Genomic DNA, 63,425 nt, shown 5'->3' with positions numbered 1-63,425 from the left:
AGCATTTGTGCAACAGTTGTTTTTTTTTACTGATTATGCAGTTGCTTGCGAAAGTATTCACCTCCCTTGGCATTTTTCCTATTTTGTTGCCTTACAACCTGGAATTAAATGGATTTTTGGGGGGTTTGTATCATTTGATTTACACAACATGCCTACCACTTTCAAGATGCAACATATGTTTCTTGTGAAACAAACAAGAAATAAGACAAAACAAAAAGAACTTGAGCGTGCATAACTATTCACCCCCCCCCCCCAAAGTCCATACTTTGTAGAGCCACCTTTTGCAGCAAATACAGCTGCAAGTCGCGTATGTCTCTATAAGCCTGGCACATTTAACCACTGGGATTTTTGCCCATTCTTCAAGGCAAAACTGCTCCAGCTCTACAAGTTGGATGGGTTCAGCAATCTTTAAGTCATACCACAGATTCTAAATTGGATTGAGGTCTGGGCTTTGACTAGGCCATTCCAAGACATTTAAATGTTTCCCCTTAACAAACCATTCAAGTGTGTTGCTTTAGTAGTATGCTTTGGGTCATTGTCCTGCTGGAAGGTGAATCTCCGTCCCAGTCTCAAATCTCTGGAAGATTGAAACAGGTTTCCTGCAAGAATTTCCCTGTATTTAGCACCATCCATCATTCCTTCAATTCTGACCAGTTTCCCAGTCCCTGCCGATGAAAGACATCCCCACAGCATGATGATGCCACCACCATGCTTCACTGTGAGGATGGTGTTCTCGGGGTGATGGGAGGTATTGGGTTTGAGCCAGACATAGCGTTTTCCTTGATAACCAAAAAGCTAAATTTTAGTCTCATCTGACCAGAGTACCTTCTTCCATATTGTCATGTTGGTGGATGGAGCGAGACATGATGTCCCAGATGTGCTCAATTGGATTCAGGTCTGGGGAATGGGCAGGCCAGTCCATAGCATCAATGCCTTCCTCTTGCAGGAACTGCTGACACACTCCAGCCACATGAGGTCTAGCATTGTCTTGCATTAGGAGGAACCCAGGGCCAACCGCACCAGCATATGGTCTCACAAGGGGTCTGAGGATCTCATCTCGGTACCTAATAGAGGTCAGGCTATCTCTGGCGAGGACATGGAGAGCTTTGCGGCCCCCCAAAGAAATGCCACCCCACACCATGACTGACCCACTGCCAAACCGGTCATGCTGGAGGATGTTGCAGGCAGCAGAACGTTCTCCACAGCGTCTCCAGACTCTGTCACGTCTGTCACGTGCTCAGTGTGAACCTGCTTTCATCTGTGAAGAGCACAGGGCACCAATGGCGAATTTGCCAATATTGGTGTTCTCTGGCAAATGCCAAACGTCCTGCATGGTGTTGGACTGTAAGCACAACCCCCACCTGTGGACGTCGGGCCCTCATACCACCCTCATGGAGTCTGTTTCCGACCGTTTGAGCAGACACATGCACATTTGTGGCCTGCTGGAGGTCATTTTGCAGGGCTCTGGCAGTGCTCCTCCTGCTCCTCCTTGCACAAATGCGGAGGTAGCGGTCATTCTGCTGGGTTGTTGCCCTTCTATGGCCTCCTCCAAGTCTCCTGATGTACTGGCCTGTCTCCTGGTAGCGCCTCCATGCTCTGGACACTACGCTATCAGACACAGCAAACCTTCTTGTCACAGCTCGCATTGATGTGCCATCCTGGATGAGCTGCACTACCTGAGCCACAGGTGGGGGTTGTATACTCCCTCTCATGCTACCACTAGAGTGAAAGCACCGCCAGCATTCAAAACACCAAATCATCAGTCAGGAAGCATAGGAACTGAGAAGTGGTCTGTGGTCACCACCTGCAGAACCACTCCTTTATTGGGGTTGTCTTGCTAATTGCCTATAATTTCCACCTGTTGTCTATTCCATTTGCACAACAGCATGTGAAATTTATTGTCAATCAGTGTTGCTTCCTAAGTGGACAGTTTGATTTCACAGAAGTGTGATTGACTTGGAGTTACATTGTGTTGTTTAAGTGTTCCCTTTATTTTTTTGAGCAGTGTATTTGTGAAATGATGTAATGTGATTTTAGACTGTTTAATGAAGGAAACTCCAATTCCCTTTGGAGTTTAACTAAATCAGAGGACCGCCCCCTGAGCACAGGCAGGACCCGGCGTCATGGGACAGCCCTTTTCCATGTTCCGAATAAAATCCCCACCTGGGTTTTCCCACTTTAGACCAGCTTACCTCGATAACGAGAGGGCCAAGGTTTGAGACCAGACCAGTACCTCTATCACAGAGGGAAATAAGGTTTAAGTAGATTGCTGAATCTTTTAACCATCCCACGTGGTTAAGCTCTTAGACTATCGATACTGACAGAATAAGAACAAGTCTTTGATATTAATTACTAGTCTGCAGCTAGGAATTCGGTATCATTGGACGCGAAGACCGACAACCACCAAAACCTCTATTCTAATACAACATTTCTGAATGGGACTCTGAAGTATCCATTCTAACCACGAAAGACAGGTGGATGAACTTCCAACAGAGAAAAAGACGATTCCAACAGAGATCACGTGACACACTGAGCGTAAATATATATATATTGATTGCAATTATTCCCGAATGAGTGAGCGTTCATGTGCAAAGGATTAGCATTTCAATTGTTATGATTATCAACATTGTACTGTCATTTATCTTTCGTGCCCCTCAGTCTTTTGTCCACCAAGCCGCCATGCCGGTTTAGCCCACTAGGGCACATTCCCCTATCATTTCCTTGTAACCATATGTACTTTGTTTGTTTGTGCATTTCTGTGATTAATTACTTAGTTAGTAAATAAATGATTTAAGACGATTGATATATGGACGACTCATAGTGAAGAGTGGGTTCGTGAATATAACCAAACATTTACGACGTTCGGAATGAGACTAACGTGAGGTAAATAATAATTCATTAATCAGAAGACTAAGTGATCAGATATTAAAATATCTGAAAGTTATATTAGGAAAATTATAACTTTGTAATCTAAATATTTTCCTTAATTAGTTTAATCATGTACTACTAATTACAGAAAGTTATTTGATAAATAAGTCTTCAGTTTTAATGATGCCAAATACATGACAATATGTTTGGGGAGCCTTTTGGTGAACACCAAACGTGTTTGCTTATTTATTTTTTTAAGCAATTGCTTTTTTCTGGCCACACTTCCGTAAAGCCCAGCTCTGTGGAGTGTATGGCTTAAAGTGGTCCTATGGACAGATAATTCAATCTCTGATGTGGAGCTTTGCAGCTCCTTCAGGGTTATCTTTGGTCTCTTTGTTGCCTCTCTGATTAATGCCCTCCTTGCCTGGTCTGTGAGTTTTGGTGGGCAGCACTCTCTTGGCAGGTTTGCTGTGGTGCTATATTCATTCCATTTTTAAATAATGGATTTAATGGTGCTCTGTAGGTATGTTCAAAGTTTTGGATATTTTTTTATAACCCAACCATTATCTGTACTTCTCCACAACTTTGTCAATGACCTGTTTGGAGAGGTCCTTGGTCATCATAGTGCCGCTTGCTTGGCGGTGCCGCTTGCTTAGTGGTGTTGCAGAATCTGGGACCTTTCAGGACAGGTGAAAATACAGTTGAAGTCGGAAGTTTACATACACCTTAGCCAACTACATTTAATCGCAGTATTTCACAATTCCTGACATTTAATCCAAGTAAAGATTCCCTGTTTTAGGTCAGTTTGGATCACCACTTTATTTGAAGAATGTGAAATGTCAGAATAATTGCAGAGAGAATGATTTATTTCAGCTTTTATTTCTTTCATCACATTCCCAGTGGGTCAGAAGTTTACATACACTCAATTAGTATTTGGTAACATTGTTTTTAAATTGTTTAACTTGGCTCAAACACTTCATGTCGCCTTCCACAAGCTTCCCACAATAAGTTGGGGGAATTTTGGCCCATTCCTCCTGACAGAGCTGGAGTAACTGAGTCAGGTTTGTAGGCCTCCTTGCTTGCACGTGCTTTTTCCCATCTGCCCACAACTTTTCTATGGGATTGAGGTCAGGGCTTTGTGATGGCCACTCCAATACCTTGGCTTTGTTGTCCTGAATCCATTTTGCCACAACTTTGGAAGTATGCTTGGGGTCATTGTCAACTTGGAAGACCCATTTGCGACCAATCTTTAACTTCATGACAAATCTCTTGAGATGTTGCTTCAATATATCAACCTAATTTACCTTCCTCATGATGCCATCTATTTTGTGAAGTGCACCAGTCCCCCCTGCAGCAAAGGACCCCCACAACATGGAGCTGCCACCCCCGTGCTTCACGGTTGGGATGGTGTTCTTCGGCTTGCAAGCATCCCCCTTTTTCCTACAAACATAACGATGGCCATTATGGCCAAACAGTTCTATTTTTGTTTCATCAGACCAGAGGACATATCTCCAAAAAGTATGATCTTTGTCCCGTGAGCAGTTGCAAACCATAGTCTGGCTCTTTTATGGCAGTTTTGTAGCAGTGGCTTCGTCCTTGCTGAGCGGCCTTTAGGGTTATATCGATATTGGACTCGTTTTACTGTGAATATAGATACTTTTGTACCAGTTTCCTCCAGCATCTTCACAAGGTCCTTAGCTGATGTTCTGGGATTGATTTGCACTTTTTACAGATGAACATGGCACCTTCAGGCATTTGGAAATTGCTCCCAAGGATGAACCAGACATGTGGAGGCCCTGAATTTATTTTCTGCGGTCTTGGCTGATTTCTTTAGATTTTCCCATGATGTCAAGCAAAGAGGCACTGGGTTTGAAGGTAGGCCTTGAAATACATCCACAGGTACACCTCCAATTGACTCAAATTATGTCAATTAGCCTATCAGAAGCATCTAAAGCCATGACATCATTTTCAGGAATTTTCCACGCTGTTTAAAGGCACAGTCAACTTAGTGTATGTAAACTTCTGACCCACTGGAATTGTGATACAGTGAAATATAAGTGAAATAATCTGTTTGTAAGCAATATTTGGAAAAATTACTTGTGTCATGCACAAAGTGGATGTTCTAACCGTCATGCCAAAAATATAGTTTGTTAAACTTCTTATGGCTGCAGGGGCAGTATTGAGTAGCTTGGATGAAAGGTGCCCAGAGGTGCCCAGAGTAAACGGCCTGCTCCTCAATCTCAGTTGCTAATATATGCATATTATTAGTATAATAATATTGGATAGACAACACTCTGAAGTTTCTAGAACTGTTTGAATGATGTCTGTGAGTATAACAGGACTCATATGGCAGGCAAAAACCTGAGATGAAATCCAAACAGTAAGTGAGAAATCTGAGGTTTGTATATTTTCAGCCCAGGCCCTATTGAATTCAAATTGGGATATGAATGAAGTTGCACTTCCTAGGGCTTCCACTAGATGTCAACCGTCTTTAGAAACTTGAATGAGGCTTCTACTGTGTTGTGGGACTGAATAAGAGCTGAATGAGTCAGGTTACTGGCAGAGGGCCATTCCCTGGTCACACGCATTCCACTTGATATCGACTTGCGTTCCGTTGCTTCTGTAGACACCAAGGAATTCTCCAATTGGAACTTTTTGAAGATTTGTGATAAAAACATCCTAATGATTGATTCTATACTTAGTTTGAAACGTTTCTTCGACCTGTCATATAACTTTTTGAAGTTTTTGTCCGAAGTAATGTACGAGCGTTTGGATATGTATACCAAACACGCTAACAAAAATAGCTACTTGGAAATAAATAACGGACATTATCGAACAAATCATTTATTGTGGACCTTGCATTCCTGTGAGTGCATTCTGTTGAAGATCATCAAAGGTACAGGAATATTTATCATGTCATTTGTGGTTTCTGTTGACTCCAACATGGCGGCTAATTTGATTATCTTTCTGAGCGCCGTCTCAGATTATTGCATGGTATTCTTTTTCCGTAAAGTTTTTGGGAAATCTGACACAGCGGTTGCATTAAGTAGAGGTATATCTATAATTCCATGTGTATAACTTCCATTATCATCTACATTTATGATGAGTACTTCTGTTGAATTAATGTGGCTATGTAAAATCACTGGAGGTTTTTGGAACTAGTGAACGTAACGTGCCAATGTAAACTCAGATTTTTTGATATAAATATTAACTTTATCAAACAAAACATACATGTATTGTGTAACATGAAGTCCTATGAGTGTCATCTGATGAAGATCATCAAATGTTAGTGATTAATTTTCTCTCTATTTGTTCCTTTTGTGACTCCTCACTTTGGCTGGAAAAATGGACGTGTTTTTCTGTAGCTTGGTGGTGACCTAACATAATCGTTTATGGTGCTTTCGCCATAAAGCCTATTTGAAATTGGACACTATGGTGGGATTAACAACAGGATTACCTTTAAAAAGGTATAAGATACATGTATGTTTGAGGACTTTTAATTATGAGATTTCTGTTGTTTTGAATTTGGCGCCCAGCACTTTCACTGGCTGTTGTCATATCATCCTGTTAACGGAATTGCAGCACTAAGGAGTTTTTAACAAGACATCTGTACTGTACTCTACAGTGCCTTCAGAAAGTATTCATAACCCTGGAACTTTTACACATTTTTTTGTGTTTGTCTGAATATTAAATTGATTAAATTTAGATTTTGTGTCATTGATCTACACTCAATAATTACCCCATAATATCAAAGTGGAATTATGTTTTTCAAAATGTTTACAAACTAATAAAAAATGAAAAGCTGAAATGTCTTGTGTCTATAAGTATTAAACCTTTTGTTATGGCTAGCCTAAATATGTTCAGGAGTAAAAATGTTCTTGAAGCTGCAGTATGTAACTTTTTGTGGCGATCTGACGAAATTCAAATAGAAATTTGTGTTATAGATCTGTCATTCTCATTGAAAGCAAGTCTACGAAGCAGTAGATCTGTTCTATGTTCGCTATTCAATGCTTCCCGTTCTTAACTTTTCTTTTTGCATCTTTAATTTTCAGTTTTGTACACCAGCTTCAAATTGCTGAAAATACAATATTTTTGGTTATGTAAAATATATTTCACAGCAGTTTAGATGTTACAATGATTCTCTACACTATACTTGCTTGTTTTGTCCCATAAACTGAAAATATGCAAACTATTCAAATTTTGGCAACCAGGAAATCTTGGAGCGATTTCTGTATAATGCATCTTTAACAAGCCACATAGTACGTTGCATGGACTCACTCGGTGTGCAATAGTAGTGTTTAACATTATTTTTAAATGACTACGCAATATCTGTACCCTACACACACAATTATCTGTAAGGTCTCTGTCGAGCAATGAATTTCAAGAGCAGATTCAACCACATTTCCAATGGCCACTGTGTTCTTGGGGACCTTCAATGTTGCAGACATTTTTTGGTACCCTTCCCCAGTAAAAAAAAATATTTTGACCAACAAGTGACAGGTTTAATCAGCACCATGGGCAGCACCCTACACACTAAAGCAAGATGTTGATAAAAACACATTTGTTGAAGTGGAAAATGAGTTGTAGTTGTAAACACCGCAAAAGTCAGTCCATGTTTCAGTGCAGTCAGTCCATGCTTCAGTGCAGTCAGTCCATGTTTCAGTGCAGTCAGTCTATGTTTCAGTACAGTCAGTCCATGTTTCAGCATCGGCATAGTGGAGAGAGGCCAATGGAATCTTTGCAGGATATCAAGTGGGGTCCATTTGTCCTCATTGGAGCCAGAGTGGGCATTTTCAGTCCGAAAACACTTCTATATAGAAATTCATGGCTGCCTGAGTCAAGGGCACACACAGGGCCTCCACCAAGTTGGCTGTTGTCTTCACGGAATCATTCTGACATTTCACCAATGACAGCATCCAACGTGCTGAAGAACAGTCTTTTGCATGCAGTCTCTTCTCCTCTGTACTGCTGGCCTGCTGTACTTTTCTCCAAGTATTGCTGGAGATTTGTACTTACATAAGGTCGCTGTTTTCTATTAAATTAACATTTTTGGACAGAAAACCCGTGGCTAGGGTAGGATGCTAGTCAAACCTGGCTCCTCTGTTCCAAGATCATCAGGAACAGTTGGAGGTGGAGGAAGCTATGGAGCTGTTAGGGTGGGTAGGCTCTGCACACAGAGCTAGCTGGAGCTCGGTAGAATCATCGCTGTTGGTCTTGGTAGCGGCCTCTGTGGTTTGATGCTGCTGCTCATCGCTCTACATTTCCTTTGTTTGGGTACTTTGGCGATGAGCAGATTTGAACTAGCTTAATAGGCTAAGGCTAATAGCACTAATGATTTTTATAGCATCAAATTTTGATCTTATGGATGGTCAGTCCTTGCATCAATAGATTTGCCTATACATTTCAGTGGTTACATTTCTTTAGCCCCATCCCTCAGCTATTTACCAAAACAGTGGTGGAGTGGCCATTGTGTTATTGATGGAATTTGAGATTACCCTTTTAAATAATGAAAGCAGGAATTTTGAAGAAACACATCGACTTATTTTGGTTGACTCATTTTCACTTCACATTTGTCCATTTTCTCACTACTGAACCGTGCAGTGTAGACTTGAGCCAAGCTGCACTAGCCTGGTTACGCATCCATCATAGTTGCAGAAATCATGCTGGAAAGGGCAATGAATGTGAAATAGCCGAGCCAGTTCAGAGCAGTTTGGGTCGGCATGATCGCGTGAAAGGCAAATAGGAGCCAACAGTCTCAGATTTAAATTAGTGCAACTGCCAGTAGAACTGACTTTCTCCAAAGAAATGACTTAATTTAAAGACTTAATCACTAAATATTGAGTATGACGATGAGATTGTGTATTTTATAAAGTAATGTGAATCATTTTTAACAATGTACTGTATCTACCCCTATGACCTATGACGGTATTGAAGAACACGAGGGGAAGAAATGGATGGGTGAACACAGAAATAGCGAGAGAACTGCAAGTGGAGGTTGTTTTGGAAGATGGACAGTGTCACGATCTCGTAAGAAGTGGACCAAAATGCAGCGTGGTATGTGTCCATGATGATATTTTAATTAAAGACAGCACTGAACACAAAACTAAAAAAACAACAACCATGATTCTATAAGAACTGTGCTGACACAAGCAACTAACATAGACAATCACCCACAACCCACAATGACAAAACAGGCTACCTAAATATGGTTCCCAATCAGAGACAACGACTAACACCTGCCTCTGATTGAGAACCATATCAGGCCAAACACAGAACCAGACAAACTAGACATACAACACAGAATGCCCACTCAGATCACACCCTGACCAAACAAAACATATAAACATAAAAAGCAAACTATGGTCAGGGCGTGACAGAGGGGTTATAAAGATTGGAAATTTATGAAATGTATTTTTAGCATAATTTATTTGTGTTGCTGTTTAATGATCCAATCTCCACCTAAATAAATATATTTCATTTTAACAATCAGATCTAATTTGTACTTTTTTTTTGGTCATCCCCAAAATATGATAGAAAATTGTGTATATTTTACCTGAAACAAATTATAGAGTGGTGGATTATGTAATGATTTTGTATGGTATAATAATAATCATCACCATCTATTGGATTTATATTGCCCCAAGTCGTTAGTCGTGATAGCTAGCGGGACTTTGTAGTCAGGAGGAAACTGTACTAATGTTTGGCACTCTCCGGCTTAGTTTACAGTCATCATTGGTAACAAACTCTGTAACCTGGGACATTTGCCAACCATGGATTAAATACTGTAGTACATTTTGAAAATGAAAAACACATCAGATCTCCCTTGCTGTGTACTATGTGAGTTTTGTCAGCCAAGCTACAACACAGGAACATGAGCAGTCACTAAGGCCAATGTATTGACCACACTACAATGAACGTATCAATCATACCTCTCAGGTACATTGACATTTTTTATTGACGTCATGTTCTGGCTTAGTTTACAGTCATCATTGGTAGCAAACTCCGTAACCTGGGGCTATATTTTCCAACCAAGGATTAAACACTGTAGTACGTTTTAGTTACAGACACCTTGTTAGTATTCTGAAAATAATGACTAACAACGCAACCAAAATGTCATTCAAGTTACGGAATATGGAAAGTGGGTGTCTGATGCATCTGCCTTGTGCCCTGGGCTTAACAGTATGCTCTGGTTTTTAATGAAGTCTGAGACACTGTACTGAGGGTTTATCACTATCTGCCCTGACAATGACTCAGATTATTGCAATGGATCATAAATAATACGATGACTTGCCAGTACGTATTGACATGCATCTTCAATACGATCTACAAATCTCTGCCGAGAACCATTTTTTCTCATAAAAATCTCAGGGATGATTGATTCACTTGGCATATAATGGTGTCTGCCTGGGTTTCCTTGTTTCTATTTCAATATGTTATTTAAATTCTCCCCACAGTTTATATCAGTGAGTGGTGTAAGTTGTAATGGAAAACGTGGAGAGACAACCCAGCTCGCACACAATGTTCTGAGAAGCATGTTTCTTACAGCTTGGAGAATGTGGTAGTCCGGTGGTTATTTTGCATAGTAGGATAGTATCTTGGCTTTAGAACATTCTCAGCATAATGAGAAAGAAGAATTAACAACATGTTATTTTCTTCTCAATAGAGAAAGAGAGGAAAGGAGGAAAGATTGCTTCCTTTGAAGCTGGCCAGTTTTTCTTCTGAAGAGAGCAAACATGCTTTTATCCAGTAGGGAGTCAAGGGGTGTTAAGATATTCCCCTAATCTATATTAATCTATGGAATTTGTCTCTATGTCGGATTGCAAATAAAGTGCATTGTGGATGTATTTTGCAGCTGTTGTATTGTTTAAAACACTATGATGAACTGTAGACCAAATAGCCTACTGTTGAATCATGTCACTTTGTTTAGGTTGACTGGTTGTGCTGCCATGAGGACTACTTACAATTAAGGTTCCAGTTAGTCTTGAATGGATGTTATTGCAACAGGAACTGCACACATTTCCAGGCAAAACTCACCTAACTTTCTGACTTTTTTTTTTTACTGTAGGCCTACTGCTCTAAAGTTAGCCCAGGTGAAAGAAGCCTCAACATACACCCCCCCCCCAAGATGATCAAAGGAGGCGTGTTTAGTTTAGCTAGTTGAGGTGTGCGACTGAATAAAAAGAGGACGGATGGGAGGCTGAGCGCACAGGACGGACAGGTGACGACAGGTGTGGCTTAAAAGGTAAGATCATTCTGGCATTGATGCCACAATATGCCCTGCTTTTAAGATATGATGGGTTCTATTTTAACAAAACTAACACAATGGTAAATCTAAGCGCTGGCGGTAGGGCTATACAGTAGGTTTGGGGGTGTGTCAGATAAAGTGGGGCAAAAAAGTATTTAGTCAGCCACCAATTGTGCAAGTTCTCCCACTTAAAAAGATTAGAGAGGCTTGCAATTTTCATCATAGGTACACTTCAACTATGACAGACAAAATGAGGGGAAAAAAATCAGGAAAATCACATTGTAGGATTTTTAATGAATTTATTTGCAAAAATAAGTATTTGGTCAATAACAAAAGTTTATCTTAATACTTTGTTATATACGCTTGTTGGCAATGACAGAGGTCAAACGTTTTCTGTAAGTCTTCACAAGGGTTTCACACACTGTTGCTGGTATTTTGGCCCATTCCTCCATGCAGATCTCCTCTAGAGCAGTGATGTTTTGGGGCTGTTGCTGGGCAACACGGACTTTCAACTCCCTCCACAGATTTTCTAAGGGGTTGAGATCTGGAGACTGGCTAGGCCACTCCAGCATCTTGAAATGCTTCTTACGAAGCCACTCCTTCGTTGCCCGGGCGGTGTGTTTGGGATCATTGTCATGCTGAAAGACCCAGCCATGTTTCATCTTCAATGGCCTTGCTGATGGAAGGTTTTCACTCAAAATCTCACGATACATGGCCCCATTCATTCTTTCCTTTACACAGATCAGTCGTCCTGGTCCCTTTGCAGAAGAACAGCCCCAAAGCATGATGTTTCAATCCCCATGCTTAACAGTAGGTATGGTTTTCTTTGGATGCAACTCAGCATTCTTTGTCCTCCAAACACGACGAGTTGAGTTTCATCTGACCATATGACATTCTCCCAATCTTCTTCTGGATCAACCAAATGCTCTCTAGCAAACATCAGACGGGCCTGGACATGTACTGCCTTTAGCAGGGGGACACGTCTGGCACTGCAGGATTTGAGTCCCTGGCTGCGTAGTGTGTTACTGATGATAGGCTTTGTTACTTTGGTCCCAACTCTCTGCAGGTCATTCACTAGGTCCCCCCTGTGGTTCTGGGATTTTTGCTCACCGTCCTTGTGATCATTTTGACCCCACGGGGTGAGATCTTGCGTGGAGCCACAGATCGAGGGATAAGTTCTCCCACAGTTGATTTGTTCAAACCAAGCTGCTTACCTATTGCAGATTCAGTCTTCCCAGCCTGATGCAGGTCTACAATTTTGTTTCTGGTGTCCTTTGACAGCTCTTTGGTCTTGGCCATAGTGGAGTTGGGAGTGTGACTGTTTGAGGTTGTGGACAGGTGTCTTTTATACTGATAACAAGTTCAAACAGGTGCCATTAATACAGGTAACGAGTGGAGGACAGAGGAGCCTCTTAAAGAAGAAGTTACAGATCTGTGAGAGCCAGAAATCTTGCTTGTTTGTAGGTGACCAAATACTTATTTTCCACCATAATTTGCAAATAAATTCTTTAAAAATCCTACAATGTGATTTTCTGGATTTTTTCCCCCTCATTTTGTCTGTCATAGTTGAAGTGTATCTATGATGAAAATTACAGGCCTCTCTCAGAACTTGCACAATTGGTGGCTGACTAAATACTTTTTTGCCCCACTGTATACTGTATGTGTGCTATTTTTATTTTATGGGCGCAGATGCTGGCAGTGGCGTGAAAGGTCTGGGTTTTTATGACATCACGCTACCAGGTTCCCCAAGGGCACCCCCCCCCACGCTCAACTCAAAAGGTGGCGCACAGAATGCAAAAATATTCGTAGAAATATTTAACCTCCACACATTAACAAGTCCAATAGCTCAAATGAAAGATTAACACCTTGTTCATCTACCCAGCGAGTCAGATTTCTAAAATGTTTTACAGCGAAAACATAGCACATATGTATATCAAACCACCACAAAGACACAGACAATATGCAGCCATTTTGTCAAACAAAAGATTCAATCACAAACGCAGGATTAAAAGAAAAATAATTCACTAACCTTATGAAAATCTTCATCAGATGACAGTAATAGGACATGTTACACAGTACATTTATGTTTTTTCAATAATATGCAATTTATATCCATAAATCTCCGTTTACATTGAGCCATGTTCAAAAAATGCTACAGAAATGTACGGAGAAATTATAGATAGCTCCGCCAGATCACGCCAGATAACAGCAATACACATCATAGACTTTGACTAAATATACATGTTCTACATATAGTTAGAAAGATACACTGCTTCTTAATGCAACCGCTGTGTTACATTTATTTTTAACGTTACAGAATTCGTTCACTAGGCAATAATCTGAGGCGGCGCTCAGACATAAGCAATATTTCTCTGCTATGTTGGAGTCAACAGAAATACAAAATTACAACATAAATATTCCCTTACCTTTGATGGTCTTCAATCAGATTGTAGTGGAATGAGTCAAACTTACCCAATACATCGTTTGGTTTCAAGTTGTGTGTCTCTGTATTAGCATATGCAAACAGCTTCAGCTGAAATGCACCGAAAATTACTTCTGGTCCCGCACAGTTGCGCATCAAAACTTCAAAATTACATATTATATGTCGACTAAACTGGTCAAACTTAGTGCAGATAGAAGCTTTAGGATGTTATTAACGTACAAAACAATTGGCGATTCGACCGAAAGAACGCAACTCTTCTCAGACGACCTGGAACAAAGGAATAGCATGTATACAATTGCGCCAGGACGCACAGATATTTTCCCGTGACACGTCACTATTTTGCCTGCCAACGGGTCAAAGCTCACGGGATTTTCCCCATTACTCGCTCTATTGAAAGGACACATCCCGCCGAAGACACAGAAACTGATTCCAGATCCATAGCTGGTTGGGAAGGGTGGGGGCGATGACGTCAAAGTTGGCCCAACTTTCCTGATGTGAGAGAGAGTTTGGGAGAATGGCTGAGTTCTGCTTTACATACAGACATAATTCGAACGGTTTTAGAAGCTTTAGAGTGTTTTCTATTCAATTTTCTAATAATTATTATATGCATATATTAGCAATTTTGGACAGATTTGTTTTCTGTTTACTATGGGCATGCAATTCCTCCAAAGGGGGCAGTATTGTGCATGGCCTTAACAGGTATAAACAAGTTGAAGGTGTGTCGAGGCTTGGTCCGTCACTGGCTGGCCAATTATTACATGATCCATGGCTAAATATGTGGTTTCTTCAATTACTTATTGTATTGTTTGTATTGCATTGTCATCAACTTCAATTTGAATGTTAGTCCGTTATAGCCTAGTTCTTAAATTGCCTACCTCATATTTGAAAAATATGTTGAACATGTTTGTAGTCCACATTGTTCTAACTGCATTGCTTCAATATGGGGGACACTCAGAGTCTGAGCAGGGGTGGCCGAACACAGGGGCCATGGAGGTTGGAGTGGGGATTTCATTTTTTAAATTGAATTTTACCTTTATTTAACTTGGTAAGTCAGTTAAGGACAAATTCTTATTTACGATGACAGCCTACCCTGGCCAAACCCGTATGATGCTGGGCCAATTGTGTGCAGCCCTGTGGGACTCCCATTCATGGACGGATGTGATGCAGCCTGGTTTCAAACCAGGTACTGCAGTTTCAGCCTCACTCTAGGCTCCCAAGAGGCTCCCGTGTGGTGGGTCACCAGGTGCACAGAGACTGTTTCGGGTTACCAGGTGCACAGAGTCTGTTTCAGGGTAACCAGGTGCACAGAGTCTGTTTCAGGGTAACCAGGTGCACAGAGCCTGTTTCGGGGTAACCAGGTGCACCAAGCATGTTTCGGGTTACCAGGTGCATGCGGTTCCTGACAGCGGAAATATAGACGTCTTAGTGTCTGGGGAGGGGTGCTTAAGTTTGGTTGCCCCGTTTCGCCTGGTGGGCAAGGTTATGGAGATGGCTGAGGCCCGGTCGGGATGCGAGGATGGGTGATGCCCAGTGAGATGTTGACCGGTGTCGACCGTGTTGTCAACCGGTTAGGGAGAGTAGGTGTGTAGGCCTGGAGGTCTGTAGTTCCAGGGAGTAAGCTATACGTTCTCAGGTCCAGGGAGAGAGCAGGCAGGCAGGAGTCAGAGGTCACCAGGTCAATGGGGGCCTGGCTAGAGGCCCAAATTAATAGGTGTGTGAGTGATACTGTCCTTCAGGGGAACAGAGCAGACAATTAATGTAAAAATGTGTGAGATTAAAATGGACAAACCAAAATGGACTAACATGTAAAAGCCTTGTCAGTTGATATTCTGAAAGCAGTTTGAGGGTTTTAGGTCACATGACCAGGGAACTATTGAAATGTAAAAAGTAAAAAAAATGAATGTATAACCGCGTGAGATTAAATTTGACAAACTAAAGGGTGTACAATATAGAAGGGTCGTCAGTGGACATTCTGAACCTTGGTTGAGTCCATTAGGTCACATGACCAAGAAGCTTTTGAAATGAGAAAGTTTGAAAAATTTATGTAAAATCTTGTGAGATGAAAATGGACAAACTAAAAAGTGTGCAATATAGAAGGGTAGTCAGTGGACATTCTGAACCTTGTTTAAGGTCAGTAGGTCACATGACCGAGGAGCTATTGAAATTCAAATGTTAGCAAAATTCATCTAAAACATGTGACATGAAAATGGACAAACTAAAGGGTGTGCAATGTGTAGTCCCACTGAGTGTACATTCTGAAACTTGTTTGAGGTCAGTAGGTCACATGACCGAGGAGCTTTTGAAATTAGAAATATTGAAAAACATTGAAAATCAATGTAAAATCGTTTGAGATGAAAATGGACAAACAAAAGGTTGTGCTACATATACGGCTACTCAGTGGATATTCTGAACGTAGCTTGAGGGTTGAAGGTAATAAGACTAAGGAGCTATTGAAATTGTAATCTTAAAAAAAAGCAAAATCTCATGAGATGCAAATGGACAAAAAAAGTATGTCCAATGTGTAGGCCCACTGAGTGTACATTATGAATCCTTTTTGAGGTGTTTATTTTAATTTCATTTAATTTCACTTTTATCTAACTAGGTAAGCTAGTTGAGAATAAGTTCTCATTTACAACTGCGACCTGGCCAAGATAAAGCAAAGCAGTGCGATACAACAACAAAACAGAATTACACATGGAATAAACAAGCATACAGTCAATAACACAAAATAACAAATTAAAAAAGAAAGTCTATATACAGTGTGTGCAAATGGCGTGAGGAGGTAAGGCAATAAATAGGCCAATAAATAGCGAAGTAACTACAGTTTAGCAAATTAACACTGGAGTGATAAATAGCAGATGACGATGTACAAGTAGAAATGCTGGTGTGCAAAAGAGCAGAAAAGTAAATAAAAACAATATGGGGATGAGGTAGGTAGATTGGGTGGGCTATTTACAGATGGGCTATGTACAGCTGCAGCGATCGGTTAGCTGCTCAGATAGCTGATGTTTAAAGTTAGTTAGGGAAATATAAGTCTCCAGCTTCAGCGATTTTTCCAATTCGTTCCAGCCATTGGCAGAAGAGAACTGGAAGGAAAGGCGGCCAAAGGAGGTGTTGTCTTTGGGGATGAGCAGTGAGATGTACCTGCTGGAGCGCGTGCTACGGGTGGGTATTGTTATCGTGACCATTGAGCTGAGATAAGGCGGAGCTTTACTTAGCGTAGACTTATAGATGACCTGGAGCCAGTCGGTCTGGCGAAGAGTATGTAGCGAGGGCCAGCCAACTAGAGCATACAGGTCGCAGTGGTGGGTGGAATAAGGGGCTTTGGTGACAAAACGGATGGTACTGTGATAGACTGCATCCAGTTTGCTGAGTAGAATATTGGAAGCTATTTTGTAAATGACATCGCCGAAGTAGAGGATCGGTAGGATAGTCAGTTTTACGAGGGTATGTTTGGAGGTGTGAGTGGAGGCTTTGTTGCGAAATAGGAAGCCAATTCTAGATTTACATTTGGATTGGAGATGTTTAATATGAGTCTGGAAGGAGAGATTGCAGTCTAGCCATACACCTAGGCATTTGTGGTTGTCCACATACTCTAAGTTAATCGTCCAGAGTAGTGATGCTAGTCAGGCGGGCGGGTGCGGGCAGCGAACGGTTTAAAAGCATGCATTTGGTTTTACTAGCTTTTAAGAGCAGTTTGAGGCCACGGAAGGAGTGTTGTATGGCATTGAAGCTTGTTTGGAGGTTAGTAACACAGTGTTCAAAGAAGGGCCAGATGTATACAGAATGGTATCGTCTGCATATAGGTGGATCAGGGAATCACCCGCAGCAAGAGCCAGAGACTGCCAGAGGTCCGGACAACAGGCCCTCCGATTTGACACACTGAACTCTATTTGGCAAGTAGTTGGTGAACCAGGCGAGGCAGTCATTTGAGAAACCAAGGTTGTTTAGTCTGACGATAAGAATACGGTGATTGACAGAGTTGAAAGCCTTGGCCAGGTCAATGAAGACGGCTGCAGAGTACTTTAGTCTTTTATTAGTAGCCTTCTATTGATTGTGGTTATAATATCGTTTAGTAGCTTGAGCGTGGCTGAGGTGCATCTGTGACCAGCTCGGAAACCGGACTGCACAGCGGAGAAGGTACGGTGGGATTCTAAATGGTCAGTGATCTGTTTATTAACTTGGCTTTTGAAGACTTTAGAAAGACAGGGAAGGATGGATATAGGTCTATAACCGTTTGGGTCTAGAGTGTCACCCCCTTTGAAGAGGGAAATGACCGCGGCAGCTATCCAATCTTTAGGGATCTCAGGCAATACGAAAGAGAGGTTGAACAGACTGGTAATAGGGGTTGCAACAAACAACAAATATTGCAACAAAGATAATTTTTAGAAAGAGAGGGTCCAAATTTCTGTTTGAAAAAAATATAAATAAATAATTTAAAATAGTTTGAGATGTCAACCGAAAAAAAGTGTGTGCAATGTGTGTCTATGCCATCGGGTTAGCTGGAACCCGTTTTAAACGTTTTAGGAGTAACGGTTTAAGAGCTATTGAAATGTGAACATTTTGATTTGTTACTATTTTGACGGTCCCTCAGTGCTGTTTGTGGATGTAAGGAAAACTACATGTGAATATGAGTTGAATATCCAACTTGAATCTGTCTTTACTCGGTATTATGAACTGCGGTACGCTAAATACCGGCTTTTTGTGTGTTTTAACTTCCCATTAGCGCTGTATGAAAATGGCACCTTTGTGTCAGTTTAAAAGGACACACCTCAAATATTGCCACCCCTCTCCCTCAGCGCAAGTGAGCTGATGTTAGACAGCTAAATTTACGTACCTGGCGTTCAGAATGGAAAATGCCAGTGTGCAAGTCTTTACCTAACGAAATTGCAAACTATAATGTCCGTTTGACACTTGCGCACTTGCGAAAATAGAGCCCAACATGTTTTAAGTGGTGCACATCTCATTTATTTGGCCTGGCAAATACATGATCAGTTTGTTTTCAGGCTGCCTAGTAATTTACCAAGGTATGAATTGTATAGAGTGTGAGGTTGGGGTCTCCAGTCATGTAAAAATATAAAAAAATATGATTGCACTATGAAATATTTATAATTGCTCCCATCTGTCACTTGCACTTATGTTAGCTATTTTCAAAAGCATCAGAACCAACCGAACATTTGAACTTCAACAACATTCTCAGTAAAAGGTTATAGAAACATTTTACTTGCTATAATAACAAAATAATTTTAATGAATTGCATGAATGAAAGCTCCTTTCCGGATGCTTAAAGCGCTCACCTCATCCACCACCAATTTGTACCCACATGGATGATGCAGGCAAGCACTTGTGCCAGAACGCTCAACACATATCAGCTATCAGGTGGATAAGTGAGGAGTGATATATGCCAATTAGGAATGAGGGGGATTATTACATGGCAATGATGGAAATGGGGCCAGGTTGATAATTTACAGATTATGATGATGATGATGATAAAAAAAAAAAATAACGCAATAATCCACATTATAATTCACATTTCCTTTTGCTGCAGGATTATTTTCCTGCTGTCGCAAACTGGGTCAAATTAAGATCCTACATCTGTAGCCAGGACATCGGGTTAACACCCCTACTCGCTATGACTATGAAATGTGGTTGTTTATCTACCTTAGTTGAATTACCTGACTAAGTTGCTCTAGATAAAATCGTCAACTAAAAATCTAAGTTTGTGGGATGTTGATATCAAGACCAGGGCGGACTGACCAAATTTCAACCACATTTCAACATCCATGGCTCTTCCGACGTCGGTCGGTGCTTAGTGGGCTCTCTATTCATAATTGCCTTTATCTCGCTTTCAGATGAATCGACTTGTGGTTATCGTTGCGACACTCTTTGTCCCCACTACATACGGTGCTGCAGGCGGTTGTAAGTGATTATTCTATTATTTTGTTGGACTGTGACTCTTCTATCAATGTTGTGACTCTGCATAACTTTTTCCCTTCTTCAATTGTAACAGTGTGGTGTTACCATGATCCTAGTTGTGGTAAGTATTGATTTTACCCACTGATTACAGTGTAATTTCTACTCACAAATTGAAGTGATTGTGATGGCAGTGGATAATAGACTATATAATTGATTTATTAGCATATTATATGACCCTTATAAAACGATGGTACATTGACACCATGGTATGATTGATTCCATGTTAAGATGACACCACTTGGTCCGCCATTGTCACTGAACATTGCAATGGATCCCGTCAGTCTCCCATCAACATCGTCTCTGAATCAGCAGTGGGCGATGAAACCCTGACTGCCTTCACTTTCACCAAATACGGAGACAACTCCACAATGAACAAGATCAAGAACACTGGCAAAACTGGTGAGGAGAATGGATGGATGCCTTGCTTTCTCAATCCATGCACACAAAGTCCCACTTGAGGAAAATGTATGTACTAAACCAGGAACCTTCATTTTCGAAATGTAACCAATTCCTCTCCTATTGTTCCTCCTCTCTTTCTTTCAGTCAAAGTGACGCTCACGAGGGGTGTCCAGGTTACAGGTGGGGCACTGTCTGAGGCCTATGACAGCCTGCAGTTTCACCTCCACTGGGGGAATGGTACCTCAGTACCTGGGTCAGAGCACACAGTGGATGGAACACGCTACCCCATGGAGGTATGGGAAGGTTCAACACAACATTGCTGCGTTCTGATTCTCTAACCTTCTCCAGAATTATGCCCCCTCCCTTCCACACTCCCACTTCTTGGATTTGTGCAAGCATGGCTGGAAGGAATTTCCACCATATTCCAAACACTAATCCATTCCTTTTAAATTCATGCAGGGAAGAGTGTATGCGTGCACTTCGGGAGAAGGGTTGTGATTCTGAATGTAGCCCATGTCACATGGGGTGACACTTCTCATACTGATGCACATACACCACACTGCAATGGACCAATGTCAAGGTCTTCATTTAGTCCAGTCTGAATTAATTCCCCTCCAGCCAAACTGCATCCCTGCCACTTGGTTTACTATAAATCTGACAGATGGAGAAATGTAATCTCTCTCAAATTAATAAATGGTGCAATAGTCCACTGTTGTACTGAGCTCATGAGACATTCATACGTTCCTTTCCTCAAGAATTGGAGCATATATATATCATTAAATGACATTTCTTTTGAACAGCTGTAAGTATGGCAGATTGTAGTCTACCTTTTTAAATGTATCAATCCAATATTTTAATTTTCCAATGGATTCAGATAACTTTTATAGATCATCTTTTATGCTTCACCTTTCAGATGCACATAGTAAATGCCAAGTCTTCGCTCAATGGCAATACGACCGCGGCCGTTGCAGACGACACGGGACTCGCTGTTCTTGGCTTTTTCATAGAGGCGAGTGGATGGTTTAACCTTCCTAGAAATGGCATCCATTTTTCCACTGTAGATTGGGCATTTCAATGTTTTATTGCTGTTTTTGTTTATAAAGTCAATCTTGTTCCATAAAGGCCATGCCGAGTAATGTGACTGGTTCACCAGCAGCCTGGAATACTCTGACATCATACTTGGCCAACATCACACTAAAAGGTGAGAGGAGAGATTTAACTGGTTCTGATTTGATCAAGAACTACTTCCTCGAAATAAAGTTTGGAAGAGGATTTGGGTTGAATTTTTCTCTTTGAATTCAACATTTGTATTTTTCTTGTTCCATTTCAGTACCATATTATTTTGGTATATGTTTTATTTCTCTCTTCCTCCAGATGAGTATATAAACATTACTCATGATGCTTTTTCATTGGATGAGCTCCTGGAAGGGGTGGACCGCACTAAATACTACCGTTACCTTGGATCCCTGACCACTCCAAACTGCAACGAGGCTGTGGTGTGGACCGTGTTCAAGGACCCTATCAAAGTCAGCCAGGATTTGGTGAGTTTGTGCAACAATTTCACAATAAACTGAATACAATTTCTACTTACCAGGAAATAAACATAGCTCCGACTAGAAACATAGACTGTATTCAAATATCTTCAAGTGCAGGATCCATTCCTTATCCATTCTGCTTTTGAAACATTATCACAGTAATGATTTCCGAAATAATACCGGCCTGAGGAAAGACACATGGAACAAGGGGTTAATACGGTAATCAGGGGGAGCTGTAATTTATAACAAACCCTGTTCAGTCTCCTCAGGATGTTGAATGGCCCCACAAACCGCGGACCCAGCTTCTGGCAGGGCAGGTGGAGGGGCAGGTGGAGGGTCGAGAACCAGACCCGGTCCCCCAGCGAGAACACCGGGGCCTCACTGCGGTGGCGGTCGGCGCTCTCCTTCTGCCACCTGATGGCCCGTTGCAGGTGCACATGGGCAGCGTCCCTTGTCTCCTCCGAGCACCGAAACCACTCATCCCCTGCAGTTGCTTCGATCTGGCTCTGATGCCACGGTGCCAGAACTGGCTGATAACCTAGTACGCATTGGAAAGGAGACAGTGATAGTTAGTGGAGGAGTGGCGGAGTGAGTTCTGGGCCATCTTTACCCAGGGGATGAAAGCCGCCCTCTCCATCGGCCAGTCTTGGCAATAGGACCGCAGATACCTACCCACATCCTGGTTAATTCTCTCCATCTGGGCCTCCCGGGTGGTGTAGTGGTTAAGGGCGCTGTACTGAAGTGCCAGCTGTGCCATCAGAGACTCTGGGTTTGCGCCCAGGCTCTGTCGTAACCGGTCGCAACCTGGAGATCCGTGGGGCGACGCACAATTGGCCTAGCGTCTAGGGAGGGGTTGGCCGGTAGGGATGTCCTTGTCTCATTGCGCACCAGCGACTCCTGTGGCGGGCCGGGCACAGTGCGCGCTAACCAAGGTTGCCAGGTGCACGGTGTTTCCTCGCGCTGTGTTAAGAAGCATTGCGGCTTGGTTGGGTTGTGTATCGGAGGACACATGACTTTCAACCTTCGTCTCTCCCGAGCCCGTACGGGAGTTGTAGCGATGAGACAAGATAGTAGCTACTAAAACAATTGGATACCATGAAATTGGGGAGAAAACGGGGTAAAATTATTTAAAAAAAAATTCTCTCCACCTGCCCATTACACTCGGGGTGAAAACCTGAGGTGAGGCTGACCGAGATCCCCAGACGTTCCATAAATGCCCTTCAAACCCTGAACATGAACTGGGGACCCCGATCAGAAACTATATCCTCAGGCACCCCATAGTTTCGGAAGACGTGGGTGAACAGGGCCTCCGCAGTCTGTAGGACCGTAGGGAGACCGGGCAAAGTAAGGAGATGGAAGGACTTAGAAAACCGATCCACAACGACCAGGATCGTGGTGTTTCCTTGTGACGGAGGAAGATCCGTCAAGATATTCACTGATAGGTGTGACCATGGCCGTTGTGGAACGGGTAGGGGTTGTAATTTCCCTCTGGGCAGGTGTCTATGTGACTTGCACTGGGTGCACACAGAGCAGGAGGAAACATAAACCCTCACTTCCTTAGCCAGGGTGAACCACCAGTACTTCACACCAACACAGCGCACTGTCCGACCAATGCCAGGATGACCAGAGGAGGGTGACGTGTGGGCCCAATAGATCAAACGGTTGCGGACAGCAGATGGAACGTACAGACATCCAACTGGACAGGCTCTGTACGTAATGCCCGCTCGATGTCCGCGTCCACCTCCCACACCACCGGTGCCACCAGGCAAGAAGCCGGAAGTATGGTAGTGGGATCCGTGGACTGCTCCTCTGTGTCATACATCCGGCAAAGTACATCTGCCTTAGCGTTCTGGGAACCTGGTATGTAGAGGGTAGGGTGAAAACAAAAAAGGTGAAAAACATAGCCCACCCTGCCTGGCGAGGGTTTATTCTCCTCGCCGCCGAGATGTACTCCAGATTGCGGTGATCAGTCCAAATGAGAAAAGGGTGTTTAGCTCCCTCAAGCCAATGCCTCCACGCCTTCAGAGCCTTGACGACAGCCAACAACTCCCGGTCCCCCACATCATTGTTACGCTCCGCCGAGCTGAGCTTCTTCGAAAAGAAAGCACAGGGGCGGAGTTTTTGTGGAGTACCCGAGCGCTGAGACAGCACAGCTCCTATCCCAGCCTCGGACACGTCCACCTCCACTATAAATGCCAAGGAGGGATCAGGATGAGCCAGCATGGGAGTCGAGGTAAACAGAGCCTTTAGGTGACCAAAAGCCCTGTCTGCCCCAGCTGACCACTGCAGTCGCACCGGTCCCACCTTCAGCAATGAGGCAATGGGAGCCTCTACTTGACCAAAGTCCCAGATAAACCTCCAGTAGTAGTTGGCAAACCCTAACAACCTATGCACCTCCTTTACTGTGGTTGGAGTCGGCCAATTACGCACGACTGAAATGCGGTCATTTTCCATCTCCACCCCTGATGCGGAAAGGCGGTACCCTAGGAAAGAGACGGACTGTTGGAAGAACAGAATTTTCTCAGCCTTGACGTACAGGTCATACTCCAACATTCGACCAAGCACCCTGCACACCAGGGACAGATGCTCGGCGCGTGTAGCGGAGTATATCAGAATGTCAACGAAGACTGCGGGAGCATTCATCAACCCGTACGGCATGACATAGTCATAGTCAATTGACCTTGATAGTCAATACACCGGCGTAAGTCTCCATCCTTCTTCTTCACAAAAAAGAAACTCGAGGAGGCAGGTGAAGTAGAAGGCCGAATGTATTCCTGCCCCAGAAATTCGGAGACATATGTTTCCATAGCCGCCGTCTCCTCCTGTAACAGAGGATACAAGTGACTCCTGGGAAGTGCTGCGTCTACCAGGAGATGTATCGCACAATCCCCCCGTTGATGGGCTGGTAGTTGAGTCGCCTTTGTCTTACAGAAGGCGAGAGCCAAATCGGCATATTCACAGGGGATGTGCACGGTGGAGACCTGGTTTGGACTTTCCACCGTAGTTGCACCTATGGAAACACCTACACACCTCCCAGAGCACTTACGTGACCATCCCTTGAGAGCCCTCTGCTGCCACGAAGTAGTGGGGCCATGATAGGCCAACCAGGGTAGGCCCAGCACCACAGGAAATGCAGGAGAATCAATAAGGAAGAGACTAATTCTCTCCTTATGACCCTCCTGTGTTATCATGCATAAGGGAGCGGTGGTCTCCCTAATCAGCCCTGACCCTAATGTCCGACTATTTAAGGTGTGCACAGGGAAGGGCATATCAACAGGAACAGTAGGGATCCCTAAACTATGTGCAAATGAACGATCAATAAAGTTCCCAGCTGCTCCTGAATCTACTAGCGCCTTATACTGGGAATGCAGGGAAAACTCAGGAAATTATATGAACACAAGCATGTGAGCAACAGGGAGCTCTGGTTGAGTCGGGTGCCTACTCACCTGGGATGATCCAACAGTGCCCTGCCTGCTACCTCGACTCCCTGCAGAACCTCCCCAGCAACGACCAGCAGTGTGTACTCTGCGGCCACAGGTGGTGCAGGAAATGCCCCCCCTCCGGTCCCCCTCAGAGCAGCACCTCCTAACTGACGGACCCCGATCCGGACATCCACGGGAGGCCAACAGGTTATCCAGCCGGATGGATAGGTCCACCAGCTGGTCAAATGTAAGGGTGGTGTCTCTGCAGGCTAGCTCCCGATTAACGTCCTTGCGTAGACTACACCTGTAGTGGTCGATCAGGGCAAAGTCTTGTGTGCTCCTCATCCTCTGTCTAAGATGAAACAAGAGTTCCCCCGCCCGGAAGCGGCGGGTGAAATCCTCATAGTTGTCCAACGTCGCTCCTTCCCTTCCCCAGATGGCGTTGGCCCAATTCAAGCGCTTTCCCAGATACACAGGAGATGAGGGCGTTCACACCCTCGCGTCCCGAAGGAGCCGGATGGACGGTTGCCAAGTAGAGCTCCAGCTGGACTAGGAACCTCTGGCACCCGGCAGCCATCCCATCATACTCCCTCGGAAGCTCGAGCCGAATCCCACTGGGTTCAGGTGAAGGAGGGGTGGACAGCGGTGTGGCTTGTTGTGGGAGCTGGGGTGATGATGATGGGGTTGCTGGAAAACCCCCTCTCTCCCATTGCTCCATGGTTTGCAGCCCGCGATCCATGGGTGTGCCGAGACTTCGCTACATAGTCGCGTGCTGCTGGACGCTGTCCTCCACAGGTATAGGAGGGCTGTGTGCACCTGCTGACTCCATTAGGTCGGGTGCGTGTTTCTGTCAAATGTCTATGTGATGCTGGTAAGGCGGAGTCAGGCTCAGGACACAGAGATGAGTAATACCGGAACTTTACTTTAAAACAATATTCCATGAAGGAGACAAAATAATTCAGACAACTTGACAATAACAAACACACACAAAATCAAGGGGGAAACCAGAGGGTTAAAGAGTGGAACAATGATTATGGAATGGAAACCAGGTGTGTACAATGAAGACAAAACAAATGGAAAATGAAACGTGGATCGGTGGCGACTAGAAAACCAGTGACTTCGACCGCCAAACGCCGCCCGAACAAGGGGAGGGACCAACTTCGGCTGAAGTAGTGACAGGGTCAAACGTTTCAGGTAGCCTTCCACAAGCTTTCCACAATATGTTGGGTGAATTTTGGCCCATTCCTCCCGACAGAGCTGGTGTAACTGATTCAGGTTTGTAGGCCTCCTTGCTCGCACACACTTTACTTTTTCAGTTCTGCCCCAAAACGTTCTATGGTATTGAGGTCAGGGCTTTGTGATGGCCTCTACAATACCTTGACTTTGTTGTCCTTAAGCCATTTCGCCTCAACTTTGGAAGTATGCTTGGGGTCATTGTTCATTTGGAAGACCCATTTGCGACCAAGCTTTAACTTCCTGACTGATGTCTTGAGATGTTGCTTCAATATATATCAACATAATTTTCCTTTCGCATGATGCCATTTATTTTGTGAAGTGCATCAGTCCCTCCTGCAGTAAAGCACCCCCACAATATGCTGCTGCCACCCCCGTGCTTCATGGCTGGTATGGTGTTCTTTAGCTTGCAAGCATCCCCCTTTTTCCTCCAAACATAATGATGGTCATCATGGCCAAACAGTTCTATTTTTGTTCCATCAGACCAGAGGACATTTCTCCAAAAAGTACAATCTTTGTCCCCATGTGCAGTTGCAAACCGTAGTCTGGCTTTTTTATGGCGGTTTTGGAGAAGTGGCTTCTTCCTTGCTGAGCAGCCTTTCAGTTTATATCGATATAGGACTCGTTTTACTGTGGATATAGATACTTTTGTCCCGGGGTCCTCCGGCATCTTCACAAGCTTCTTTGATGTTGTTCTGGGATTGATTTGCACTTTTTGCACCAAAGTACATTCATCTTTAGGAGACAGAAGGCACTCCTTCCTGAGCGGTGTGACGGCTGCGTGGTCCCATGGTGTTTACACTTGCGTACTATTATTTGTACAGATGAACATGGCACCATCAGGCGTTGCTCCAAGGATGAACCAGAATTGTGGAGGTCTACACTTTTTTAGTTAGTGGCTGTTTTCTACCATGATGTTAAGCAGAGACACTGAGTTTGAAGGTAGGTCTTGAAATACATCCATAGGTATGCCTCCAATTGACTCAAATTATGTCAATTAGCCTATCAGAAGCTTCTAAAGCAATGACATAATCTTCTGGAATTTTCCAAGCTGTTTAATTTTTATTTTACTAGGCAAGTCAGTAAAGAACAAATTCTTATGTTTAAAGACAGCCTAGGAACAGTGGGTTAACTACATTGTTCAGGAGCAGAATGACAGATTTGTATCTGGTCTGCTCGGGATTCAAACTTGCAACCTTTCAGTTACAATGAGCTAACCAATAGGCTCCCCTGCAGCCCCAAAGGCACAATCAACTTAGTCTTTGTAAATTTCTGTCCCACTGGAATTGTGATGCTTTGAATTATAAGTAAATAATTGTTGGAAAAATGACTTGTGTCATGCACAAAGTAGACGTCCTCACCGACTTGCCAAAACTATAGTTTGATAACAAGAAATGTGTGGAGTGGTTGAACAACAAGTTTTAATGACTCCAACCTAAGTGTATGTAAACTTCCGACTTCAACTGGACATATCCTGTATCTTAATTTTGAGCCAGTTTCAAACAGCAGGTTAATAATCCTGCAGCAACAGGAAATATGTATTATGTGGATTATAATTTTTGGACATTTTTTTACAGGGGTTGTTACATTTTTCATTAGGGAATGTCAAGTCTGAAATGAAAATCACAAACTTTAGAAAAGCTTTTTAAACCATGAATACAGTAGAAGCAACAACAGGATGATCAAATTAAGATATCACAATCTGTACATATATTTCAGTAATTTGTAATTTCTATTCAACTTTTAACCAGAATGCAGTGACATGCCTCAAAGTTGTTTTTGTGATATATTTATATATTTACTTGGAGAGCAGTTATCTCAAAGTTTAGTTGATTTCACATTACTTGGCAGCTCAACTGAAAGTAGATGTTGAGCTGACGTTTGTGCCCAATGGCTAAAGCCATTGGGCCAGCCTGATGTCACACTTATGTCTATGATCCTAGTAATTCATTAACCTTCTCTACTCAGATTGACCTCTTCAGCACAACAGTGCACATTGACCACAACTCCACCTCTGACTTGATGACCAACGTCTTCAGGAACATCCAGCCTGTCAACGACTGGGTGGTGACGACCCAGGGCCATCCAGCGTCGGGAGCCTCCACAAAGTGCTCCTCTCTGGGCCTAATGGCCCTGGCCTGGATGCTGCTGAGGGTTTAGTGACGGCTTAGTAACGCCTCACCTGAAGTGCACTACCATACATACATCGATTACCAACAGGGTTCACTTTGATCCAAGGAGAAACTATTTGATAAAGCAACAATTATAGCAAAATATCAACTTATTTACTTTCCAAACATCATTAGACATGTAATTAATCTGAAAAAGAAAAATGACCAAAACAGACTTATTTTAACAAAATTACAGTATATTTTAATGTACCGTATAATGAAAAAATATGTAATGTGCATTTCTTTTCCAAAATTCAACCCACAATACTAAGAAGCTAATTGACCATAATTTGATTAAAGTATAATTTATCTTTCTGAACTTTAAAGTAAATATTAATGCTGTCATATTTATGTAGTTAAAGCGACTGCCATTTAAAGAGACAGTACATCAGTTCACTTCAAAAGGTGATCCTGAGAGCCGACTTCTTGGACGACTTTATTGGAAGACTTTTATATGCATTGGAAGACTTTTGTATGCACAAAAGAAGGTCATTTTGGTTTTGTACACAGTCTTATGATACGTGGTATAGAAAAGTATAATCTTAGGTGAGTACGTGGATATCTAGGCAGATGATCTGTCTTACCGGTCAAAATAATTGATACAGGTCCCCCTCCGCCCTCTGGTGGTATGAATAACTTGTAATTAAAGTATGTCTACAGAAAAACCTTGATAAAAAAATTATTCCTATTTATCAAATTACAATAGGCGGAATTGTGTGTTTTGGGCTGGGGTCAAAACAGTTACTGAGGATTAAAGGGATGTTGACATGGTGTCTGCCATAGAATGACAAGACAATTGATGAACATTGACAAACAGCCATTCCTTTAGTCAATGCAGTTTTACCAGTTGTAGTGAAAGGTCATTGTATGTCAACAGCAGTATAGAAGACTTAGGGCGGTGGTAGACCTAGGTTGTATACCTGAATGCATGTCTCAGTGTGCCTACATTACTTTTCCACATGTACACTATTGCCTCAATGAATTCTGTAGATTTAGTAATGCTGAATTTGTAACCAGGTGGGAGGTGGGAATTTACCAGTTGTGAAGTAGTAAATACCATTTAGATGAATTCATGTCCTTTGAACTCGTTGAGAAATCCCGATTGGCTAATGGCCAACAAGCTGCATCAACCAACATTTAAATGTCCAGCTATCATGTTTGTAAACTAATTATAGAGTAAAAAAAGAAACATTAATAGATTGCTTTTTATTATATTTTACATGACTCCTTCATGCTTTGTTGAATATGAACTTTCTTGTTTACCCAACGGTGGGACAGACTGTTTGTTCCCACACTCGGGACTCTGACTCTCTATTGGCTACACAGACTTTTGGCCTCCCATCCCATTCTAACCACCTCTCGACGGCTTTGTATTTATGTTACCTGATGAAATTGCTGTACAGTATGATCTTGTTGCCATCTAACGCACATTCAAATGTCATAAATCAACACTGCAGAGCTTTCCCTGTCATCTTCCTTGCCTTGATTGTATGACTGTTGATGATATCTGGAAATGTACATATACACCATGGCCCATCTACTGTTGCTAGCCCCAATTCTGACTTGTTTCACTGATTTCTTCTCCCGTAAAAGCCTGGGTTTTCTGCACGTTAACACTAGAAGCTTATTACCTAATTGATCAATTGAAAGTTAGTTACTTTAAGGAGCAGTTCACTCTCTGTGGGTCTAACCCCAAGAAGTTCTGGAAAACGGTTAAAGACCTGAAGAATAAACTCTCACTCAAAGCTGCCCATGTCGCTTAAAGTTGATGATGTGGTTGTTACTGACAAGAAGCACATGGCTGAGCTTTTTATTCACCACTTCATTAAGTCAGGTCTACTATTTGACTCAGCCATGCTTCCTTGCCCGTCCAACAATTTGTCATCTCCTTCCCCTTCTAATGTGACCAGCCCCGATACTCATCCCTTTTTCCCCCCCTGCCCCGCTACAAAGTCTCTCCCTGCAGGAGGTCACTGAGTCGGAGGTGCTAAAGGAGCTCCTTAAACTTGACCCTAAAAATGATGTTCTTTACCATTCGGCCATCAGATTTGCTACCAATGCTCCTTATAGGACACATCACAACACTCTATACCCTTCTGTTAACTGGTCTTTCTGTATAGCCGTCGCAACCCTCACTGGTTGATGCTTATTTATAAAAACCCTCTTAGGCCGCACTCACCCCTATCTGAGATATATACTGCAGCCCTCATCCTCCACATACAACACCCATTCTGCCAGTCACATTCTGTTAAAGGTCCCCAAAGCTCACACATCCCTGGGTCGCTCTCATTTTCAGTTCGCTGCAGCTAGCGACTGGAACGAGCTGCAACAAACACTCAAACTGGACAGTTTTATCTCAATCTCTTCATTCAAAGACTCAATCATGGACAATAATCATGGACAATATCAATATTGTTGTCGTGTTGTGTTGCTAATTATCATGGGGCGGCAGGTAGCCTAGTGGTTAGATCGTTGGGCTAGTAACAGGAAGGTTGCAAGATCAAATCTTTGAGCTGACAAGGTACAAATCTGTCGTTCTGCCCCTGAACAAGGCAGTTAGCCCACTGTTCCTAGGCCGTCATTGAAAATAAGAATTTGTTCTTATCTGACTTGCCTGGTAAAAAATGTACACTCTTACTGACAGTTGTGTCTGCTTTGTGCGATGTATTGTTGTCTCTACCTTCTTGCCCTTTGTACTGTTGTCTGTGCCCAATGTTTATACCCTATGTTGTGCTGCCGTGTTGTGTTTTTACCATGTTGTTGTCATGTTGTGTTGCTGCCATACTATGTTGTTGTCTTAGGTCTCACTTTCTGTAGAGTTGTGTTGTTTCTTTTGTTGTGATGTGTGTTTTGTCCTATATTTTATTTAATATATTTTTATTTTTAATACCAGCACCCGTCCCCGCAGGAGGCCTTTAGCCTTTTGGTAGGCCGTCATTGTAAATAAGAATTTGTTCTTAACTGACTTGCCTAGTTAAATAAAGGTTAAATAAATACATTACAAATAATTTAGCTGCCGAAAATGCTGTTATAGAAGTAATTTCTTTAGTAGGTGACATCAGAGGTCAGCAAGTGGTAGAATTTGGATCTCAGGGATGATGGCATTCCCGCTAGTTGGAGGGCCATTCAAGTTGGTTTTCCTCAGTTGTATGTGGTAAATCCGCACTTTCCAATTGGTTATGAAAACAGCATTAGTGAGGTACTGTTATCATTTCCTTCAGACTCTCCTCCTTTTTAGGTGAATCATTAATCAACCCTGAAATTGCAGAGCGCCAAATTCAAATTACATAAATAGTAATAATAATCATTCATCAAAATACAATTGTTATACATCAGTTAAAATCTTAACTTCTTCTTAATCCAGCCTCCTTGTCAGATTTCAAAAAGGCTTTACGGCGAAAGCATACCATGCGATTATCTGAGGACAACGCCCCTCATACAAAAGCATTAAACATTTTCCAAACAAGCAGAGGCATCACGAAAGTCAGCAATAGCGATGGAATAAATCACTTACCTTTGAAGATCTTCCTCTGTTTGCAATCACAATGGTCCCAGCTACATAACACATGGTCCTTTTGTTTGATAAAGTCCCTCTTTATATCCCCAAAAAGTCAGTTTAGTTGGCGCGCTTGACTCAGTAATCCACCGTTTTCCCTCGTTTAAAATGCATAAAAATGAATCCCGAAAGTTACCAATAAACTTTGTCCAAACAAGTCAAACAACGTTTCTAATCAATCCTCAGGTACCCTAATATGTAAATAAACAATCAAATTTAAGACAGAGAAATGTATGTTCATTACCGGAGATAAATAATGAAGTGAAAAAACGTTTTTTTTTTTTTTTTAAAGAAGCCTGAAACTCTTTCTAAAGACTGTTGACATCTACTGGAAGCCATAGGAACTGCAATATGGGAGGTATTCCATTGATTTTCCCATAGACATGCATTTAAAGTGGTGTCACCTCCAAAAAAAAATATTCTGGTTGGATTCTCCTCGTGTTTTCACCTGCTTTATCAGTTCTGTTATAACCACATACATTATTTTATCAGTTTTGGAAACTTTTGAGTGTTTTCTATCCAATACTAACAATTATATGCATATCCTAGCTTCTGGGCCTGAGTAACAGGCAGTTTACTTTGGGCACCTCATTCATCCAAACCTCCGAATACTGCCTCCTATCCCTAAGAAGTTTTTAATGGAACTGTGTAAAGATAGGAGATTGACAAAATAGTATGTTGAATAACTATCCTTGCATACAGAGGAATTATTAAACACGTGTTAAACAAGGAGTATAAAGTATATACTGAGGTAGAGGAGTATAAATTACAGAGAAATATAGCTATATTATACGGTTGAAATAAATCTATGCTATTGGAATAAATAACGGTAATAGACACATAAAGGACAGTACGGTAGTATGGTTTATAGTAGCACCTCCAAGAGGCATTTAGTAATGTGGATAAACAGTAGGAGGAAACAGAGTGTGGACGAGCAATCCACAGACTTAACAGACCACTAGTGTAACAGTTTTCCTCCTCTTCTGACGAGGAGTTTGAAGGATCGGACCAATGCGCAGTGTGGTAAGTGTTTATGTAATTTAATTGGAACAGAAACACTAAACAAAATAACAATGAGAGCGAAACGAAAACGAAACAGTCCTGTAAGGTGCAGCAACACAAAACAGAAAACAACTACCCACAACCCATAGTGGGAAAACAGGCTGCCTAAGTATGGTTCTCAATCAGAGACAACGATAAACAGCTGCCTCTGATTGGGAACCATACCAGGCCAAACACAGAAATACAAAAACATAGAACAACACATAGAATGCCCACCCCAACTCACGCCCTGACCAAACTAAAATAGAGACATAAAAAAGGAACTAAGGTCAGGACGTGACAACTAGGAAGATATAGTCCAGGAATGACAAGGATAAATATTAAAGCAAATAAATATAAAAGTCAGATAGGAAGAAGGTGGAATGGTTTGCACAACCTCCACCATACACTAGTAGATAATACCCCCTGGTGTTTGGAGTTGTGGAAATATAGAGAGAAATAGAGGTGAAAGATGATAAGGAGACTCTCTCTGTGCCCTCTTAGGTAAAAGAAAAGGACCTGGAAAGGACAGGGGAGACTGAGCAAGGTGCAGGAAGGAACCCAGAAAAGTTGAACTGTTATGAAAGATGATGTGGAAATAGGAAGACAAGTGTGAATGGTTTTGGTAACGTGGGTTATCAATAATAGTGATATTTGAGGCGCTATACTGGAATAAGACATTAAGTCATCTGTATTATTCAGTAATACATTTGCAGACATTATAGTATAGGTTCTAATACAATGTGTTAAGTGCCATGACTAATTAATTATTGTCTGGGAAGTGGATTGCCCTACCTTGGAAAATCGTTAATAGAAGGAGTGGATTATAGAAGGGAGGGGTAAAATAATTAGTAAAGAGGTTACTAAACCTAAAATGAACTTTAAAATGTTTGAGTTAGTTTATGAACATTGTGACGGTTGGCAAAACAATCACAGACAACAACCGGGCCCTGTGAACCCATGGGAGAGGCCTAATCAGGGATACTAGGGATGCCCAGAGAATCCTACAGGCGAGGGTCAGTTTTCAATGATATCCACGAGAGCTGATCAAGAACTTATGCTGCAAGTTCAAATAGAGAACAGAGGCACACCCACAATGATAGATTCTGGAGCCATCCACACATATGTAAATCCAAATTATGCCTCTCATCTCCCCATGTCTGACAAATATACCAAAACTATAGGATGCTCGGGACAAACACAGCTAATTCCAGTGACAACCCAGTTCGTTTAACAGCTGATGGCAGATCAGCATTTTACTCCCTATTCTAGTGTCAGAACAAACTCTGATTAATTTAAGTGAAGAGATGTAGACTAGTGAAGGTAACAAAAGACAGTCATTTGGCACATTACAGGTTAATCTTAAAATAATAGATGTTTAATGAGTGTGAAGCAGTGGTTAGTGATAAAAATATAGTAATTGAAAAGGAGGATTGATGTAAATGTGATGAGTGTTGACAGTATGTGAATGGTAATATGTTATTAGTACCTTTTCATAGCACTCTAACAATATTTTAGTAATTTGATAGGCTGAGGTTTCAATACAAGGTTAAAGGATGAGTAGAGGGATTGAACCATGAGATTGTAAAAATATTAGCTGCGGTTGAAAGCAAGCAGGTAGTGGGACATTTGAAGTAGAGGTATGAGAAACATTATTTGACAGTTTTTGATTATTGTTGCTTGGTTTTATAGTTTGGCAACTCCAGTGAATTTGAACAGGAAGCTAATGTATTATAAAATTATAATCTGTCTCCATTATGTGGAGCAGTGTCCAGTAATGCAAGTAGAATGAAATACGTCTTGACTGCCAAGCTGATAAGACATCACCGACCTTTTGAAGGTTCTACATTTGTTAAACAACAGTTTTGTATTTTACTAAACTTATGCAGCAGGTTAAATTGATAGGATTACTGGAATGGGGCTCTGGGATTGTTTATTTTAAAATGGGGTCAATTCCACTTAATGGAACACTGTATTATCTGATGGGTCTTGAATAAGAATTCTTGCTTCCAGGAAAAATGCAGGTTCAATACAGTGTGTATGTTAATTAAGGGAGACATAGGTGACCATGTCTAAAACAACTTTTTATTTGATGCCAAGGATCAAATATCACTGATTTCTTCAGTTGAGAAATTGACTATATTTGCAACAGGGAAAAGTATTACATTTAGAATGGTTAACAGGAACAATCGAAGGTGAAACAGATATTAAATGTGTTGATTGGAAATTGGTCTATTAACAATACCAGAATATTTGTACATGATTATGACAGTGAGAGACCCATCATATAATATCATATGGGTGTATAGTGACTAAGGGTAGTGCATGCTGAATAAAGCATGGGAAGGCTGGGCCATTTCTGTTTATTTTTGACATATGGTTTAACACACACACACACGCACACACCATTTACTGGTTATGAATATGGGTTAGTGTTGTTGACACTGTGGGATTTATTTTGGATGGGGTCTTTTCAATTCAGTTTTAAATTGGTTATGCAGAAGGATGGAAATGTTTTTGAAAAGTATTTAAATGGTTTTGAAAGGTCAGGGAAAGAAGAGAGAGAGGAAATATTTTAATGGTGTCGATTTCTTTCCTATGAGACCTGATCAATCTCATTAGAAATGATCGGAACAGGTGGGATTAAATGATAAAATAAATGAAAAATACCATTCTCTATTCAAATCGTATCACTACTTTGAAATTCTATGATTTTGTTAGGAAATTATAAAGAGTTGCAATGTAAGCTGACTAGTTATTTGAATAAGTACATGTTTTATTTAACATGTAGTTTTTAAGTCACATGTTCAAAGGGAAAATGAACAGTTCCCTGGGGTCATGGTCTTTGGGTAGACATAAAATGTACTTTGTTCAGTCTGCATATAGAAGTTAAAATATATGTTAACAAGAGATGACAGTTACTCCAAATGGATTGTGATATATGTATTGATGATTTAATTTTTTGTTTTTGTTTCGATACAAATTTCACCAGATTGTGATTTATGGAGTTTGGGATTCTAGGAGGGGTTAGGGCGATAACTACACCAGCTCTGTCAGGATGAATGGGCCAAAACTTATTGTGGGAAGCTTGCGCAAGTCTACCTGAAACATTTGACCCAAGTTTAAAAAAATAAAGGCAATGCTACCAAATACTAATTGAGTGTATGTAAACTTCTGACCCTCTGGGAATGTGATGAAAGAAATAAAAGCTGAAAGAAATAATTATCTCTACTATTATTCTAACATTTCACATTCTTAATATAATGTGGTGATCCTAACTGACATAAGACAGGGCAGTTTTACATGGATTAAATGTCAGGAATTGTGAAAAAGTTTAAATGTATTTGGCTAAGGTGTATATATTGCATCTTAGTCGCTCTGTCACTGCTCATCCATATATTTTATATTTATGTATTTTCATCCCTTTTTTCCCTCCTTTTATCCCTTTATTAGATTGTATGTATTAGGTTTTGTTGTGGAATTGTTAGATATTACCTGTTAGATACTGCTGCACAGTCGGATCTAGAAGCATTAGCATTTCGCTACACTCGCAATAACATCTGCTAACCATGTGTATGTGAACAAGACAATTTGATATGATTTGACTAGTCTCCCAGTCCCTGCAGCTGAAAAACATCCACACAGAATTTGGCTGCCACCACCATGCTTCACCGAAGGGATTGTGCAAGGTTTCCTCCAGACGTGACACTTGGCATTCAGGCCAAAGAGTTCAATCTTGGTTTCATCAGACCAGGGAATCTTGTTTCCCATAGACTGAGGGTCCTTTAGGTGCCTTTTGGCAAACTCCAAGCAGGCTGTCATGTGCCTTTTACTGAGGACTGGCTTCCGTTTGGCCACTCTACCATAAAGGCCTGATTGGTGGAGTGCTGCAGAGATGGTTGTCCTTGTGGAAGGTTCTCCCATCTCCACAGAGGAACACTGGAGCTCTGTCAGACTGACCATCTTGGTCACCACCCTGACCAGGGCCCTTCTCCCCGATTGCTCAGTATGGCCGGGCGGCCAACTCTAGGAAGAGACTTGGTGGTTCCAAACTTCTTCCAATTAAGAATGATGGAGGCGTCTGTGTTCTTGGGGACCTTCAATGCTGCATAAATGTTTTGGTATCCTTCCCCAGATCTGTGCCTCGACAGAATCGTGTCTTGGAGCTCTACGGACAATTGCTTCAACCTCATGACTTGGTTTATGCTCTGAAATGCACTGTCAACTGTTGGACCTTATAAGGACAGGTGTGTTCCTTTCCAAATCATGTCCAATCAATTGAAATTACGACAGGTGGACTCCAATCAAGTTGTAGAAACATCTCAAGGATTATCAATGGAAACAGGATGCACGTGAGCTCAATTTTGAGTCTCATATCAATGCTTATGTAAATAGGGTTTATCTGTTTTTAATTTTTAATACATTTTCAAAAATGTCTAAAAACCTGTTTTTGCTACATCATTACGGGGAATTGTGTGTAAATTGATGAGGAAAATGTTTTATTTAAACCATTTCAGAAAAAGGCTGTAACGTAACAAAAGGGAAGGTGTCTGAATACTGACGCTATATGCCTACCCATCCATCCCGACCAACCACTACACTTCGTTTTTGCCTTAACTAAACATTTGTCTTATGTAACCATACCAAACGTAACACATCATACTATTTTGAGTGTCCTGGATTTACTTTTACTATGTTACATCTAGTCTATGAAACCAGGATGTGGTTCTGGGTAAAGTTAATGATGCCTTGACCTTAACAAAGGTCCCAGGACCAGTAAAAGCAAATGGCTCAGTAACATCAAAGATCCACCAGCATATTGTACAGTAGGTATGGGTGCTCTTTTCGGCATATGCATATTTCTTTCGAGGCAAAACCCACCTAAGCTCTTTGGCCACTCATAACGGTGGTAGGTTTTGTGTTGAAGAAAGATGCATATGCAGAAAACAACCCCATACTTACTTTCAAATTGGGTGTTGGATCTTTGATGTCATGGGGCTATTTTGCTTCCACTGGTCCTGGGCCCTGTTCAGGTCAACGGTAATTGGACGTCAATCGGACGTTCTTTTACAGTATTACACAACTTTGAACCCTGAACCCCCCACACACACTTATTTGGGCTTCCAATCTGTGACATTTGTCATTTACACAAAGCAGTTTACGGTATGTGAACAAGTGTAACATACAGTACAGTTTGACTGCACAGCCTTAGAGTGATGCTAATGCAGCTTGCTTTCAGATATCTTGGCAGTGCTTCAATGAAATGACGTGTGCACTTATCACATGAAACACACCCACAGTCTCCCAGAAAGCAGATAAACCTGATAATAAATGCCTTGGAATATGAGTATCTGCACAATTTAGACACTGACAAGCCAACATCAGAGAGGCCAGGTGGTGGCAAATGTCAAGATAGGTGACGTCACAAGTTTAAATTGCATTGATACCATCATTACCGCCTTTCTTTCTCTCCCTTATCTCAATCCTAATCTCAATCCATCTGTCTCATTCTCATTCTCTCATTCCAGGAGAAATGTCAGAATATTTGAGAAATTGAGCCTGACACTGGAAGTTTGGCTGTACTCTGTAACCTGGGACTATATTTACCAACCAAGGATTAAACACATTTCGCTATGATTGTTGCTTTTTCCAATAGTTTCTTCTTGGGGTCAAGATGACCCTTGTTGGCAATCGATATAAGGAAAATATGTTGGTAGATTGAGGGTTCATGGAGATATGGCAATGCACTTCAGGTAAGGAGATATTCGGCGTCACTAAAACCTCAGAAGCATCCAGGCCAGGGCCATGAGGCCCAGAGAGGAGCACATTGTGGAGGCTCCCGAAGCTGCGCGGCCCTGGGTCGTCACCACCCAGTCATTGAACGGCTGGATGCTCCTGAAGACGTTGGTCATCAAGGCAGAGGTGGAGTTGTGGTCAATGTGCAATGTTGTACTGAAGAGATCAATCTGAGGGGAAAAGGTTAATTTATTTCAGTTAGGATCATAGACATAAGTGTGACATCAAGCTGGCCCAATGGCTTTACCCACTGGGCACAAACGTCAGCTCAACATCTAGTTTTAGTTGAGCTGCCAAGTAACGTGAAATCAACTAAACTTTGAGGCAATTGCTCTCCAAGTAAATACATAAATAGATCACAAAAACGGCAACTTTAAGGTATGTCATTGCATTCTGGTTAAAATTTGATTAAATTAAGAAATGTATGATATGTGTGTTCATATGCCGTACATCCTGTTGCATGAATTTTCCTGCACAGCATGAAATGATAACTTTTAGAGTGCTAAAGGTTTTGAAAAGGCTTCTAAAGATTGTAATCGCCACATTAAATGTTCCTTCTTAATTTGCCCTAACAAAAAATGTAGCAACCCCTATAAAAAAGTCCTTTAATTATAATCCACATAACAATACACATTTCCTTTTGTTGCAGGTCTATTTCCCGCTGTTTGAAACTGGCTCAAATTATTAAGATATGGGATCTTTATGTTCATGACTTCTTGAAGAGACAATTAATACGTCACAATCTCTTTTGTTGGACCACCCCAGATGAAAGATCATGTTTGGTAATATTTTTGAATCATAACTTTTATAATGTTTCATAAGCAGAATGGATAAGGAATGGATCCTACACTTACATATATTAAAATACAGTCCATGTTTCTTGTCAGAGCTATGTTTATTGTCTGGTAAGTAGAAATTGTGTTCAGTTTATTGTGAAATTGTTGCACAAACTCACCAAATCCTGGCTGACTTTGATAGGGTCCTTGAACACGGTCCAAACCACAGCCTCATTGCAATTTGGAGTGGTCAGGGAGCCAAGGTAACGGTAGTATTTGGTACGGTCCACCCCTTCCAGGAGCTCATCCAATGAAATAGCATGAGTAATGTTTACAATATCATCTTGAGGAAGAGAGAAAGAAAAAACGTATATAAAATCATATGCTACTGAAATTGAACAAGAAAATTACTAATTTTGAATTCAAAGAGACAAACAAATCCCTCTTCCAAACTTTATTTTGAGGAAGTAGTCAGAACCAGTCAAATCTCTCCTCTCACCTTTTAGTGTGATGTTGGCCAAGTAGGATGTCAGAGTATTCCAGGCTGCTGGTGAACCAGTTGCATTACCCGGCATGGCCTGTTTGAAAAACAAAGACTTTAGTCATAAAAAACAGCAATAAAACATTAAAATGCCCAATCTACTGTGGAAAAATGGATGCCATTTCTAGGAAGGTTAAAGCATCCTCTCACCTCTATGAAGAAGCCAAGAGCAGCGAGTCCTGTGCTGTCTGCAACGGCCGTGGTCGTGTTACCGTTGTGCGAAGACTTGGCATTTACTATGTGCAACTGAAAGGTGAAGCATAACAGTTGAATCCATTGGATCTGAATCCATTGGAGAATTCAAACACTGTAATGATACATTTAAATAGGTAGACTACAATCTGCCATATTTACAGCTTTTCAAAGGTCATTTAAATTAATGACATATATATGCCCCCTGATTCTTGAGGAATAGAACTTATAAATGCCTCATGAGCTCAGTACAACAGTTGGATTATTGCACCATTTATGAATTTGAGATGGGTTAAGTTTCCCCACCTATCAGCTTTATAGTAAACTAAGTGTCGGGGCTGCAGTTGAGCTGGGGGGAATACATTCATTCTGGACTAAGGCTAAATGAACACCTTGACATTGATCCATTGTAGTATGGTATATGTGCATTAGTATGAGAAGTGTCACCCAATGATAAATAGGATAAATTCAGATTCTCAACCCTTCTCCCAGGGTGTACTAATACATCTCCCCTCAAAAATTTAAAAGGAATGGATTAGTGCTTGGAATATGGTGGAAACTCCCTCCAGGCATGCTTGCACTAATCCTTGAAGGGGGGTGGGGGGTGGGGGGGGTGGATGAGGGGACACTTCTGGAGAAAGGTATAGAATCATAACGCAGCAATGTTGTGTTGAACCTTCCCATACCTCCATGGGGTAGCGGGTTCCATCCACTGTGTGCTCTGACCCAGGTACTGAGGTACCATTCCCCCAGTGGAGGTGAAACTGCAGGCTGTCATAGGCCTCAGACAGGGCCCCACCTGTAACCTGAACACCACTTGTCAGTTCCACTTTTTTGACTGAAAGAAATAGAGGAGGAACAATAGGAGAGGAATTGGTTACATTTTGCACATAAGGGTTCCTGGTTTGGTTCATACATTATCCTCAAGTGGGACTTTGTGTGCATGGATTGAGAAAGCAAGGCATCCATCTCAGCCAAACAGCTCAAGGTTGGCATTCTCCTCACCAGTTTTGCCAGTGTTCTTGATATTCTTCATTGTATAATTGTCTCCGTATTTGGTGAAGATGAAGGCAGTCAGGGTTTCATCGCCCACTGCTGATGCAGAGACGATGTTGATGGGAGATCTCCCAGGCTGACGGGATCCATTGCAATGTTCAGTGGCAATGGTGGACCAGGTGGTGTCATCTTAACATGGAATCAATCATACAATGGTTTCAATGTACCATCGTTTTATAAGGGTCATATAATATGCTAATAAATCAATTATATAGTCTATTATCCACTGCCATCACAATCACTTCAATTTGTGAGTAGAAATTACACTGTAATCAGTGGGTAAAATCAATACTTACCACAACTAGGATCATGGTAACACCACACTGTTACAATTGAAGAAGGGAAAAAGTTATGCAGAGTCACAACATTGATAGAAGAGTCACAGTCCAACAAAATATTAGAATAATCACTTACAACCGCCTGCAGCACCGTAAGTAGTGGGGACAAAGAGTGTCGCAACGATAACCACAAGTCGATTCATCTGAAAGCGAGGTAAAGGCAATTATGAATTGAGAGCCCACTGAGCACCGACCAACACAAGATATCCATGCACTTAGAAAAGTGGTTGACATTTGGTCAGTCCGCCCTGGTCTTAATTCTCTTCATCCACAACGTCCACAAACATAGACATCTGTGATTGGTTCCGATTTGGTCAAATCCGTACTGGCCTTGATTTGACCCAAATATAGGCATTGATATTTCACAAGTTTGGACACTACTGTCATCTACTATGCTCTACTGTACTGTGCTATCCAAACTTGTGAAACATGGACATCTATGATTGGTTCAGATTTGGTCCAGACTGACCAAATTTGGTCTTGTTTGGCGGTGGAGGTCATTAGTATAATACCCAGTGTGTTTTGAACATGTTAATTGTTAGATATTGGTCATTTAGAAGACCCTTGTCCAAAGTGACTTACAGTTGGTGCAATCAACTAAGGGAGATAAACAACCACATACAATATCACAGTCCTAGTGAGTAGGGGTGTTAACCCCGGTGTCCTGGCTGCAGATCTTAATTTGACCCAGATAGGATTTGTACATACCAAATAACCACATCATATGTTATAGCAATCTGTCAGTCGATGACAGTCTTTGACATGGCACGCAGCCATTGGTTAATGAATGCAACATCTAAGCAGGGGAACGCGACCAAAATGTCTTTTGGGAAAGGCTGGCATTAAAACTCCTCCTTTATCTGTTGTTGGACATCTGTCAGGTTCTCCAGCAACACTGAATCATTTTTGTTTACTTTGTGTGCATCCAAGAAGGAAACATGAGTAAATAGACATGTATTTTGTTTGACTGTTTTCACTGATGCGGGTGATTGTTTTGAGTTGCTCCACGATTGTTTGTAAATGTATATACGGCTCCCGGAGCACATTTTCCTTTGTTATGTTGGCGGGTAAAGTATCGAGCTGATTATTCCGTTTCCTATCTCTTTTGTTTTTGAGTTACTTCTGTTTATTAGAAATAATTATTTCTGGTCTGAGTTATGACATAAGTTAGAATAAATGATGTCATGTTGAAACTACCTTGATGAATTCTGATTGTTTGCCATTATTGAATAGCGACTATCTTTATGATTTGATTTATGCATTATGGCATTTTATTTATTATTGTTTGTTCTCAGATTTTCATTCCAGCACACTCTGAATCAATTAAAAGTCAACAACAGTGAGACTGACCAACTCTGTCTTTCCTTCTGCCAAACCTTCTTAGTTTTGTTCACCTGTTCACCAATTTCTTCTCCTGGCCTAACCAGTCCCCCTGGACTAACCAGTCACCCGAGTGCCAACACTCATTTTTAAAAACGTTTCTGTAACCATTGTTGAGGTGTTCTGTTGGTTCTTCAGAACTTTGCACATGACCACTGCCAGTTCTGATGCTTTTGGGCAAGTTTAAATATTCCATAGGCCTACTGCAATCTTTTATTCCACACTGAAATCCTATACTATTTGGAAATGTTACTTTTGAACATTCACATAATGCTTTCTTTGTTGACATGTATATATAAATGATTATGTATGGCTGAAATTTGTCCATAGAAACAATTTCCAAAACAATATGTATTTTCAACGTCCGGAAAAGTATTTTAAACGTCCATAAACAATGTATTTTCAATACCCCAACCTCACACTCTTTGCAATTCATCCCTTGGTAAATTACTAGGAAGCATGAAAATAAAAAAAATGAATAGTCACTGACTTCCCATCACATGATTTGGCATAAATTCAGTGAAACAGCTGTAACTTCTTAGCCCAGCCTAGTCAATGAGATGTGTGCCACTTCAAACATGCCATACCTTAATTAAAAGCAGGGTATTTTGTTCCATAAATGTATATGTCTGTGAGCATCAATGCCAGAATCATCTTACCTTAAAGCCACACCTGTCTTCACCTCTCAGTCCTGTGCACTCAGCCTCCCATCCTTCCTCTTTATATTCAGTGGCACACCTCAACTAGAAATAATAAACACACCTCCTTTTTAACTCAGCCGGTGGGTTTCTAGTTGTGTGTTCAAAATTGTGTAATACTGTAAAAACAACGCCCATTTGGAAAGCAGAAGGTCAGGTGAGCTTTGCCAGGAAAATGCATTCAGTACCTGTGGCAATGACAATAATGAAAGGTTCACTTTGACCTTAAGAAAAATGAAACAGTCAGCTTTAGCAAACTCCAAAATCTTGGCTTCAGACTAGTCCTCATAGCAGCACAATCAGTCAACCTAAATCAAGTGACATGATTCAACAGTAGGCTATTTGGTCTACAGTTCATCATAGTGTTTTAAACAATACAACAGCTCCAGACAAAATGGCACTTTATTTGCAACCTGACATAGAAACAAACTGCATAGATGAACATATAGATTGGGGGAATCCCTTCACACTCCTTGACTCCCTTGACTCCTCCTTGTTTGCTCTTTTCAGAAGAAAAATGGTCCTGCTCCAAAAGAAGCGTTCCTCCTTCCTCCTTTCTAGCCTTCCTGACTTCACCAAAATTCAAATGCTGGTAACATGTTAAATGCTCTACAACATAGCTTTCTTAGTGTCCAATAAGCTTTCTTTACCCTTAACCTTGTTCTGAACACCTCCAAAACAATGTCATGTGGTTTGGTAAGAAGAATGCCCTTCATCCCATAGGTGTAATTATAAACTCTGAGGGTTAAGAGCTTGAGATAGTCACCTCATACAAGTACTTGAGAGTATGGCTTGATGGTGCTCCGTCCTTCTCTCAGCACATGTCAAAGTTGCAGGCTAAAGTTACATCTAGACTTGGTTTCCTCTACCGTAATCGTTCCTCTTTCACCCCAGATGACCATCCTACCAATGCAAGATTACGGAGACATACTTTATCGATTGGCAGGTAAGGGTGCTCTCGTGCAGCTAGATGTTCTTCACCATTTGGCCATCAGATTTGCCACCAGTGCTCATTAAATGACACATCGCTGCGCTCTATACTCTTCTGTAAACTGGTCATCTCTGTGTACCCGTCGCAAGACCCACTGGTTGATGCTTATTTATAAAACCCTCCTTGGCCTCACTCCCCCCTATCTGAGATATCTACTGCAGCCCTCATCCTCCACATATAACACCCATTCTGCCCGTCACATTCTGTTAATGGTCCCCAAAGCACACACATCCCTGGGTCGCTCCTCTTTTCAGTTTCCTGCAGCTAGTGACTTTAACGAGCTGCAAAAAAAATCAAACTGGACAGTTTTATCGCAATCTCTTCATTCAAAGACTCAATCATGGACACTCTTACTGACAGTTGTGGTTGCTTTGTGTGATGTATTGTCGCCTCTACCTTCTTGCCCTTTGTGCTGTTGTCTATGCTCAATAATGTTTGTACCATGTTTTGTGCTGCTACCATGTTATGTTGCTACCATGTTGTTATGTTGTGTTGCTATCATGCTGTGTTGTCATGTGTTACTACCTTGCTATATTGTTGTCTTAGGTCTCTATTTATGTAGTGCTGTGTTGTCTCTCTTGTTGTGATGTGTGTTTTGTCCTATATTTATATTGTATGTATTTTTTATTCCAGGCCCCTGTCCTCGCACGATGCCTTTTGCCTTTTTGCAGGCCGTCATTGTAAATGAGACTTGCCAAGTTAAATAAATACAAATAAATACATTTGTCCCTGCCTGTAAGATATGTTATGCTAAAGTACTGAAATTCCCACAAAAGAATGTTGTTTCAGAACGTTCTCTGAACTATTTGAGAACATTCCTAATGTCAAGCCAGTTGCAGAATTGTTCCTAGAACATCACAAAAATGTAAATGAAAGATATCCATGTTTAGAACATTTAGGAAACCTTCTGTTAAAGTAATGAAATACCAAGAAAATCTTGTTTTTTTGAGCTGAGAATTCTGAGAATGTTCAAAATCCAAGCAACTATCCTACATCTTTACTAGAAAGTTGCACTCAAACTAACCATAGGACAACCACGCTCTCACCAAACTCTGATAAATATTTGGTTCTCAGAACGTTATGTCCAAGTTTGGTTATCTTCACCTTTTCCATTCAAGTGCGACCTACACTACACACTGATATGAAATGTGGGAAAAATAAAAAATAACAAAGTATTGAATAGAAGCAAGGAAACCAGGCAGACACCATTATGTGCCAATTTAATCAATCATCTCTGAGATTTTTATGAGAAAACTGGTTCTCTGCGGAGATTTGTAGATCCCGTTGAAGATGCATGTGTCACGATCGTTGTATGGAATGGACCAAGGTGCAGCGTGGTGTGTTCATTTTTCTTTATTTGCAAATGTCGCCAACAAAACAATAATACAACACAAACGAGCGTGAAGCTCCGTAAGGCTATACATGCACAAACAAAGACAACTACCCACAACTACCAAAAGGAAAAATGCTGCCTAAGTATGATTCCCAATCAGAGACAACGATAGACAGCTGTCCCTGATTGAGAACCATACCCGGCCAAAACTTAGAAACAAACAACATAGGATGCCCACCCCAAATCACACCCTGACCTAACCAAAAAGAGAAATAAAACAGCTCTCTAAGGTCAGGGAGTGACAGTACCCCCCCCCCCAAAGTTGCGGACTCCCGGCCGCAAACCTGAACCTATAGGGGAGGGACCGGGTGGGCATCTACCCTCGGTGCCTGCTCTGGCTCGGGACGTAACCCCCGCTCCACCTCTGGCTCTCCCCACTTGGTGGCGCCTCTGGTGCGGGGACCCTCATCGCCGACCCCAGACTGGGGACCCTCTCTACAGGCCTGGGGACCCCCGCCGCATTCCCCAGACTGGGGACCCTCATCGCCGGCCCCAGACTGGGGACCCTCTCTACAGGCCTGGGGACCCCCGCCGCATTCCCCAGACTGGGGACCCTCATCGCCGACCCCAGACTGGGGACCCTCTCTACAGGCCTGGGGACCCCCGCCGCATTCCCCAGACTGGGGACCCTCTCTACAGGCCTGGGGACCCCCGCCGCATTCCCCAGACTGGGGACCCTCTCTACAGGCCTGGGGACCCCCGCCGCATTCCCCAGACTGGGGACCCTCTCTACAGGCCTGGGGACCCCCGCCGCATTCCCCAGACTGGGGACCCTCGTTGCAGGCCACAGACTAGGGATCCTCATTGCAGGCCACAGACTGGGGACCGTTGCTGGAGGCTCTGGACTGGCCTGTGGAGCAGGCACAGGATGAACCGGGCTGTGGGGGAGCACTGCAGATCTGGTGCTTATCCTTGGCACCACTCTTCCAGGCTGAATGCCCACTCTGGCACCTCCAGAGCACAGGCACAGGATGAACCGGGCTGTGGGGGAGCACTGCAGATCTGGTGCTTATCCTTGGCACCACTCTTCCAGGCTGAATGCCCACTCTGGCACCTCCAGAGCACAGGCACAGGATGAACCGGGCTGTGGGGGAGCACTGCAGATCTGGTGCTTATCCTTGGCACCACTCTTCCAGGCTGAATGCCCACTCTGGCACCTCCAGAGCACAGGCACAGGATGAACCGGGCTGTGGGGGAGCACTGGGGATCTGGTGCTTAACACTTGCACCGCTCCTCGTGGCTGAATGTCCACTTTAGCCGGGCACATGGTGAGTGCAGGCTCTGTACGCACTGAACTGTCACAGCGCACCGGAGACACAATGCGCAGAGCCGGCGTAGGATACCCTAGGCCGAAACGGCACACCGGAGACCAAGAGCGCTGAGCTGGCACAATCTGCCCTGGCTGGATGCCCACTCTAGCGTGGCACTTGTGGAGAGCTGGCTCCGAGCGCACCGGGCTGTGCACGCGCACTGGAGATACCGTGCACTTTACTGCATAACACGGTGGATGACCATTACCACGCTCCTTGCCGTGAGCACGGGGAGTTAGCTCCGCCAACCTCCCCATGTGCCCCAAATTTTGGGAGGAGTGGCTTCTCGGGCTTCCGTCGATGACTTGCCTCCTCATATCGTAGCCGCTCCTGCTTCGCTGCCTTTATCTCCTCCTTTGGATGGCGATATTCCCCAGCCTGCCCCCAGGGTCCGTTACCGTCCAGGATCTCCTCCCATGTCCATGAGTCACTTTCTCAACGCTGCTTGGTCCTTTGGTGGTGGGTAGTTCTGTCATGATCATCGTATGGAATGGATCAAGGTGCAGCATCGTGAGCGTACCTTGTGAGCGTATGTCGTGAGCGTAAACAGGTCACACCCTGACCTAACCAAATAGAGAAACAAAACTGCTGTCTAAGGTCAGGGCATGACAGCATGTCAATATGTTGGCAAATATAGCCCCAGGTTACGGAGTTTGCTACCAATGATGACAGTAAACTAATCCAGGACATGACGTCAATAAAAAATGCCAATGTACCTGAGAGGTATGATTGATACGTTCATTGTAGCGTGGTCAATACATTGGCCTTAGTGACTGCTCATGTTCCTGTGTTGTAGCTTGGCTGACAAAACTCACATAGTACACAGCAAGGGAGAGCAGTGACACACTGATCTGGACAGGAGTCCGTAGTTAGTGCAGTATTAATGCACACTTTAGCTTGAGCTTTGATTGGTTCTCTCAACAACAACAAAAAGTCCTGTGGGCTTGAGACCTCTCGTTGTATGGATTTGAAAATTCAACAGTTGTTTTGGAAGGGTGCAGCGCTCGGGGGCTGTGTGGCTGTCCAGTCCATGTGGGTTTTGAGTGAGAAGACAGAGGAGAAACAGCCTTTCCATATTCTGATGTCAGGGGAACTTCAAGTTTGATGTCAGCCAGCCAGACTACCAGTGCCATCCTCTACTTCTCAAATATTCTGATATTTCTACTGGAATGTACATGTGACATTCAAGAGAATGCGACAAATGGATTGAGATTAGGATTGAGATAAAAGAGAGCAAGAAAGGCGGTAATGATGGTATCAATGCATTTTAAACTTCTGACATTCACAACCACCTCTCCTCTCTGACGTTGGATAGTTAGTGTCTTGTGAAGATAATCAATGCCATGGAATGTGAGTATCAGGTTTATCCGCTTTGTGGGAAGAGGAGGAAGAGGGTCAGCATTCCTGGAACACTGGGGGCAGCACCGGTGTACACTATCCTGCCGTGAAGGGACTGCTAGCCGTGGTAAATGTCGTGGTAGTCTGCGTGGGGGGGAATATCTTCATCTAACACAGAGATAACAAGATAATGAGAGCGAGACAGATGCAGGTAGAGAGAGAGGGGCAGCTGCAGGATTAATTGCCAATAATAACTCCCATAAATACCAGTTACCATTACACTTCATTTTTGTGTAGGCCTATTGCAGAAACTGTTGCCTATTATGTGATAACTAGCTGGCCTTTTAAAAAAGGAGGTAGAGGAAGAAGGTTAATGAAAACGACAGGTCGACGTTTATTGTCATGAATTGCCCTGGAAGCAAAATTGAGTGATTTCTGCTTGATGGGCCAGATGCAAAGTCAAAATTAGCAACAGTATATTGTAAAAATTCATTAAAACAAAAATGTGCGTTTTGGTCTTAATTTAAATTTAGAGTTAGCCATTTGGGTTAGCAGTGTGGTTAAGGTTAGGGTTAAGATTAAGATTAAGCACTGGGTACACATATCAATTCAATGTAAAGTATGTTCCACATTGATTCCACAATGTTGATGCAACCAGTGTGTGCTCAGTGAGTAGGATTCGCTTTCAAATCTGATTTTATGACTTTGTAGCTGTGCTAGCTTGTGACCACTCTGCAGAGCTGCCTCCAGAACAAGATTCATGACGAAAAACTCTAACCTGCAAACAAGCCGGGGTGAGACAGACGTGCAGAGAATTTCTAAATGACATGATCGGTTTAAGCACATTCAATGTAATGTAATGCAGAAGAGAAGACAGAGGGATCATGTACACTGCAGTGAGTTGTGTGAGATACCACCACCCTGATGTGTTTTTCATTGTGCCTGACGCACACATGCGGAACAGCCCACTGGGCACAAACTGATTCAATCAACATTGTTTCAAAATCATTTCAACGTTTTGTGAAGTGGAGACTACTAATTGGATTTGAAGAGTCACCTCTTCACTGTTGACGTTGAGACTGGCGTGTACTATTTAATGAAGCTGCCAGTTGAGGACTTGTGAGGCATCTGTTTCTCAAACTAGACACTCTAATGTACTTGTCCTCTAGCTCAGTTGTGCACTGGGGCCTCCCACTTATCTTTATACTCTGGTTAGAGCCAGATGGCGCTGTTCTGTGAAGGGAGTAGTACACAGAGTTGTATGAGATCTTCAGTTACTTGGCAATTTCTCGCATGGAATAGCCTTCATTTCTCAGAACAAGAATAGACTGATGAGTTTCAGAAGAAAAGTTCTTTGTTTCTGGTCATCGAACCCACAAATACTGATGCTCCAGATACTCGACTAGTCTAAAAAAGGCCAGTTGTATTGCTTCTTTAATCAGGACAACAGTTTTCAGCTGTGCTAACATAAGGGTTTTCTAATGACCAATTAGCCTTTTAAAATTATTAACTTGGATTAGCGAACACAACATGCCATTGGAACACAGGATGTGATGATTGCTGATAATGGGCCTCTGTACGACTATGTAGATATTCCATAAAGAATCATCAGTTTCCATCTACAATAGTAATTTACAACATTAACAATGTCTACACTGCATTTCAGAAAATGTTGATGTTATTTTAATGGACAAAAAATGCGCTTTCTTACAAAAATAAGGAAAATTCTAAGTGACCCCAAACTTTTGAATTGTAGTGTACAGGGAGCACCAGTACTGAGTCAATGTGTAGAGTACGACGTAATTGAGGTAGCCGTATACTGTACATATAGTAAGGGTAAAGTGTCTAGGTAACAGGATAAATACGACGGAAGCAGCAATGTGTGTGTGTGTGTGTGTGTGTGTGTGTGTGTGTGTGTGTGTGTGTGTGTGTGTGTGTGTGTGTGTGTGTGTGTGTGTGTGTGTGTGTGTGTGTGTGTGTGTGTGTGTGTGTGTGTGTGTGTGTGTGTGACATCAGAATATCATGTACGCGCTTGCTATGTGTATGTGTACAGTGCATTCGGAAAGTATTCAGACCCCTTGACTTTTCCCACATTTTGTTAAGTTATAGCCTTATTCTAAAATTAATTAAATAGTTCACCCCCCCCCCCTCATCAATCTACACACAATACCCAATAATGACAAAGCAAAACCGTGTTTTTAGACATTTTTGCGAATGTATTAAAAAGTTAAAAATTGAAATACCACATTTACAAAAGTATTAATTAAGAACCTTTACTAAGTACTTTGTTGGGTATGTCGCTACAAGCCTGGCACACCTGTATTTGGGGAGTTTCTCCCATTCTTCTCTGCAGATCCTCTCAAGCTCTGTCAGGTTGGATGGGGAGGGTCGCTGCACAGCTATTTTAGGTCTCTCCAGAGATGTTAGATTGGGTCCTGGCTGTGCCACTCAAGGACATTCAGAGACATGCCCTGAAGCCACTTCTGCGTTGTCTTGGCCGTGTGCTTACGGTTGTTGTCCTGTTAGAAGGTGAACCTTCATCTCAATCTGAGGTCCTGAGGGCTCTGGAGCAGGTTTTCATCAAGGATCTCTCTGTTCTTTGCTCCGTTCATCTTTCCTTCCTTCCCTGCCGCTGATAACCATTCCCACAGCGTGATGCTGCCACCACCATGCTTCACCGTAGCGATGGTGCTGCTGTAGGTTTCCTCCAGAGGTTACGCTTGGCATTCAGGCCAATGAGTTCAATCTTGGTTTCATCAGACCAGAGTATCTTGTTTCTCATTGTCTGAGAGTCTTTAGGTGCCTTTTGGCAAACACCAAGCTGGCTGCAATGTGCCTTTACTGACAAGCGGCAACCGTCTGGCCACTAACATAAAGCCTGATTGGTGGAGTGCTACAGAGATGGTTGTCCTTCTGGAAGGTTTCTCCACAGAAGAACTCTGGAGTTATCTGTGTCCATCGGGTTCTTCGTCACATATTTTGTATTTATTTAATCCTTTTCAGAATAAGGCTGTAACAAAGCAAAATGTGGAAAAAGTCAATGGGTCTGAATATTTTCAGAATGAACTGTATGTTGGGGTGTCAGTGTAATGATGTGTGAGTGTGTGGTTAGAGTCCAGTGTGTGAGCGCATAGAGTCAGTGTCAATGGAGGTAGTCTGGGTAGCCATTTGATTAGCTATTTAGCAGTCTTATATAGCATTATTACTGCTTGGGGGCAGAAGCTGTTCAGGGTCCTGTTAGTTCCAGACTTAATGCACTGGTACTGGTTGGCTTGTGGTAGCAAAGAGAACAGTCTGTGGCTTGGGTGGCTTCTTTGAAAAAATGTTGTGACTTCCTCTAAACCCCTGGTGTAGTGATTATGGATGGCAGGGAGCTCGGCCCCAGTGAAGTACGGGGGCAGAACTAATTGTCACCAAATTTCAACATATTTTATACAAGGTTTGTCTATGTTGAAGCAGCACTTCCTACTGGAGAATTGATCAATCTCCAGCTAACCTTTGGTCTCTCATCCAAGGTTTTAAACAAGCCCAGCCCTGCTTAACTATGATATTTATGACTGACTATTACTAATGTGATATCATGAGAATGATTGCTGAGAGACCACCACTTGAAAACTAAGTAGATTGGCTATTACTATCAAAGGGTATATTTAAAAGAGAATACTTTCTCAATCATCAATGATGCTATTTAGGCCTATATCACAGTTGCAAAGTCATCAACAGCAATTGTTTGAATTCAACTCAGAATTCAACTACGAATTGTATTTTCTATATGGTTTGATTACAAATGTTGATTACAAATGACTTTTGCTGTCTTATTGAGTGGGTTGTAATTGGTTGTAATATCATTGAGCAACGTCTCAACAAAATATTACCCAATTATCCACATTGAAATGACATATTATGCCCAGTTGGAGGAAAACTGCACAGAGACCTGTGCGAGCCATGAATCAAATCAAATCAAATCAAATGTATTTATATAGCCCTTCGTACATCAGCTGATATCTCAGTGCTGTACAGAAACCCAGCCTAAAACCCCAAACAGCAAGCAATGCAGGTGTAGAAGCACGGTGGCTAGGAAAAACTCTCTAGAAAGGCCAAGAATCTCTTCTATGCGCGTCTTCCACTGAAGAGTATGCTGGTGGAGTACAGTACACGAGGGAGACTTGTGACCACAAAGCCAGATAACGTGTTTAAGGATCAGATAAAATTATGTCAAGTAGATGAAGGCAGTAGATAGATGGGTTACCTCAGTTGACTACTCATAGCTGACTTGTGTTGAAAAACAAGTTGTACAGAATGTATGTACATTGACACTGCACTGTGAATTTAAAAGCAGATATTTTGCCAATTTGCGTTTGGGTTACAGGATCCTAGGCATTTGACGTTAGTTCCTAAAAATATATTTTTTATGACTGAAGTTTCTTCTAGGATATGTGAACTTTCAGGTGCCTTAATTACAAACTCATATATGAAATGATGAGACTAGTTCAGCCAAGGAGAAAGCACTGAGCTACAGTACATAAGGAGAAAGAAAATACACGATATTTCCATGCTAGCCATGATAGGCTGAGCATATGGAGGGGATGGACATGCCAAGAGATGAGTCCTGATTGGTCTGGCTGTAACAGAATGCGGCTTCCCTGGTCAGTCAGGTTTGAAATTGTCACTCTTGATAATGATAAGATTAAGACTACAAAATAAATAACACAATTACTGAGCTAAATTGTATGCTATTGCTCAGAGATAAGGATTTTTTTTAACAAGTAATACTTTTTTCTCAGAAAGATAGGAGTCAAATATTGGCACCAGTGTCACGGACGTTAAAAGAAGAGGACCAAGTGCAGCGTGGTGAGCGTACATTTTCTCTTTCTTTGGAAAATAGATGCCGAACAAAACAATAAACACTTTAAAAACAAACCTTGAAGCTAAAGGCTATGTGCCCTAAACAAAGTCAACGTCCCACAAAGACAGGTGGAAAAAAGGGCTACCTAAGTATGGTTCTCAATTAGAGACAACGATAGACAGCTGTCCCTGATTGAGAACCCTACCAAAACATAGAAATTCAAATAATAGAGTATAGAATACCCACCCCAACTCACACCCTGACCAAACCAAAATAGAGACATAAACTGGATCTCTAAGGTCAGGGCGTGACAAGCAGTGTCTTCAATACCTCACCTTGTGCGGATAATAATGTCACTGAGCCTTTTTCTAAATTGTTTTATGAGATTGGAGAACACATTGGGAACTTAGACCATTTCTCCATACAGACTCTTTCAAGATCCTTGATATCCTTCATCTGTGCTCATGGACTGACCCCTACAATTCAAAGTGCAGGTTATCAATGGGGTTCAAATCCAGAGATTGAGATTGAGAAAAATGTTTATTTGTATGTAATTAATAATTTATTTTGAGTTGTTGTTTTGCTGGAAGATAAATTTATTTTGATGCAAAGCCCAATGCAGGTGTGCATGACCAAAAGGATGACCATAGGTGAGATTCCAATCCAAGTACAAATGAGAGAGAATAAAGTAGACGGCACGGGTCAAAATGTTGATTTATGACCCTATGTCCGGATGATGCGTACATGCCCAAATATGGTCATCCGGCCAGGACATCCTGTTCCTGTTGTCATGTGTTAGAGGGTGTGTTATTTTTTTGTTATAAATATTGCATCTATTCCTTTGAAGTTGTCACGATGATTGATGTGTAGGGACCTGGTTGAACTGGGGGGTGGGGTGGGGGGGTGTTTGAACATTTCAAAGAGGGTGACCCCACACCCACCCTATTGTATTACCCTTAGGGTTGTTGTCTATGAAATAGGAATGTCCAGGGGAGGGTTGTATTTGCGGCAGACGCATTATAAATAAAGCCCAGAACAAGACATGCGGCCCCAGAACACTAAACTATTTTTTTTTAAATCCCAGAACATTAACAGCACCTGTTTGAACTCATTACCTGTATGAAAGACACCTGTTCACACACTCAATCAAACAGACTCCAACCTCTCCACAATGGTCAAGACCAGAGAGCTGTGTAAGGACATCAGGGCTACATTGTAGACCTCCACAAGGCTGGGATGGGCTACAGGACAATAGGCAAGCAGCTTGGTGAGAAGGCAACAACTGTTGGCGCAATTATTAGAAAATGGAAGAAGTTCAAGATGACGGTCAATCACCCTCAGTCTGGAGCTCCATGTAAGATCTCACCTCATGGGGCATCATGAGGAAGGTGAGGGATCAGCCCAGAACTACACGGCAGGACCTGGTCAATGACCTGAAGAGAACTGGGACCACAGTCTCAAAGAAAACCATTAGTAACACACTACGCAGTCATGGATTAAAATCCTGCAGCACACGCAAGGTCCCCCTGCTCAAGCCAGCGCATGTCCAGGTCCTGCTGAAGTTTGCCAATGACCATCTGGATGATCCAGAGGAGGAATGGGAGAAGGTCATGTGGTCTGATGAGACAAAAATAGAGCTTTTTGGTCTAAACTCCACTCGCTGTGTTTGGAGGAAGAAGAAGGATGAGTACAACCCCAAGAAAACCATCCCAACTGTGAAGCATGGAGGTGGAAACATCATTCTTTGGGGATGCTTTTCTGCAAAGGGGACAGGATGACGACGCCATGTATCGCGAGATCGTGGCCAACAACCTCCTTCCCTCAGTAAGAGCATTGAAGATGGGTCGCGGCTGGGTCTTCCAGCATGACAATGACCCGAAACACACAGCCAGGGCAACTAAGGATTGGCTCCGTAAGAAGCATTTTAAGGTCCTGGAGTGGCCAAGCCAGTCTCCAGACCTGATCCCAATAGAAAATCTTTGGAGGGAGATGAAAGTCTGTATTGCCCAGCGACAGCCACGAAACCTGAAGGATCTGGAGAAGGTCTGTATGGAGGAGTGGGCCAAAATCCCTGCTGCAGTGTGTGCAAACCTGGTCAAGCACTACAGGAAACGTATGATCTCTGTAATTGCAAACAAAGGTTTCTGTACCAAATATTAAGTATGGTGGTTAGAGTGTTGGGCCAGTAACCAGCAGGTAGCCTAGTGGTTAGAGTGTTGGGCCAGTAACCAGCAACACAAATCCCTGAGCTGACGAGGTAAAAAAAAACTATTGTTCTGCCCCTGAACACGGCAGTTAACTCACTGTCATTGTAAATAAGAATTTGTTCTTAATTGTCTTGCCTAGTTAAATTAAATTTACATACAGGAGAAAATCAGCCTGAATATCAGGATGCATAACAAGTAAAGTTTATATTGCTAATTCATATGCACTTTGCATCTGAAATGGATCTTCAGAGATTGCAACCCCTCTGTCCCCACAAAAGTTCTACGTTCATTCCACATGGACTTATTGACCCAGATGTGGTTACGTAGTACAAATTAAATCAAATTGTATTGATCACACAATTGTTTTAGTAGATGTTATTGCAGATGTAGCAAAATGCTTGTGTTCCTAGCTCCAACAATAAGGTAGTATCTAACAATTCACAACAATACACACACATCTAATAGCAAAAAAATGGAATAAAGAAAAATATAAATATTAGGAGCAATGTCGGAGTGCACCTGTACTGTCCTTGCCTTCTGGATGATAGCAGGTTGAACAGGCTGTGGCTCGGGGGGTTGATGTCCTTGATGATCTTTTTGGCCTTCCTGTGACATAGGGTGCTATAGGTGTCCTGGAGGGCAGGCAGTGTGCACCCGGTGATGTATTGGCAGACCGCACCACCCTCTGAGAGCCCTGGGGTTGTGGCCGGTGCAGTTGCCATTGGCTTGCCATGGATCATCACTACAATCTCCGGGCCATGGATCAACACTGGAGGCTTCGTGCCATGGATCATCACTGGAGGCTTCGTGCCATGGATCATCACTACAGTCTCCGGGCGGGGAGCTGCCACAACACATCCCGGCTGGATACCCACTTTAGCTCGGTGAGTGTGGGGAGCTGGAACAGGCCACACTGGGTTGTGCTGGCGAACTGGCGATACCGTGCGTAGAGCTGGCGCAGGATATTCTGGACCGAAGAGACGCACCGGAGGCCATGAGCGCTGAGCCGGCACAATCCGTCCTGGCTGAATGCCCACTTTAGCACGGCAACTGCGGGGAGTTTGCACAGAGCGCACCGGGCTGTGGATGCAGTCTGAAGGAATGGTGCGCAGAACCGGATAACACGATGCTTGACCGATCACTCGCTCCCCACGGTAAGCACGAGGAGTTGGCTCAGGTCTGAACCCTGACTCCACCAATATCCCAGTGTGCTCCCCTCCCCAATTTTTTCCTCGTATCGTCGCCATTCCGCTTTTGCCGCCTCTATCTCCTCCTTCAGACGGCAATACTCCCGGCCCTTGTCCAGGTTCCTGCTCCCTCCAGGATTTCCTCCAAGGTCCAGTCCTCCTGACCACGTGGCTTGGTCCGTTGGTGGTGGGATCTTCTGTTTCGGCTCTCGTTGGGAGAAGGAGACCAAGGCGCAGCGTGGTAGGTGTACATTTTCTTTAATTTTAAATGTTCCAACAAAACAATAAACAACGAACATAAAGCTAGGTGTGCAACACATGCAACACAAAAAGACAAGATCCCACAACAGAAGGTGGGAAAAAGGGCTGCCTAAGTATGATCCCCAATTAGAGACAACGATAGACAGCTGCCTCTAATTGGGAACCATACTCGTCCAACAAAGAAATATAAACATATATTTCCCACTCTAGTCACACCCTGACCTACCAAATAGAGAATTTAAAGGATCTATAAGGTCAGGGCGTGACAGTTTGTCCGGTTAAGGTAATTTCTGTAAATACATTCAAAATACAGAACAAAAATGATTTCAGTCTTTTACTGTTCTCATTGTCGAAGTGGACACATTGTTCGCAGACCGCGCAACCTAGGCTATGCTTGTGAGGAACGAGTTTTGGTTCATTCCAATCCATTTACAAGTTGTCAATTTATGCTCCTGTCAATGTTGATTAATTAAGAACGCGCACCTGGTTATGAATAGGGGTCAAGGGGTCTGAATACTTTCCGAATGCATTGTAGGGTGATTTATGCTGCGAACCACATGCTTTTATTAGCCTACCAGATGCTTTTATTAGCCTACCAGAATCGCCAAGGGACTGTGGTGATGCCTCTTGCACTGAGATGCAGTGCATTAGACCACTGCGCCACTCCGAAGCCCAATTAAAAGGTTTAACTTGTTTTAGCCTACAGTTCACCATAACAAGAAAAAATACATGTAATTACCTAAATAAAACGAAGAGATGGTAAACTGATGACACTTCATTTAATATTCGTAGTTTTGGCTGTTTGCTAAAACATAGGGAAGCTATCCAATTTTTTATAGCACCAATGACAACAACCTTTTAATTTGATGATAAGGCAAAGAATAAATGTTTTATTTGAATGCATCTTCATTAAGGAGCTCCAGAGGGAGAACCGTGCATAATAGATGGTTTTGGTGAACTGTCTGCAAAATATATCCTGCCTTGTCAGGGACCAACTTGCTGTGGCACTTTTATAGCCTCATGCAGTAGTAGCAATAATAATAATAAATTACTACCTTACTATTATGCTAGGCTGACACAGACCGATTAGGCTATTTCAAACACTTCAAGCTACCAGGACTCAAAAACCACCTTTTGGGCAAAAAATGGCTGAGATGCGCACAAATCATTTGGACAATGATGTTGTGTGGAGTCATTTTCATTAGCGGGAAGAAATGTAACTAATGTCTAATTGTGGGGTATTTGGTAAACAAAACTGTCACAACACATAGGGGTATATTTATCAATCGGGGCAATTGAAGCCAAGCAAAGATCTTCATTCCTTCTGCCAAACATGGTCTGATATCGCAAAGATCTGTCCTGTCCCTTTGGGCATTTAGATAATTCAACTGTATTTTAGGGACTGCAGGTTACCGACATGGAGCTGTTTTTAAGCATGAATAGTATGGTCATTACAACCTAATGCTGTTTTGTGGGGTTTGTACTGAGTCTCTTAAAGAACTTCTGATCATTAAGTTGCCTGAGTACTTCAGTCTTACAGACAGTGTAGTCTTGTACAGTAAGAGCGCCTCTCTTGTACACTGCGTGGATGACTATAGAGGTGGCATTCTGAAGAATTAAGGGATAGTTTCTCAGAGCAGGTAAAGTTATTCGTTTACATAGGGGATAGAGGCATCTAGCTTTTTACAGACGCACAAGCATCCTGTCCGGCTGTATCACCGCCTGGTACGGCAACTGCAGCGCCCACAATCCCAGGGCTCTCAGAGGGTGGTGCGGTCTCCAATACATCACCTGGTGCACACTGCCTGCCCTCCAGGACACCTATAGCACCCTATGTCACAGAAAGGTCAAAAAGTTAGCAAAATAGACATGAAGAAAATTCATATTTTTGGAGAAATAGCATCCACACATGGGTGCGGCTTCATCTCAATGTACTTTTCAATTTTAGGCTTTTCAAATATATTCCCTTCTCCTTTCTCTTGTTTATAATATGGCTATATTACCAATAATACTCCTTTATGTAATTAAGCTTTTACATGTATATTTCTGTCTTTATTATAATAATACATATAATACAAAAATGGAATATGTAGAGCACATTTCCCATGCTCAATACACATTGTTGTTTCTTGCTTCTGTGCGCAAATCGTTTGCAGTTTGAGATTATTGATTACATGATATTTATGGAAAGAAGCAGATACTGGCCTTCATTATTTATGATTTTTTTTTAGATGTTTTTTTAGCTGAATTCAATTGATTCATTTTAAGGTGTTTCTATTCCAAGAAAAAACGAAAATACATTTGACAGCCTATGTAATGGCTAACTAAAACATCCGTTAATACATTTGAAGTCCTTCAAAATGGAAACTATATATCCTAATGTTATATAGTAGAATATAAACTAGAGATAGGCTATTGTAGGTGGGGTAGGCTAAATCATTACACCTGAATAGACCTAATTAAAACACTAGTGATAAAGGAAACAAAACACGCTAGGAAGAGCATGTCCAGAGCTTGTGGCTGAGCAGTACCAGAGCAAAATTGCAGTGGGAGAGAAGGCCAACCACATTTTTAAAATCTGCTCGAATTACGCTCCGCTGTCCTCTCCAAACTCAACCACTTACATGCTCTGCATTCAAAAGCAGCCCTGTTTTAGGCTTTAAAGGAAGTGTCAAATAATAATCATATCAATGGATGGAATGAGTGAATGAATGGCTGCAGCAACTATTAAACGGTCTGACAAGCTGCATAACAAATGATGCCTCGTTCTACAAAAGAACAGTTCAGTCATTCAAACGAGACACAAAATATCTCTTTCAAAATATGTAGTAAGTCATTCAAACAAGATACTAAGGTGTTCAAATTAGATACTAAGTCTTTCAAACGAGATAATAAGTCATTTGAAAGACTTAGTTGTTTGTTCATGTCATCCAACAAATGTAAACGCCTGGAGTTGATAAATGTCATTGACACTTGGATTGGAACCCCACCTAAGGTCATGCCTTAGGTCATGCATACCTGCATTGGGCTTTACATCGAAAGAAAGTTCTCTTCCAGCAAAACAAGAATTCCAAATACATTATTAATGGACCACAAAATGAACGTTTTGCTGTGGCCATCTCAATCTCTGGACTTGAACCCCTTTCAAACAGCACAGACGAAGGATGTCAAGGATCTTGAAAGATTCTGTACGGAGGAATGGTCTAAGATCCCAATGTGTTCTCCAATCTCATGAAACAATTTAGAAAAAGGCTCAGTGACATTATCCTCGCAAGGTGAGGTATTGAAAACACTGGTGCCAATAATTTACCCCTATCTTTCTGAGATAAAAAAAAATGACTTGTTAAACAAAATCCTTATCTCTGAGCAATAGCATACACTTTAGCTCAGTAATTGTGTTATTTATTTCGTACAGTCTTTTTTTCTTATCATTATCAAGAGTGACAAAAATTTCAGACCTGAAGCCGCATTCTGTTACAGACCTGTTACAGAAGCCTGTGACATGACAGACCAATCCGGACTCATCTCTCGGCATGTCCAGCCCCTCCATAAGCTCAGCCAATCATGGCTAGCCTGGAATGATCCCATCTTTCTCCCTATATAGCTCAGTACCTTGGCTAACCTTTTTCACATTTTTATTCATATTTAAAGATCACATATGAGTTTGTTATTAAGGCAAATTAAAATGCACATATTCAAGAAGACATTTCAACCACACAAAAAATGTAATATTTAGGAACTCGGGTCAAAAGCCTAGTATCCTGTAACCAATCACAAATTGTCAAATTTTCAGGTGCCTCATTCAAATTTAAAACACATTTTCAATCAAAGATCTTTGTTCAAATTCACAGTGACGTGTACACCTTGCTTTTCAACACAATTAAGCTATGAGTATTCATCTGAGGTGACCCATCTATCTCCTGCCTTTACATGCCAATCAATGACATTAGTACTTTATCTGATCCTTGATCTCCTGAGCGTCATCTGTCTTTGTGGTCACGAGTCTCCCTCATGTGTTCTGTACTCCACCAGCATACTCTTCAGTGGAACACGCGCACACCAGAGAGTCATGGCTCGCACTGGTGTCTGTGCACGTGTTCTCTCACTGGGCACACAGTGGCGTTCGGTGCCGTTTAAGATGAAGATGGACAAAAACATTTTTAAGAGCAAGGCCTTAGTTCTTTTACAGCATATTGGATAACTGTCATTTATATTCCATTCACCAAGCTCAATGTAACATCGATAGGTTTAGGCTACTACATGATGCTAGAATGTTCCCTATACCCATCATGAGGTTGCCACAACCGAGCCTAGGAATAAAAGTTGACAAAATCAAATCAAATCAAATCAAATGTATTTGTCACATACACATGGTTAGCAGATGTTAATGCAATTGTAGCAAAATGCTTGTGCTTCTAGTTCCAACAATGCAGTAATAAACAACGAGTAATCTAACTAACAATTCCAAAACTACTACCTTACACACACAAGTGTAAAGGGATAAAGAATATGTACATAAAGATACATGAATGAGTGATGGTACAGAGCGGCATAGGCAAGATGCAGTAGATGGTATCGAGTACAGTATATACATCTGAGATGAGTATGGTGCACAGGTCGATAGACATTGGAGCATTTAAGGTGACAGACAGTTGCACACTCTTGCCTGCATCTAGCTGATCTAGTTGTAATCATTAGTCCTGATGTTGCAAACGAGAGTTTCTATTGGACAAAATTATGTATGCTTATCCCCGTTTAGGTCAATTTGCTTCAGTTTAAGAAAAGTTTTTCCACAGAATCGGCAGAACGAATACACCCCTGATCACACACAAACACAGAACAAACAGCCACATATAAACCGCATGATCACTTTGCTCGTTGTATATACACTGAACAAGAATATAAATGCAACATGCAACAATTTCAACAATTTTACTGAGTTACAGTTCATATGAATATAAATAAATGCATTAGGCCCAAATCGATTGATTTCACATTATGGGTAGGGACAAAGCCACAGGTGGGCCTAGAAGAGCACAGGCCCATCCACTTGGGAGCCAGGCCCATCCATTAGGGAGCCAGGCCCAGCTAATCAGAATTTATGTCTGTTATTAAGGGCTTTATAACAGACATAAATACTCCTCAGTTTCATCAGCTGTCTGGGAGGATGGTGTCAGACGAACTTGCTGCTGAAGAAACTGGATGTTGAGGTCCTGGGCTGGCGTGGTTACACTTGGTCTGCGGTTTTCATGGCGGTTGGACGTACAGCCAAATTCTCTAAAAAGACTTTGGAGGCGGCGTATACTCGAGAAATTAACATTAAATTCTCTGGCAACAGCTTTGGTGGACAATCCTGCATGTCAATTGCACACTCACTAAGTACTTGAGGAATTTGTGGCATGTCGTTGTGTGACAAAACTGCAAAACTGCCTCTTATTGTCCTCAGCACAAGGTGCACCTGTGTACTGATCATGTTGTGTAATCAGCTTATTGAAATGCCACACCTTTCGGGAGGCTGGATTATCTTGGTAAAGGAGAAATACTCACTAATAGGGATGTAACAGATTTGTGAATGAAATTGGAGAGAAATAAGCTTCATGTTCGTTTAGAACATTTCTGGGGTCTTTTATTTCAGCTCATGAAACATGGGACAAACACTTAACATGTTGCGATCATATTTTTGTTCAAGATTGAATTTCTTCCCACATCTATGCACTCCTCCTCTCACCATTTCTCTTTTCTTGTGGACTTCAATGAACAACTCACCATCTGTCTGTGACCAAGTGAAAAATCCTATCCAAGCCAAACTTTCATACCATAACCGCTAACCGCAACACACAGCCTACATTGTTTTCACCATATTAACGTCATAATCAACATAGCTACTATAACTACCTTGTTAGGAAACCCGCTACAGTCATGCAGTACAGTGTACAGCAACCAGTTTAGCAATTACACCGGCTCTCCCTGGTGGCAATAAATTATTTAATCCAAAAGCTTACCTTGACTTGGAAGAGTTACATGGTTTGATAGCCATAGCCAGCTAGCTAACATAGCATCCCTCTGTTTGAACCGGGTGTTTGAGTAGGCTAAACTAGCTAGCTGCAATTGCTAGCTAACTAACAAAATTAACGTTTAAAAAAAGTTATTTGAAATATAGCTCTCTCTCTCCCTCTCTCTAGCTTCTGCTTCATTATGGAAAAAATTAATTTGTTGAACTGTTCAG

At 42.1% G+C, this 63,425-nt stretch overlaps 2 protein-coding genes across 2 annotated transcripts; one reads left to right on the top strand and one right to left on the bottom strand.

The window, feature by feature from the left end:
* The first annotated feature begins 19,406 nt into the window (after positions 1-19,406).
* LOC135507773 (carbonic anhydrase 4-like) lies at positions 19,407-28,433 on the top strand. Its single transcript, XM_064927412.1, has 8 exons — positions 19,407-19,475; positions 19,567-19,593; positions 19,761-19,931; positions 20,076-20,224; positions 20,845-20,940; positions 21,054-21,132; positions 21,306-21,472; positions 28,090-28,433. Exons 1-8 carry the CDS (start codon positions 19,409-19,411, stop codon positions 28,279-28,281), a joined length of 948 nt encoding a protein of 315 aa, XP_064783484.1. The 5' UTR covers positions 19,407-19,408; the 3' UTR covers positions 28,282-28,433.
* Positions 28,434-37,360: 8,927 nt separating this feature from the next.
* LOC135510994 (carbonic anhydrase 4-like) lies at positions 37,361-43,687 on the bottom strand. The gene is made up of 9 exons (XM_064932414.1): positions 43,628-43,687; positions 41,665-41,731; positions 41,547-41,573; positions 41,200-41,379; positions 40,881-41,032; positions 40,153-40,248; positions 39,961-40,039; positions 39,641-39,804; positions 37,361-38,855 (listed from the first exon to the last, which is right to left on the bottom strand). Exons 2-9 carry the CDS (start codon positions 41,729-41,731, stop codon positions 38,664-38,666), a joined length of 957 nt encoding a protein of 318 aa, XP_064788486.1. The 5' UTR covers positions 43,628-43,687; the 3' UTR covers positions 37,361-38,663.
* Positions 43,688-63,425: the final 19,738 nt, after the last annotated feature.

Source organism: Oncorhynchus masou, chromosome 3 (genome assembly GCF_036934945.1).
Source record: "Oncorhynchus masou masou isolate Uvic2021 chromosome 3, UVic_Omas_1.1, whole genome shotgun sequence".
Lineage (NCBI taxonomy): Eukaryota > Metazoa > Chordata > Actinopteri > Salmoniformes > Salmonidae > Oncorhynchus > Oncorhynchus masou.
Note: the sequence above shows the minus strand (reverse complement) of the source record. Positions and strands in the feature narration are given on the sequence as shown.

Excerpts from the sequence above, each read along its gene's own strand:
- LOC135507773 (XM_064927412.1), top strand. The coding sequence starts at position 19,409 with ATGAATCGACTTGTGGTTATCGTTGCGACACTCTTTGTCCCCACTACA. Across the intron at positions 19,932-20,075 it reads CAAGAACACTGGCAAAACTG|TCAAAGTGACGCTCACGAGG; the intron begins GTGAGGAGAATG and ends TCTTTCTTTCAG. Across the intron at positions 21,133-21,305 it reads GGCCAACATCACACTAAAAG|ATGAGTATATAAACATTACT; the intron begins GTGAGAGGAGAG and ends CTCTTCCTCCAG.
- LOC135510994 (XM_064932414.1), bottom strand. The coding sequence starts at position 41,731 with ATGAATCGACTTGTGGTTATCGTTGCGACACTCTTTGTCCCCACTACT. Across the intron at positions 41,380-41,546 it reads TTACCATGATCCTAGTTGTG|ATGACACCACCTGGTCCACC; the intron begins GTAAGTATTGAT and ends TTCCATGTTAAG. Across the intron at positions 41,033-41,199 it reads CAAGAACACTGGCAAAACTG|TCAAAAAAGTGGAACTGACA; the intron begins GTGAGGAGAATG and ends TATTTCTTTCAG.